Genomic DNA, 72,089 nt, shown 5'->3' with positions numbered 1-72,089 from the left:
TATTCAGGAGAGAGAGATACACACACACTGAAAACTAAGAATACAGAACGTTCACTGTCTACACCTACAAAAACAGTCCAGAGAGTAGCAGAATCACATCTTCATTCTGACTGATGCTAATCATTCTTCATTCCTTTCTTCTAAGTCACAGATGAGGGCTGTCACCAAGTCATTCTTCCTGGATTTTCAGGCTACTGAAGCAATTGCCAGTTTTTCAATTCTAGATCCTTAACTAAATGTGATTTTAAAAACCAAAGCCAACACAGCAAATTACACCAGGGGGAAATAACGAGGCCCATTAGAGGCCGCTGAGCATTTGCATTATTCCATCGATTTATCACTCTCTTTAGTAATCATTTTGAATCACCTGGTCTGCTTCCAACAGGATTTCCCCTAAATCTCACTAATCAGGTATATTTCATGTTCTCCTAAGTGTTTGTTTATACCTAAAAGTAAAAAGGATACAACTACCAGGCAGAAAGTATGTGTATGTATCTCTGAGCCCCGTATCTTCCCAGGTGCCCAATCTATGATGTAAAGGAGAAAACACCTCTCCTTTATTTCCTCTGGCCCTTTGTAACATTTTGAAGGCTTTGTGTGTTCGTTCACTCCACACACATTGTGCACTTCTCTTTTTCAGTCAGTGAACTAAGAGGACAAACAAGATTCATACCCATCTCTCAGGGACCTTATCATCTCATGGGAGAGGCGGGCATGAAACAGAAGAAGCAAAGAGCACAAGGGTGTGAGTTAGACTAGTGGCATCCACACAATGCTGTGGAAGCAGAGAAGAGTTTCACACTGAATTGGAGACCACATCACAGAGGGGATGCCTCTGGAGCAAGGTCTTCACCACCACTAAGTGTGAGGCAGCTGAGTGTGCTCCAGCAGAAGGAACAGTTATATACAAAGATGTAGAGACACAAAGGAATGGGGGCATGTTCAGCCCCTCCACCCCATTCCTGACCCAAAGCGTACCTTCACTGTGCTCTCCCTGAATGTCTGCATTAATGTCCTCATGCCTCAAGTCTTTCCACACTGCCACCAAAGCAAGCTGTAGAATGTGACAGTCAGATCATATGGCTCTGTGATCTGAACCCACGAGTGCATTCCTAATGCCTCTAGGATCAAGGCCCAGTTCAGTCTGGCCCTACTGACCCTCACAGGCCTGTATTCATTTGTGAAGGCTGCCATCACAAAGTCCAAAGACTGGGTAGTTGGAACAGTGGACATTTATTGTGTCTTGAAGTCCCAGATCAGGATGTCAGCAGGATGTCAGCAGGATTGGCTTCTTCTTAGGGTGGGAAGAAGGTCTGTACCAGGTCTCTCTCCTTCATGTAATCTTTTCTCCTTATCAGGACACCAGTCATGCTGGACTATGGCCCATTATAATGACCTCATTTCACTTCTGTAAAGACCTGATCTCCAAGTACAGTGAGGTGCTAAGGTCAGACTCCAGGACTTCAGCACTGGAATTAGGGGGCACAGTTGAGCCCATAGCAAGGCTCACGTATCACTGCCCTCATTCCCCCAAATGCTTTTCCCAGAACACACCATGTAATCCAGCTTTGAACCCCAAATCTGCCATTCAGTTGTTGAGGAACTTTAAAGTTCACCTTCTGATCTCAGTTTCCTCACTGTTACAGTAGAAATTCTGCCTCCTACCAAACATCATAAATATTGAACTAGTTAATATGCATAAAACAGTGTTTGGCATTTGATAAATGCTGTTCAAATGTTTGCGGTCCAATTACATATTAAGACCTGATAAACTCCTTCATCAGGGGACAATTGGTGGGCACACATCACTTCTTCTGAGAAGCCCTCTCTGACCTCACACTCCATGTTGTATTTCTACTGAGCCATTATATCAATTGTATGTGTATTATTGGTTGTCTCTCCTACTTACCTCTGATGCTGTCAAACCACAGACCTCTCAGATGAAAGAACTCAGTTTCTGGAGTCAGACAGCCTGGGCCTATATCCCAGCACCAACAAGTATTAGCTGTGGTTTTATTCATCTAAGCTTTCTGATCCTTGATTTCCTTGTCTATAAAATGGATATAACAGTAATACCGCATTGAGACACTGTCAAGAATAAATGATGTTAGACATCTATTTGAGAATAAGAATCAATGATCATTAGTTATTACAATTTTTATAGACTTGTCATTTATAAGAATGTGTCTAGCAGTCCTCCAGGCGCTTAATGTGAATGCAATAATGTTTAGTTGGAGTGTGATTGAAAGGACTTGAATAGAACTAAAACAGATTGAAGCCAGATTGGTGAGGCCTGGAAATAGCTCAAGAAAATACAAACGATGAGGGCCTAGACCAAGGCAGCAGAAGCAAGGACATAGAGAGGACAGAACTGCAATAAAACTTGCAAGACTGAACCTTCTGATTGGAGATGGAGAGTTAAATTCTTGCCAGAATATTGACCTGGAAAATAAAGGAGACATATCTAAAACTCCCTACCACAATAGTGCCTGTATGAATAGTACATTTAAAAATTAAAATACATTTCTTTCACAGGGGGGTTATATTAATCTGTTTTTTAAGAGACATCATGTAAAATCCATTCTCTTTAATCATTAGGAATCTGGGAAAATGTGGACAAAGTTCCTTACAACAAGAACAGCAGAGAAGTGCACAGGGAGAAACAAAAATACGAGGCTTATATTGCTAATGGACAATACTCTATAGAAAATAGTCTGGAAATAAAATTCCATTGTTTAAAAAAAAAAAAGCTGAGTAGGGAATCTATAAGCAGATTCAAGAGATCTACCACAGCCTAGAACGATGGTGGTGAAACTATGGCACTGAAAGCTCTAAAAGGCTCACCGTCCCTGGCCTAGAGCACTGATCTGCCCCCTTGGTGACAGCACCTTCATGGGACACATCTCCCCAGTGCTAATGCTCATGACAGACAGAAGTTGGAAAGGGTTATGAGCATCCCAGTATTATTTTCCTTTCCTTTCACTGTCTTTTTCAAAGTAATATTCTATTATTGTCTTGTACTGATACAAATGGTATAGATATATACATACATGTCAGCAATCACAGCTATCAAAACATCAAATAAAATTTATTAACAACAGTCGCAATAACCCACCCCCAAAGATATCCAGTGTAAACACTTTGTTGTACAACAATCATGTTCCTTACAGAAAAAGATCTAGACAGAAATGTAGATTATAGATACACAGATTTATGGACTTATAGATGTAGTCATGTTTATAAGTACATATCGGCCATGTTGACAGATACTTGTATCTGTCCATTGGCAAGGCTGTCACGTATGTAAGGCCCATTATTGGGTGGAAGGGCATACTTTGATTCATGATATCTTGTGCATTCAAATTAAGACATATCTTATTTAATCCCAAATCCTTTGCTCCTGGGTATTAAACTTCCCCTCAGTGGCTCCCACCCAGTCCAAGTGCAGCTCCACTCTCCTCAGCATGGCCTCTCTTGTAAGCCCAATTGCTCTGTGGGTAACCCAGACCAGAAAGCCCTCAGAGTTTCCTACCACAAAGAACTGGCTGCTCCCATCCTGTCTGGGCTGAAAGCAACAAGGCCTGCTAATTTCAAGCCAGTACACTCAGCGGCTATGGTTTCCTCTCACCCTCTCGGTCTCAGGCATAGCCCTGGAACATGTTTCCCAAGTTTCTTTCCAAAACAAGACTGGATGAGATCTTAGATGTAACAATAAAAATACTAACAAGAGACTATGAATAACACCTACCATTATCTATACATAGATAACACTTGCCATTATCTATATAGCTAAAGGCTTTGTAACTATCCCTTGAAACAACTCTGAGGTAGATATTGCTATTATTCTCAGTTTACAGAGCAGAAATTCAAGACTTAAGGAAATATCTGAAGTTTGATTCAAACTTGAGATGACCTACCTCCTTAGCTTGAATCATGCTACACTGCTTCTCTCCGGGAGAGTTTCTCATAGACTTTTAGTAAACTCCCGTGGTGCAAGTTCTAGGCACTAAACTCTCCCCAGTTTGGTTCTTTCCAGCTAAGAGAGAGCGGAGTTATAGCTCTGTGGGAAAGTCATGGGTAGGAAAGGGCTTAGGATCACTGCTGCGGGATCATGTGTCCAAAGGTCTTCTATCTAGAACATATAAAGAATTGAAAAACATCAGCCCCCAGAAATTCAAAAACCCAATCCAAAAATGGACAGCTGAGATGAATATACACTTCTCAGATAAAGAAATACAAATGGCAAATAAACACATGAGAAAATGTTCAACATCATTAGTCATTCGAGAAATGCAAATTAAAACACTGAGATTTCATCTCACCCCAGTAAGAATGGCTAGCATTAAGAAATCAACCAACAACAAATGCTGGCAAGGCTGTGGAGAAATAGGAACTCTTCTCCACTGCTTGTGGGAATGCAGACTGGTGAAAGCACTGTGGAAATCAGTTTGGAGATTTCTCAGCAAAGTAGGACTAGAGGTCCCATTCAACCCAGCTATTCCCCTTCTGGGTATTTTCCCAGAAGATCTAAAAACATCATATCACAGTGATATATGTGCACCTACTTTCAAAGAAGCACAATTTGTAATTGCTAAATTGTGGAAACAACCCAAATGTCCATGCACCAAGGACTGGATAAAAAAATTGTGGTACTTTTATATAATGGAATATTACTGAGCTATAAAGAAAGATAAACTCGAGGCTTTTATAGGTAAATGGTCACAAATAGAGACCATACTCATAAGTGAAATAAATCAGACCTGCATGTGTAAGCAACGTATTGTCTCACGAGTGTAAGAACCTGAAAGAGCGAATAAAAACTAGGAGGTATGATAGACATTGTGAAACGAAAGGAAAATGCTCAAAAGTAAAGGGCAACTGGGGTGTGGGAAAAGAGAAGGAAGAGAAGGGGAAATTATGTAAGTATGTATATACAGGATAGCTAACATAGTTGTTCTACTGTCTTCTATTAACTGTAAGGAACAGTTAATGATTACTTGTGTGATCAATCTTACATATCTCTATTTGTTTTCCTGAGAAACCACTTTGAAGATATCAATATGTAATACAACAACCATTATTAATTTCCTACAATTTTGTCTGTAACTCTGTATTGTTTGTATTGTTCTTCTGCTGTTTTGTAAATGGATGTCTGTTTGTTAATATGTCTTCCTTCTTTTATTTTTAAAATAAATTTAAAAATAAAAATTTTTCAAAAAAAGGAATCATGTGTCCAACACAACAGCTAGTGCCATGGGCTTCCTCAGCCTAGTATCACATCTTCTTCCTGAGATGGTTTGGAAATGTAGCTCAATTTGACAATGGTTTGAACTCTGTGGTGGTTTGGGTAATCCTTCTCGGACTCGGAGTGGACTTGATGGGGCTTTACCTAAACTAGCTTGTCTTGGAGAACTCTTTTCCTCCAGGGAAGTCTTGGTGATTACACTGAAACATTCTGGGTCTGGCTTATTTATACATATAACTAATATTGATGAAAGAGACTAGAGGTAAGAGTTTCCTATGTCTACAGACCACCCTCCTTTGTGTGTATCGCAGAAGCTCCATTTCTGCTAACTCATGTGAGCACCTTCCCTTCTCCTATCAATGAATTGTTGACAGAATGAAATTGGTCCTGATTGTTCTGGGTTTGGGTAAACATGGACCTTGTTCTCTTAAATCCTGATTTGATGAGGACTAACAGGAAACAAAAATACATTAAATAAAAAGTAAAGACTTTAGCAACGCATTATCCAAAGTAGAATGTGAAATAGGATACTCAAGAACTTAGCATATTTATGGTTCATCATATATGTTCTCTTCACTCGCCCCCAAAATGTGTAATGAGTCCCTGAAAAGGATTCTAGCTGAAACCATGAGATCCACTTATGGGGAGAGATGTTGGAACATAAGTAACAAAGTTACCCCAGCAATGACCTTATAGATGGCTTCCAGAAGCACAGATTCTAACTGGGGTGTGGAAACTTCATTTCTTCCCACATTATAATTCTATAAAAAGCTATTTCATAACCCAGATGGGTAAACTTTGATCAGAAGAGGGATACCTGAGACTGGACGTGAAGAGATGGGATAGTAATGTGGGAAAAATTCCATTAAAAAAAAAATTGGGGGTTTCAAGAATGTCTTCTACAATGGCTTTCATTTTTACTCCGAAAGGCAACAAAAGTAATAGCAAGGGCAGCATGCAGAGGATAATAAATGTCTGCCCTGTGGACAATGAGAGAGGGATCTGAGATGGGCAGCGTTTTGAAATGACACACAGCAGCCCATGGACGAGGATAGATTCAGAGACCCTAAATGCATTGGGACAGCCATGAGGAGTCAGATGACAGATGGAAATAGCAGATAATCAAGCTGATCCAAGTTTAGAGACTGGGGAAGCAGGTGCAGCACAAAGGCAACGCCAGGGATGCATTCTGCAGCCAGCTTGACTAAGGAAGGACCCACAACAAAGCCCCAGGCTGGCCAAGGGGCAGAAAGGCTGCTGTTTGAATGACACTGCATAACGTGTCCAATAAGGGTGTGGGTGGAGAATGGCAGGAAGGATAGAGGAGGGTCAGCAGTTGACACATCAGAGCTGAAGGCTTGGAGGAGGTGGGGCTCCAGCTGGCAAGACCTAGGGTGTGTCTGTCAGTGGAAACAGGTGACCTGAGAGAGAGAGGACTCGAAAGGTTAAAGACGCCAGCATTTTGAGGCTGGTTTGTGAAAAAAAATGTGGCGGTGGGTTTGAAGACTCTTGAGATAATGCCAATGCTGTCTTTTTTTTAGTAATGTCATATTATTGATTTATTATATGCCATTTTGTTCTTTGGGAATAAAGAAGAAAGCAAATAAATAGGTTCACAGCCGAGATGGATAAAATATAAAAGTCATTACCGGATATAGGAAGTGGCTAATGCTGTGTGGATTATGTCGCCCAAGGATCTTCCTTTCTTTCTTGTGTTTTAGCAGTGTGCACACTTCTCATCTGCTCCCCTTGACTACAGCCTCCTTGCAGGGAGGCCTGTGGCTGTCATCAGCTCATCCTATTACAGCTGCAGTCAGAGTTGCCTCACACGCCACTGCTGAGCACAACTGCGTCTGCTGAGTTAATGGTTTGAGGACCGTTCCCTTAAATGCTGATGTGCTGTCTTTATAAGTTTATATTACTGCTCCAAAAATGTACCTAGTGCTTTCTTTTTTAGAAAAATTAATAGAATACTCAGAAAATTTATTAGAACTCCATTGTCTTTCTCTCTTGACAAATACCCTTGATCACATTAACGGCTGGAATTTGTGTCCCTCCTTTTGCCATAGAAGCTCTAGTACTTTATAGTATATAACTCCATACAAGTACATATACACACAAACACAAAGCTTTCTTTTCACTTTGCAAGTGGGAAAATCAAGACTCAGGGAAGTTTAATTAATGTAATAAACATTTGCTCGCACACAGTACTTTCTACATGTTCAACTTTAGTCCACTTGCATGAGCTCTGAAGACAGGAACAAAGTCCCCCATAGCTTCCAAACACTCCTCCTGCAGGACAGGGCTCAGAACTTAGCCCGTGGCCATGAATCCCAGGTTACAAAGATGATTCCCCCCTTTACAAGAGTCTGTTCTGACCACTAGACATCAAGAGACATGAGCATCACCAGGAACACAGGTCCATCCTGGCACCCTGGATATTCCACACACTCATAGCCCCAAACCAGGATACTCAGCTTTGTTGCATCAACCTATCAGGTGTTTTTGTTCCTTTTCTTCTTCTTATGAGGGCAGGCACTTTGAGTTTATAAATAAATAATTTACTCCCAGTTGGGAGGTACTTACGATATTGTAGGATAATGTGTTCCGAATGCTGGTGACTTCAAGTCCAGAAATGAGAAACAATGTGGTTTTAATAGCATTCCACCAACTGTTCCTAGCCAATCTCTGAAAGCGCTGAAGGGCTGGGAATACTTCAATTCAGTGAAGGGACATCGTGACAGAAAGACAAAATTCTTGTAAACACTGAAAGGACACACTGGACTGGGCTAGGCTGGGCTGGGCCAGGCCATCTTCCCCCTTGTCAGGCTCTATGTTTAGAACCTACAAACAGAGTGCCAGGCCAGGGGCAAACCCTGAAGCCATGCATCAAGATCTATGGTTTGACAATACATATTTTTTGGTGACCATCTGGGGATTAAATTAACATATTCAAAGTTCAAAAGGGAGTAGAAATTCATTACTAGAATGGGAGAGGTCATTTTTTTCCTGGATCACTCCCAAACACAAAATTGAGAACAGGGTTTGTTGCAGTAAAAACCCAAAGGGATTGTTTTTTTTCCTGCAGTGAAGCCAACAGATGTTTTCATTCTTTTTAGAGCCAACTCTCGGTTAACCAGCACTTGGACATCCAGTTTTTTTGTTTTTATTTTTTTTTCTTTTTCAGGCCTTAAATCACAAGAGCCTCTCTGTAAATCAGTGTGTGAGAGAATAATCTACGGTTAGAATATCTAGTACCTGTTGATCAGAGCAAAAGACAAAGTACAAATAAAGTTTATTTTCCTACACATCAGCATTTTTATTTCCGTTATTGTTGCCTCATTTTTCCTCTTTGCCATGATGATCTGTATGCTAGCATCTCCTTCATGCTAGCATAGAGATGGGTCCTCATATCTTTGAAGCCTCAATATACATATCCTCTCCAAGCGATTCCATGAGATTCTCCCTCATACAGGACAACAATGGACACTTAGAAATTTAGGACAGGTAGAGAATTTTAAATGTCATAGAACACTACAGTCAATACCTACAGGCATCCTCATTTACTACTTTTTTTTCCAAATTAAAGATTTTCTTTTGAAACACAGCATCAGTGAGAGCATGGTCATTTGGTTACTGTACTCTGTCAAAACCTCAGTCCCAGGGGCATGGGCCACTGGCTATCTTGTATTCTATTCCTCTCATAAGAGGGGGAAGGAAGGAACATGTAGCATGCCAACCCCCTTTAGCATCATTATTTCATTTAACTTTCCAAAAATATGCTGGCATACCACTCAGTTCATTATACAGATTAAAAAATGACAATTTGGAGAGATGAAGTAACACGCTCAAGGTCACGTCATTTGGTAAGTGTGACCTGCCACTGTTCCAAGTCAGATTTGTGCTGTATCTTTACCTGCTCAGTCAAGAGAGAGAATATGACGGCTTTAAATACAGCCACCCTGATTGACTTATAAGTGGATTATCCTGCTTTTAAGTGCCTGTGGATCTTGGGGATCATCCAGTTTGCAACCTCTTGAACTGATGACACCAGTGGTACCAAGTCCAAAGGAATCTAGGAATTCGCACACGAGAGGGCAACATGTATGAATGTGTTTATGTTTGATCAGCTGAGCTACTGTGACTAGGACACGACATGCAGTTGTGAAGGAGCACTGGGGTTTTTGATGGGCTGTAGGATGGGTAATTAGGAGCAGAATATACAGCGTAACTGAGCCCAGCTTATAGCTGTTAGGGTCACAACTGTGACGGTCTAATGGAAAGTTAGGGATGACAGAGGGTTACTAGACACATCTAGGGAACCCTGTCATTGTGCCATTGAAGGTAGTGTGACTTCAGATGCCTCCCAGAACACCTTCAGAAAAATAAAATAATAAATAAAGGAAGCTGAAGATGAGAAATGAAATTTGCTCATAACTATAAACTGAAGCCATGCTTAGCCAAGACTAGATCTTGTAGTCTTGCTCATTTACTCCTTTGTCTCTTTGCTTGTTTACCACTCAACTCATACCAAATACCAGTTACTGGGTGTTTTTATCTACTTATTGGGCACTCTGACAGACAAGTTAATTTGGATTATCTCATTTAATCAGCACAGCAACATCATTCTAACTTTACACTGGAGGAAATTACATCTTAAGTGGATTAGGTAAGGGCTGGGATGCAGTTAAGCGGTGAAGTAGTTGCCTCATATTTTAGGGTTTGATCCCCAGGACCATACACACACACTGTACATGGGTATCAACCCTTCAGGGACATGTCAAGGGGTTTCCCCATGGCAGCATTATTTTAAGTTACCTGATCATACATAAGCTACATTTTAATATTTAAAAACTAGACAATAAAACAAAGCAAAACAGAAATTGCCTTACATCCATGAAGTTGAAAATCCCTTTCCTAATCAGTTCCTGGGACAAAGAGGAAATGAATCAGAATCTGAAGAGTGCTGACAATAATCAATAAGGTTGCACAGCAGAATCCATGGAAGACAGCTGAAGGAAGCAATGTTAAAAGGAGAATTTGAATCTTTTGTTGAAAGGAAAACTTTAGGTGAAATAAATTTAACAGTTTATTTGAGCATGAAAGGATCCATGAACCAGGCAGCATTCATAACCAGAAGAGCTTCAGAGAGCTCTCTTTAGCAGCAGGAGCAGCAGGTTTTTACATGCTAAAGGCACAACCCAGGAAATCACTTGATGGGCTGCCCCTCAGTATTTGCTGAGTCAGTGGGAAGTCCCCAGTGAAAGGTCAGTTGGTGGCTTCTGAATGGTAAAGCCTGAGTTTGGGTTGACTCTTTACATCCAATTGGTGTTTTGTTTTGTTTTGTTTTGTTTTGTTTTGTTTTGTTTTTTTGCTTACACTGGGACCTACCCAGGGCACTGGAGCTACATGAGCCTAATAGCATCCCAGCAAATTATTTTCACAGTGTAAAAAACAAGAAAGCAGTCAATATTTCAAAAACTTAGGATAGGAGCTATAAAAGAAACCCAAGGACAATGGAAATGAAAGCATAAGTTAATAAATTCTAAAACCAAAAGTATAATAAAACCAATAAATAAATCCAAAAGCAAGAAATCCACTAGACAATAGACCATTAGTTAAACTTAGCAAGAAAAATAAAGCAAAGGTATTCAAAGGGACAAAAAAATGGGAAATAATCACAGCTACAAAGGAGACACAAATAAACTATAGACAACTAAAACTTAAAATTTAAGAGAAATATATGATTTCCTAGAATTGACTCCAGAAAAAAGGAGGAAAAAAACATAGACTAATTTTCCACGAAGAACTAAGAATATATGTCAAAGAACTACTTCCTAAGAACTTCTATTTGGTCTGCTGAAATATTTTTTCTGTTCAGATGTCTTTCAGTGTTACTGAAGTTACCTATTTCACAAAAGTTTAGTGAAATTCAACTCTGAAACCTAATCTGAGCCTGATATGTTTTGGGGAAGTAATGTGATAAAAATGATATTATAAATCAGTGTGGAAAAATGAATATTGTTTAAATAATGATGTGAGGACAACTTGGCAAATTATTTCAGTCAATGCCTCGTTATATTAAAAATATTTAGAAGAGGGATCAAAGATTTAAATGTAAAAACTTTTAAAAATATAGAGGAATGTTTGTATAATCTCAGGCATAAAATGATTCCATAATATGAAACAAAACATAGAAACTAGAAAATTTGATAAATTAGAATATATAAAATCAAATTTTTATATAGAAATATACCATAAAAAATGAACAGCAAAAATTTAACTAGGTAAAATATTAGTATTTAAACATATAACAAGAAGCTTTCTTAGGACTTAAATACCTCCTAAAAATCAATTTTTAAAAATCCAACTATACCTTAGAAAAACAAGCAAAGAGAGTTTCAGAAAAGAAACTGCAAGGGACTCTTAACACATATAGAAATACTCAGGCTCATTCATAAGAGACATGCAAATTTAAGCTATCAGACTCCATTCTTTGCCTATCAAACTGTCTTCATAGCACATATGTTGGTGAGTGTGTTAGGAAATAAACACTGTCATATGTTTTGGGGTAGCATGTAAATGAGTGCAATTTCTTTGGAAGGCAACACATCAGTAACAACAAAACACTGAATATCTCTTAACCTAGCAATTCTACTTCTAGATTATAGACATCAAGAGTGAAATTGATACCAATGGTTGATTATAATAGGAAAATACTGGGAAGAATTTTGATGTGCATCATTAAGGGAGGAGCTAAATAAAACAGAACATCCATCTATGGAATATCATGTAAACAGTAAGAAGCAACAAGAGAGCTATTAAGTATATTGTTAAGTGAAATGCGATGATACGAATTATGAATAAGTAATCATACTCAAGAGACACAGTTGCAACTTTTTGGAGACATCTTTTTTGTGGATGGAGAGAGAGTGTCTGCATTCCCAGGGACGCTTGTGATGCGTTCATTTAGGGGCACAATCCCAGTGTAGGAAAAAAGTTTAAGGGCCTTGAAACTGGTTTCTGAGTATTGCCATGGAAGGTTTTTAGTTTGATAAGGCGCTGAGTTCGGTGTCTGACAATCCATTACCTGTCATCTTTGAGTCTTGTCTGAAAGGGACATTTTAGCATCCTACTTCTGTGTTTACATGTGCATACAATAGCACTGGAAAGATTATAAAAAAACTACAATGGGTTCCAAGGTAAGAAGTGATTGGTAGAGAAAGTAAAGGAAGGAAATAAACTCACTAGTTACATTTTTGTGTCATTTGTACACATATCACCTTAGGAAGCACTTTGCTCAGTTAAAGTTTCTAATAATTAAACTTAACCAGATTGATATAGGTTTTACCTATTAACCTAACCAGATCCATATAGGATTAATATAGATTTCAGTGAACAAAATTGCTAAATTTTGCTAATAATATCCACTAAATTAATAATGAATAGGTATAATTCCATGTAGGAATATGTAGCTGAAGCAATAAAACAGTTAACAGAACCACAACAAACCTTAGGCTTTCCATGAACTTGCTACATGATACACATACACCTCAAGTCAACAGTGGGAAATGTATTACTGAGTGAGGTCTGAGGAACGTGCCGTCCATTTGGAAGAACATAAAATATAGTCCCTCATTTGTTTCTAAACCAAGCCAATGTACATGAAAGAAATGAAGCCACAATAGGAGTAAAATGACAACTGAACAGTGTTATAACCTTGACATGGGAGAGAACAAGTATACAGATAGAGAAGCTATGAAGGAGAACTTAGATAATGACATAAAAATTAAAACTTTCAAAATGTAAATTAATCTCTAAGGCTATACATCATAATATTAAGAGTAGTTTATAATTTGTGGTGGTATTATACTTTTTTTACTTTTCCTTATTTTCTTCTTTTCTGTAGTTTTTTCTTGATATTAATATGCATTAGTTAGCAATAAATTCATTTTAAATAACATTAACAATAATAGGTGAAGCCCACTATGATGACTCATGCCTGTAACCCTAGCTATTCAGGAGACTGAAGCAGAAGACTGTAAATTCTAGGCCAGGTTGGGCAATTTAGGGAGATCCTGTCTCAAAATAAAAAATGAAAGGAGCAGTTATGCAGCTCAGTGGGAGAGTGTCCCATCCCACAAGCCCTAGTAGCACCAAGAATGAGAGAGAGAAAGAGAGACAGATAGAGAAAGAGAGAGAAAGAGAGAGACACAGAGAGACACAGAGAGAGAGAAAGAGAGGAACAAAGAAACAAAGAAAGAAAAGGTGGTGCCACAGGGAAAAGACTCCCACTTGAAGGAGATTTTCCAGTAAAACATGAAGATTAAATACATTTACAGAGGCAAAGGAAGTGTTTTTCTAACAGGCTGTTTACCGTCATAGTCCACTTCCTAAACTTGCCATTCTTTATCATGGAAAGGGCTGAAACTTGAATCCTTCTGTGCACTTCCTCACTCTGAGCTGATGTTAATAGAATGCCAGCCACCAGGACATTTGAGACGGGTTCTATTGACAAACCAGAAACTGGAAGCCTCGGTTATAGCAGCTCCCACAGAACGCTATTGTGAAGGGTGGATGTGTTCTAATTGATTTATTCTTTCACACCCAGGTTAAATTTTTCTAATTCCAGCTTTAAGAGGGCTAGGCAGTATTTTTAGCCAGAACATTCACAGAAGGAGAAAGGATGATTCTTCTACCTTTAAAAAGTCAACATTTCATAGTTGGGAAGTTCTAACAAATTCTTATAATCTGCAACAGAAAAGTAACCTATGGAATAAAGTGGTTATAACCATGAAACAGAAATAAAGCTGTTACATGAACGGTAGGAACAGTGAATTTGAGTGTGCCAGCCCTTGTGCTATATGATTTATGCACATTACTTGTAGCTGTACAAGTAACTTTTTAAAAAAACAAACTTCTTAAGTGATACTGATTACTTCTCAGAAAGGTAAAGAAGGAAAATTCATAAAAATTAGACTTTTGAAATGTCTACGGTCCATGACATTACCTTAAAAATTATTGCCGTTGAATACAAACATAGATAATAAGGTCCTAATATGTATTATAATTTCCTTAAGGAAGTTTTGAGATACTAATGAAGATCGTTGGGACCATTAAGCTTTCTACAGTGAAAACAAAGTTTATGGCAGGGATTAAACACTTAGATTTCTAAAAGGGTTGAAAAATGAAGGTGAAGATGACAATGACGCTGAAGATGATGATGATAGCTAGTTCTAAATGGGTCCTTTGTATATGTCAAGTGTTATTCCACGGGGTTTACATCTATGAATTAAATTAAGCTACTCCACATCTCTATGTAAGTTATAAGGATTATCTCTGTCTTATGAGAATGAAACAACAGCATAAAGAAATTTTAAAACTTATTCATGATCAGATAACTAATGAGGGATGAATCTGGTACAGTCACTGAACCTGACGGTGTGACGCTACACGGTGCCTTAGAGTCTGACCCTCAGCTCAGATCCTGAGGGGTTGCAGTGAAGTGATCAAGTTATCGGACTCTTAGAAATGGGTCTACATCTTCTTATACGTATCAAAATGTAGAACTGAAACAATTATTTGGACAAAATCAGCCCCACGTTCCAATATGGAATTAAGCAAATATTGTACGTGGTTTGGGGAGTAGGTGGCTGAAATGACTGGTTTCTTTTGTTTTTTGTTGTTATTTCTTCGTTTTTCTTTTTTCTTTTCTTCTCATCTCTTCCCTTCTCCTCTCTTCTACCCTCCTCTCCTGTCCCCTCCTCTCTCATCCCCTCCCCTTTCTTTTCATTTCTTTTCTTTTCATTTTTCTTTTCTTTCCTTTTCTTTTCTTTTCCCTTTTCTCTTCTTTTCTTTTCTTTTCAGTATATCCAGTAGGGATTTTCAGAGATTAAAACCAGGACCTTGCTCATGCTAGGCAAATATTCTATTGCTGATCTATACCGCCAACTCTTTTTATTTTTTTGAGACAGGGTCTCACTAAATTGCCCCAGAATGGCCTTGAATTTACACCCTCCTGCCTCAGCTCCTGAGTAGCTGGGATTACAGGCTTGTGCCTCTGTATCTGACTTTAGCTTAGGTTTTTATTATCCTTTGCTAGAGGATGCAGCCCTAAAGGGCACATGCCAGTAAGAACTGCTGTTTCCAAGACTGCACTTAAAGGACCCGATTTTCATTTCATGTCACTATCCTTTCCCTGGAAAAATGAGTTTGATTCTTATCTAAAAAAGTGTAATAGTGGCTGAAGAATAGCACTGTAGCAATGTAGGATACAGGTACATGAGGATATAGGTACTTGAATTAGTAGAAATATTAATTTCCATTGCATACCTCAGGTGCTGCCTCCTAAAGCAAGTAATCTATGTGACACAAGATTAAGAAATGTACTGTGTAAGATAGGTATGAATAGCTTCAAATACCAGTCCCAACTTATTAGCTCCAAAACCTTAGGAAAGTCACTTAACCTCCCTGAATGTCAATTTTCTCATCTTTAGGATGGGGATAATACATGTCTATCTTCCAGAGTTACTGATAGGGCCAAATGAGAATCCGTAGCTGGGGTGCACAATGACCCAAAATAGGAAGTGCCATATAATTGTTGATAACTATTATTGTCATCATCATCTTCTTCATCACATTCATCATAATTAGCCAACATCTGTTTTGTTGTCAGCATTTAAAGTGACTGTCCGTGTAACTATCATTTTTGCTTTTTGTATTTACCTCTGATGAGATGTAAAATCTCCCATCAGACTATTAAATTTTCCATCTGAAACACCTTGTAGATCTGAACCAATGAAGGAAGGAAAGACAAGATGATGAAGAGAAAAGCCCATCCCACAGAGCATCCTTGTGGCCAAAATTCTTGCAGTAAATGCAAAGCATGCAAGATGGAATGGCCCCTTATGTCACAGCTGAAAACTGTAACATAAATATTTTTGTCAGTTGGCTTTATTGTACAGATGTTTTTAAGAATTTGTTGTTGAAACAGCCAATCCACTCCTGAATAAAAATCTTTTGGCAGTACTCAAAGTGTCAACTAATTAGATCCAAATTGCAGCTGAGCATTTTGAAATATATGCATCGCCCACGTGAATACCGAACAAATTTATTACAAATGCAACTTCAGTTGCTCTGAAAGGACACACAATGGCGTGAGAGTGAACTAATTTGTATTTGACACCTTGTTAAAACCTCCCCTGGAAAGGGTCAGTGTACAGTGGGATGAAAGATGGGTTTTCCAATTCAGTACTCAGACAAGCCCTGGGCTTGGAAGTCAGGAAACCCCTGCAGACTGTGCATAATCAACGCCATCTCTGCTACCAACTTTGTGATGCGGATACGTAAACCATTGCTTTCCTTGCTGTATAAACTGAGCCCCAACCAGTGGGGGCCTAATTCCCTCTGCAAACTCTGTTAAAACTGAATTCAAATGACTAGCTGCAGTACCACCCACTTGCTCTCATTCCAGTAGCCCTGGCTCCCGTGGGCCCACAGGGCACCTTCACATCTTTGTGCTACCCACCTGCTCTGAAGATGATGAGTACACGGGGCAGTGACTTCACCTCTTGGGAACTCCCTTTTTGCCTTTGAATAAGATGAATTTTCAGTGATCTATTTGCCAAAGGATATCCTGGTATGTATTACAGACAACACAGTTCTAGACTGGTGGTTGATTAAAAGTAAAACAGAAGCTGAAGCCACCAAGTGGAAAGTCTATCTGCTCACTGGGTATGGAGGAATTTTATACCTTTTACAGACACTCAGCCATGCATCTGTCTCTTCTATTAGGAGTGAGCACCCCAGCATCGTGTTCCCTCAGCCCAAGGCCCTTAAGCTAACTACAACGCATTTGAAGAAGAGACTTTGGTATAAATTGATAGGTGCTTTAGCTTCCCAGGCTGCTATAACAAAGTACCACACACTGGGCAGCTAGAAACAACAGAAATTTATTGTCACACAACTCTACAAGTCCAAAATTAGGGCACTGGCAGGCAATTCCAGGGCATTAGAGCATTGGCTCCTTCTGAAGGCCCTGGAGAGATTCATCCCTTGCCTCTACCAACATTTTGTGGTTGCTGGCTGCATGGCTGGCAGCTGTGTCACTCCATTCTCTGCTTCTGTCTTTAATGATCTTCTTCCCGGTGTGTCTCCAAATCTCTTTACCCTAATAAACACCACAGTGTTCAGGTTTAGGGGCCACTCTAATCCAATATGAGCTCATCCTAGCTCCTTCATATTTGCAAAGACCCAATTTCTAAGTCAGGTCACATTCATAGGTCTCAAGGGTTAAGACTTCCACATCCTGGGACAGAGGCTGGGGAGAAAGAATACAGTTCAACCCACAACATCAGCTATGACCTGTTGACTGGTAGGGCAATCCCACCTACTGTGAAATTCAATTCCTTTATACCAAAATGGTGTCATTAATGTGTCCAAATATTAGCTAGATCTCTGTAACTCTAGTGCTTTTCTAAAATTATTATTTTGTTTTGTTTTGTTTTGTTTTTTGAGGTAGGATCACATCATATAGCCCAGGCTGGCCTCAAACTTGCCGCAATCTTCCTGCTGCCTCAGCCTCCCATATGCTAGGATTGCAGACATGTGCCACCATGCCCAGCTTATTCTAGTACTACTTTTTAAAGGCATAACACTAATTATTTATTTTGGTATTTTATGAATGATTGAGGGTCATTGCCTAGAGTCCAAACCTTGAGCACAAGGTGCTTATTACTGTGTCCTGTGCTTCTGTCTAGGATCCCTGGCCTCATATTTGCTTTGTATCCAGAAACATGGGTGCAGATACATTATGTGAACGTGGATTATATGTTGAGCATGAAACAGGATGAACTTCTAAAAGACTATTAGTTTTAATGATGAACCAGAGCTCCAAACCTAGCCTTATACTTTCCTTTAGAAAAAAGAAAGACTGGTCCACTGGTAAATCACAAAATAATTCTAATGGCTTGAACCTACTATCCTACATTGATTCGTACAAAGTGTATCTTGATCTAACTATGTGGCATTTTGGATTCATACACTTTGGTGGTTTGGTTTTGTTGTCTTATATTAGCAGGTAGCTTTTATATCTCTCATCCATAATTTATTCTAGGGCAGTGATGGTGAACCTTTTAAGCTTTCACTGATAACAAGCAGCCCACTGCCACGCACATACCATAGGGTCACCACCACTGTTCTAGGGTCTCAAGCCTCAGCACTATTGATGTCCTTTGGTAGGTAACATCAAGTTTTCCTGTGCGTTAGAGGATGATCAGCACTGTCCCTGCTTTCTACTCGTGAAATGCCAGTAGCTCCTTAATCTCACTGCCACATAATGCAACAACAGAAAATGTCCACAGATATTGCTGAGAGTTACATATCACTTGCAGTTGGGAACCACTTATGTATTTTACAAAAATTAACTTTATTTTAAGAAACAGTGAAAAGAACAGCATTGTTGCATTTTATCCTTGATGCCTGACTTAATAGGAAATAGAATTTTCACAGCTACTTCTTTCATTTGACTCGGATATGTTGTTTTGCTTGAAGTACATTAAAGACAATTTCATACTGATTTGTAGTAGAAAATAGGGGAGTATTTTAATAGCCTCTTTAAGTAGTTGTAAATATTTTTCTTTAAGCTCACCAAGTAGTAACTTCTTAAATGTTAGTTCTTAAATGTTGCCTTTTCAAATCACAATTCTTTTGTCTACCTTTTACTTTGACCAAATCTCTTACCTGGGCATTGGTTATCCGGAAAATACTGGCTTAGTGAGCTTTGTTGTTCCTCCAAAACTTGACATTTCATTAATTTTATTGTTTCAATTTTTTGTGTGATTTCAGGGATTGAACCCAGGCCTCACACATGTGAGGCAAATGCTCTACCAAGAAGCTACACCTCCAGGCCTGTTATTGCTTTAATATCAAGGAAAACCACAATTGTCAACGTCACCCCCATCTCATTAGCAGGCTTGCAAGTCCTGGGATACTGTCAAGCTCACAGCAGGGGATCGTTTTCTAAAGTTCTAATTTTCACTTGAAATCTTGAGTTTTCTCATTGGCAACAAATATTGCCAGTTGTTTCCCTTGAAGTGCCAGACTAACTTCTTTGATTTTTGAGAAAATGTCTAACAAACAGTCAAGTATGAATAACCATAACTTCTCAGTCATTTCTTCAAGTGAACACATACACACATGCACACACACATTTTGTGAGAACAGCTACTGAGCTTGTATCTCATACAACTAAACATGTACTTTCCCCCAGGCTAAGCATTCTACTTCGGGAAGCAAGAGAAGTGTTTTAGGAACATGTTCCATTTTACCACACAGAATACTTTAAGGTGTACATTAACTGTTCTTGAGATTTAATAAGATTATGAAAGACAACCTTAAGTGGAAAGCGGTCCCCCCACCACCCTGCAATGCCTGCTGTGGTGAAGAATACAGCATCTGCTGCTATAGTTGCCTGCCGCTCTCTGGGTTCTAAACCACAAACACCATCGATGCAAATGTCACTACAGTGGAAAGGGACAATAAATGTCATAGCATCATTCTGAAAACTAGTTGTGGCCTTACAGACACCCAGAGACTCACAGGCTACACAGCGAAAACTCTATGGAGATCATTCTATGCCACGCCATTTGAATAATATAAAAAGTACCTTCTGGTGGACTTGCTCACAGGAGGCACACGCCCCCAAACTAGAACTTAATATATCCCAAGCACAGCACATAGTATTCCAGGAACATACCTCCTGCCATCATGAAAATTGTTGAAAGTTGTGTTTGTTCTCTTTGACAATAGTCTCAGAGGGTTCTAAAGCATTTTAGTGAGGCAGGCAAGGTAGCACAGGCCTGTAATCCCAGCACTCGGGAGGCTGAGGCAGAAAGATCACCATGAGTTCGAGGCCAGCCTGGGATACATAGTAAGTTAAAGGGCAGCTTGAATTACAGAGTAAGACCCTGTCTCAAAAAAAAAAAGAAAATTAAAAGAAAGTATTTTAGTTTCTATTGATGAAGCTGGCATTTGTGAATTTTTCTTTATCTTTTCTGCAATGATTTCCACATTTAACCCAGACTTTCCTGGAATAATGAATTTCAAAAGTTTGCACATCAGCATGAATTTCTGAGATTTGTACCCAACTTGACTCATTCTTCCTCAAAGAATAGATTCCAATTCTAAGCAATGTGGTAAAGAAGAAGGCAGTCAATTTCTAACATAATGCCTTGTCCAAATTAGGCACTCAATAAATATTTATTGACTATAAAATTTCATTGATCTATCCCTTTTATAATCTTGATAGTTTTATGATCTAATAACATGGTTTTCAATCTTTATCCATTTAGAATGGAAAGGGCTGCTTTGAAGACCCCAAGCATTGAAGATAAAAGTGAGACTGCTTGTTGAAAAGACAGTGAGGAAACTGAGAAATCGAGGCAGCCCAAACCCCAGCTGCCAGTCTGCAGCAAGCATCTCCACCATTAGGCAACCAAATGAATGGTCCTCTTTGAGACAGCTGATAATCCAGAAGGATGAGACTTTTTTGTTTGGTACCGAGCATTGAACTCAGAGCCTCACATCTGCCAGGCAGGCACTGTGCCACTGAGCTACATACCTGGCCTTTCTAGAGATAAGATTTAAAGATAACTGGCATTTGGGGATCGCTAAAGAACAAGCTGGATCTCCTGTGTACAAAGGTCTGCCCTCTGATAGCCCACACTCTAGGTGCACAGAAAAAGGAAGATGGTATCCAACAGGAAGAAAGAGGTCATGAGAATGTCTAAAGTGGGACTGAGTAAAGTCCGGGGATAACCACACTTCAGAAAGCCAGGCTGGAACAAGGAGATGGATCCTCCACAAGGAAGGTCTCCAGGGGAGGAAAAATAGAGCATGGAAATTAACAGCTGGATTTGACCTATTGAGGGATATTTTAGAAACCTGAATGGAGTTCAGGAATAAGTATGTAGAAAATTGCAAGTATAAAAGAAGCAATTAGCTCCAGTAAAATTTAAAAGTTAAACAAGAAGAATATTTGCAGAATGCCACATGGCTTTGCTCAGAACAATATTTACATGATCATAATAATGTAAACACTGTACTTTGATGTAGCCAAAAATTGTGAAAGATTTACATTGAGAGGATAAAGATAGAGAAGTGTTTATGTGCAGTAGAGTCTGGAGTTGACAGTTATAAACAAGTTAAATCCTCAGCTAGTGGAGAAAATCAGCCTAAAGGAAGAAGTTGCATAGAGGCGTGGTAGAAATGCCTATAACCCCAGCACACTGGGAGACTGAGGCAGGAGGATTACAAATTCAAGTCCAGTCTGGACAATTTAGTGATTTAGCAAGACTCTGTCTTAAAATTTAAAAATTTAATTTTTAAATTTAAAAGGGTTAGAGAATGTAACTCAGTGTGAAGGCCCTGGCTTCAATTCCCAGTGCCACAAAAATATAATAATAATAAAAATAATAATAATAACAACAACAATAGTTAAAAAGAAGTTGCAGGATAGATACGTTTCTTTAAAAAATGCAAGTTTTAACTAGAAGAGTTTAAAATGTTAAAAAGTAGTCTCTAAGTAGTAGAATTTAGAAATGGGCAGAGTTAGAAGAGATTAACTTATTTTTATTGTGAATCTTATAGAGTTATAGACTTAAAACTTCATACATGTTTTTCATCAAATTACAGCAATAAAAATAAAAGTTAATAAGTAAAAGGTGTTTCACTTTCCATGTAGTGAGTCTGATTGCATTACTAGATTTTTGCCCAAGAGTTTCTGGTAAACCAGAGTGTTTGAATTTTCCTTGTATACATGGAATGCAGCGACATGATGGACCCCTTCATTGGAATGTACCTAACCTGTGCCCCATTATCCCAAAATTCTGACCTTGTATAATTCATTAAATTAAGAATTTGGTCTAACTTTTTCTCCAGCCTGTTCTGCCTGCTATATCCTGTATGAATTCTCTCTGGTCAGATAGGTCTATTTCTTATGACTTATATTATCTGGCCAAAGTGAAAATATTTTTCTCCCCCTTTCAAACTTTTATAATCAAACTTCCACTAATAGCTCCAATCCCAGTTCTGTGTGGGACCTACTCCTGTGCACTTCAGTTGGAAGTGATTGCTCCTATTCACACACAACCTGATTTCATTACCTTGCAAATTTCTTGTTGAGAAACATACCTTAGGTACAAAAAGCACACGTCATCTCTCTGTACAATTTAGAAAAAAAAAACACCCAATGCTACTTCTTAGCTTAAGAAATTACATTCCATGATTACCTCTCCCCAACCCCATCCCACAGAGAAACTATCACATTCATTTTCTTGCTTTTCTTCATGATTTTATCACAACAAAATGTAGCCCTAAGCAACATCTTAGTTTGTTTTGCCTTGAGTTTTGTATAAATGAAATCCTACTTTGTCTCAGATGTTCTTGTTCCCTTTATCTCAGATTATTTTGGAGAAGTATCTATGTAGATACATGTAGCTGTGGTTCATTCTTTGTCATCCCTGTATAATATATTGTGAATACACTGTGAGTTATTTATAGGTTCTTAATTACCATATGTACACTGTTAGTACTTTTCTATGATGACAAGTGCTACTACAAACTTTCATACATGTATATGCATGTGTTATGGTTGATACATTGTGTCAACTTGGGGAGTCTAAGAGGTTTGGCTAAGTGACTCAGCAGGAAGCCAGGGTGCTTACTTTGTACACATCCTGAGCCTGTGGAAGAGGAGGACATGGAAATTATGTGAGAGCTACATGCCACTCAGGCGGGGGCAGCCTGTTTACAATGTAAGGGAGGGAAAGAAGCTGCTTGCCACCATTCCTCCCTTTTGCTCTGGCTGCGTTGCTGTTCGGCTGCCATTCCCCCCTTTGCTCTTGTTGCTTTGCTATCTTCTGCCTTGGAGCCAGCCAAGTATGGACTGAAACCTCCACAAACTGTAAGCTAAATAAACCTTTCCTTCCTTTATTTTGGGCCTTGGGTATTTTGTCTCAGCAATGAGAGAAAAGTAACCAAGACAGGGGGCATGTAAACGTATTCCTTTTATAAAAATCCAATTTCATAGCCATGTAATTGAGGACATTTTCTTACCTATATTGGTTACTGGTCTAGTTGAATTTATTTCTACTTCTTACTCTCACATTCTATTGGCCCCAATTCTTCTATTTCATTTAACTTTTCCCCTTTTTGTTTCTTTGGATTGCTTGAGATTTATCTTTTTGCCTCTTTTGGTTTTTTCCCCGCTTGTATTGTGTTTTTAGTGTTTTTTTTATAAATTTTAAAATGTGTATTTAATTTTTAAAATCTAGAGTTTTTAATTAATTAAATTTATTGGTACATTTTAGGTCTATATAAACATGCACCATAGGGAATTTGAAACTGTACACGATATATCTTGATTCTTTTTTCCCCATTCCCCTACCTCCTGTTCAATCCCACTTCCCCTTCTTATTAACAAAAGTTTTGTTTCCATTCTTCTTTCTTTTCTCATTTTTTTTGTATCCCTTCTTTCCTTTCCCCCCTCCCCTTCCCTAGTTCCCCTTCCCATTGTGAATATTTTCTTCCCATTTCATAGTATCTATTATGCATTTTGGCCCTTATTTACACTTTTGTTTTCTCACACCAGTGAAACAATGCAGTATTTAAACATGTGTCTGATTTATTTCACTTAAGACTATGATTTTCAAGGCACATCCATTTACCTAGAAATGTCTCAAGTTTATCCTTATTTATGGCAGAGTAATACCCCATTGCATTTAAAAACAAACCCACATCTTTTTTATCCATTCATCAGATAATGGACACTTGGGCTTTTTCCAAGACTTAGTTATTACAAACTATGCCACTATAAACTGGGTATGTATATATCACTGTGGTATGATGCTTTTAAGCCTTTTGACAAAATACCATGAAGGGGAATATCTGGGTCAAATAGAACCTCTAGTTTTAGTTTTCTGAGGAATCTCCACATTGATTTCCATAGTGGTTGCACAAGTCTACACTCCCAGCAACAGTGGAGAAGAGTTCCTTTTTCCCTATCACCCCACCAGCATTTGATATTGGTTGATTTCTTGATAACACTCATGCTTTTTGGAGCAAGATGTAATCTCAGCATTGTTTTAATTTGTATCTCTCAAAGGACCAGTGGTGTTGGAACCTTTTTTTTCATATGTTTATTTTCCATTTCTACTTCTTCATCTGAGAAGTCTATTCATTTCAGGTGCCTGTGTTTTGTTTTGTTTTTTTTCCGGTAGCGGGAATCGAACTCACAACCTTGCATTTGTCAGGCAGGCGCTGTTCAGATGCTTGTTTTTGGACTGAGTTCTATATATATTCTAGATATTAGTTCTTTGTCTGAGAAACAGCTGGCAAAATTGTTTTTCCACACAGTAGTTTTGTCTTCATTCTTTTGGTGGTTTATCTTGCTGTGCAAAAACTTAATAAGATGTTAATTCTTTGAGATCATTCCTGTACAGTAGGGGTCTTGTTCATAACGTCTTTGCTTACACCTATGCTTCGAAAAGTACTACCTATTCTCTTTTCCAGAATATTTAGTTTTTCTATTTTATATTTAGATTTTTTTGATCCATTTCACTTTTAGTTTAGTGCATGGTGAAAGATATGGGTCTAGCTTTAATCTTCAGCATGTAGAATGACAGTTTTTCCACCACCATTTATTAAAGTGGCTATCTTTCTTCCAGTGAATGTGTTTGGCCCCTTTGTCAAAGATAAGGTGGCTCAGTATGCTTGGAGTTGTTTCTGCATCTTCTGATCTGTTTTATTGATCCTCAGGTTTGTTTTTTGGCAGTACCAGGCTGTTTTTATCACAGTACCTTTGTAGTATAATTTCAAATCAGGGATTGTGATGTCCCTGCCTTGCTATTCTTGCCTAGAATTGCCTTTGCTGTTCTAGGTCTCTTCTGGTTCCAAGTGAATTTTTGGAATGCTTTCTCTAGTTCTGTGAGGTATGTTAATGGTACTTTGATTGAGATTGCATTAAATCTGTATAACAGGGCTGGGGATATAGCTCAGTGGCATAAGCACCTGCCTGGCAAGCAGAAGGTCCTGAGTTCAATTCCCAGCACCAAAAAAAAAAAAAAAATCTGTGTGACAATTTGGAAAGATGGCCATTTTCACTACATTGGTTCTTCCTATCCCAAAACAAGGAATATCTTCCCATTTTCTCTTTGCCCCTTTGATCTGCTTTCTCCGAGTACTATAGTTGTCAATGTAAGTTTTTTACTTCCTTCATTTGACTCTGCAGTATTTCATTTTGGGGGATGCTACTGTGAAAGGTGTTGTTTCCCTAATTTCTCTCTCAGTCAGTTTGTTATTATTATATAGAAATGTGATTGAGTTTGAATGCTGACTTTGTATCCAGCTACACTACTGAATTTGCTTATTAAATCTAGAAGTCTTTTGGTGGAGTTTGTGGTGTCTTCTATATAGACTATCATGTCACCTGCAAATAATGATAATTTAACTTCTTTTCCTATCATTATTCCTTTTATTTCTTTCTCTTGTCTAATTGCTCTGGATAATGTTTCCAGAACAATATTGAGTAAACAATATTGAGTGGTGACAGTGGACATCCTTGTTTTGTTCCTGATTCAAGTTTGTTCATTTAGTATGCTGTTGGCTGTCACTTTGTCATAGAAGATTGAGATAAAGACTACCTATTCCAACGTTCTGCAGAGTTTTATCATGAATGGGTGTTGGACTTTGAGAAACACTTTTTCTGCATCTATTTAGAGAATAATATGGTTTTTGTCTGTTAATATGGTGTATCACATTTCTTGATTTGCATTTGTTGAACCATCTCTGTACCCCTGGGATGAATCCTACTTGATCATGCTGTATAATCTTCTTGTTGATTACCTGCATTCTGTTTGCCAGTATCTTACTGAGGAATTTTGCATCTATATTCACTAGAGATATCAGCTTATAGTTCTCTTTTTTGGTTAGATCCTTCTCTGGTTTTGGCATCACAGGAATGCTTGCTTACAGGAGCGAATTGGAGAATATTGCTTCCCTTTCCATTTCATTAAAGAATTTGTGAAGCAGCAGCATTAGACCTTCTCTAAATTTCTTGTAGAGTTTAGCAGTGAATCTGTTGGAGCCTGGGCTCCTCTTTGTTGTTAAGTTTTTAATTACATCTTCAATGTCATTGATTGATACTGGTTTATTTAGAATTTTTATATCTTCTTGATTCAGCTTTGGTAATTCATATGTGTCTAGGAATCTGTCCATTTCTTCCACATTTTCCATCTTATTGGAAAACAAGTTCTTGAAGTAGGTATTGATGATCTTCTGGATTTGTGCAGGATCTGTTGTGATTTCACCCTTTTTATTACTAATTGCATGGATTTGAGTCTTTTTCTTTTCCTTTTTTTGATAAGGTTGTATCTTAGTTACTGTTCCCTTGTTTTGGAGACAAAATACTTGAGGCCCAAAATCAAGGAAGGAAAGGTCTATTTAGTGCACAGTTTGTGAAGGTTTCAGTCCCTACTCAGTTGGCTCCTAGGCAGGGTGGTGTCACTGAGGAGCAAAAGTTCATAGCTGTGGAAGACAACAAGGGAGAAGGAAAGAGAGAGCCTCTTTCCCTCCCTTATACTGTATGCAGGCTGTACCCACCCCAGAGCGGGTGTAGCACTCACACCCATAATCCCAGCATTGGCCCATGAATCAATCACAAACTCTAGAAGCCTGCCCCCATGACTGCATGAGGCTTTGGGGGGATATCTAGACACAAACCATAACGGGTTGGTAAGAGTTTGTCAATTTTATTTAATTTTTCAAAGAACCAACTCTTCAATTCATTGATTCTTTATATTTTTTTCTTAATCTCCACTGCATTAATTTTTGCTCTGATCTTTATAATTTCCACCTTCATACAAGCTTTAGGCTTGACTTCCTCCTCTTTTTCTAGAAGATTGAAGTTCAACACTAGGTTGTTTCTCTGAGCTTACTCTATTTTCCTCATATGGTATTCATCACTATAAATTTTCCTTGTAAGACTGCCTTCATTGTTTCAAATAAATTCTAGTATGTTATAATGGCATTGGCATTGTAATGTAGAAAATATCTAATTTCATCTTGAATTTCATCTGGCCCATTGGTTGCTCAGGAGGGTGTTATTTAATATCCAAGTGTTTATATAGTTTCTGTGGTTTCTTTTGCCATTGATTTCATTTCACTATGGTCTGATAATATATATAGGATAATTTCAATTCCTTTACATTAACTTAAGCATATTCTATGAGCTACTGTATGGTCTATTTTGAAGAATGTCCCATGTGTAGCTAAGAAGAATGCATATTTTGATGTTGTGGGATGAAACATTCTGTAGACATCTATTAAGTCCATTTATTCAAATGTTTGCTTTAGTTCTAATATTTCATTGTTGATTTTTTTGTCTGGTTGATCTGACTTTTTGTGACAGTGGGCTATTGAAGTCCCTCATTACAATTGTACCAGTGCATATTTGATTTTTCATGTCTGTTAATATTTGTTTTATATAGTTGGGTGCACAGGTATTTGGTGCATATATATTTGTGAGTGTTATCACTTCCTCTTGGATTGTTCCCTTTACAAGAAGACTGTGGTGACCTTCTTTGTCCCTCCTAATCAGTCTTGGCTTGAAATCCACTTTGTCTGCAAATAGAACAGCTACCCCATCTTTTTCCTGGGTTCCTGACACATGGAATATTGTTTTCCATCCTTTGACTTTCAGTCTATGAATTTCTTTTTGAATTAAATATGTTTCTTGTGTGCAGGATATTGTTGAATCTTACTTCTTGATGCATTCTACCAGTCTGTTTCTTTTGATTGCTGAATTGAGACCAGTTACATTGATGGTTAAAACTGATATGTATTGACTTATCCTTGTTATGTTATTTTCCCATTGTTTGCTCCCTTCCCCCACCCCTGTTTAATTGCTTGCTTTGCCTGATGGGCTTCATGGAGTTGTAGCCCTTGTTATTCCTTTCTAGAACGTCCTTCAGAACATTTTGGTGTGGATATGAATTTCTCCAGGTGTTCATTGTCATGGAAGTGTCTTATTTCTCCATCAACTTTGAAAGATAGTTTTGCTGGGTGCATCAATCTGTATTGGAGTTTGTTTCTTTTAGGGCTTGAAAGACTTCACTAGGAGATCTCCTTGACTTAAGGTTTTGTGTTGAGAACTCACCTGTGATTCTGATGAGCTTTCCTTTATAGGTGATTTGTTTCTTTTCTCTACCAGCTTTTAATATTATGTTCTTATGCTGAATTTCTAGAATCTTGTCTATGATATTCCTTGCTATAGTTTTTTAACATGGTTAATTGGAGTTCTATATGCCTCACTTACTATACATCAAATTCTTCTTCTCTACTTGGGAAGTTCTCTGCCATTACTTCTGTGAACAGAGGTTTTATGTCCTTTGTGCTATCTCTTGCCTTTTCATTGACTCTGATCAATCTTATGTTTTTCTTCTTTGCATCATCTAGCAACTGCTCAATTGATTTGTCATAGTCGTTTGATATATTTTAAAAAAATCTTTCCTTTCATGTTGCTACCTGCAATCCTATCTTCTATATGTAATATTCTGTTCTCACACTGACTCATTCTATTGCATATATTTTATTTTTTTAATTTTTAAAACTTATTTTAAAGAGAAAAAAACAATAAAACAATGATACAGAATTTCAAAACAAGATAATAGGAAATTAAAAATGGTTAAAATGTTGCATATTGTTACCTTTAAAGTAGTTGCTCAGATTACAAAATATAAGCATGTAGGGGCTAAGGATATAGCTCAGTGACATAAGCACCTGCTGGCAAGCACAAGGTCATGAGTTCAATCCCTGGTACCGCAAAAAAAAAAAAAAAAAAAAAATAGGCACGCAAAACTGATCAAACAATATAAGCACAAGCCAGTCTTTTCAATGAACTAAAAGAAATTAGTAGTATAATTATCTTAGCTATCTTGTGTGTGTATTTTTTTCTTTTCTCTTCCTTCTTTTTTCATTTCCTCCATCTCAGTTATTCTTTCCTATTGAGCAGTTTCTTTCTGTTTCACAATATCTATTGTAGATTTTGGATCTTATTTCCTCTTTCAGTTTCTTACACTGTGGAGACAATATGCTGTTTACACATGTGAATGTGATTTATTTCACTATGAGTATGGTCTCTAGTTATATCCATTTACCTATAAAAGCCTCAAGTTTATCCTTCTTTATAGCTGAGTAGTACTCCATTGTATAAAAATACCACATCTTTTTCATCCATTCCTTGGTTGATGGGAATTTGGTTATTTCCAAGATTTAGCTACTACAAATTGTGATACTATAAACATGGATGCACATATATTGCTGTGATATGATGTTTTTAGTTCTTCTGGGAAAATATCCAGAAGAGGAATAGCTGGGTCAAATGGGCCCTCTAATCCTAATTCTTTGAAGAATCTCCACACTGATTTCCACAGTGGTTGCACCAGTCTCCACTGTTGTTGGGAGAAAGCGCCTTCTCCCAACAACAGTGGAGAAGCGATACAGTGCCTGACTGCTGCATATATTTTGAGTGGGATTTTTAATCTCCTGGAAATCTGTTGGAATTTGTTTTATGGATTCCATTTCTTTCCCCTGTTAGACATTCATAGTTTCCATCATTTTCCTAAATTCCTCTATTTTCAATCTGTATCTGCTCTAGTTTCATTAAGCATGTCTTTCCTTATGGTCACCATCTCTGTAGTCATCTGAGAAATTATTTCTGATAATTTGATTTTTTCTATAGCCTGATTCATCAGCTTTGTTACTTCCTCTGTTACCACTTCAGAGTATAGGTGGGTGGCTTTCAAAGTGTTCCACCTCATTATTTCCAGAGTTTGCCTTTGATGGGCTTGAAATCTGGGATTGCATCTTGCTTTATTGTCTTCTCATTTTCTGTTTTGTTTTTGTTTTTGTTTTCTTAGTTTAATTACCGAGTTGATGATTGTAAATTGCTTATGGTGAGTAGCTTTATTGCTAGAATTTAGAACACTTAGGAAATGACTACTTCTTAGTGATGTTTCAGATGTAGCCAGCTTTTGGGTTTTGAGACTGTTGGAAGATCCTTTTTCTTCAATTTATTGGGGCTGAGAAATTTCTGCCCTCTTAGCTCAGCCCCTGGTCTTTTGGCACTGGTGTATAGTATTGTTTATGACCCTTAGGCAATCTCAGTCTTGGTATGTCAGGAAGAACAATTGATTAGAACATTTATGTCACTTTGGCTAATGTAGCACAGTCAGCAGTAACACTGGTATCAAACAACCTAGAAAATGACAAACTATGGTAATTATTTATTTGCCACCTTTAACCATATGAACTGGGTTTGTTGTTAGATAACAAAATCTCAAACGAACCAGAAAATTGTGTACAGTAAATCAGCTCTTAATGGTGATTTTACCCTCAGAGGAGAAAACTTAAAAAGGGCTAGTGGGTAAAATAGAGAAATAGAAGAGGAAGAGATTAGAAGCAAGGCTGGAGGACAAAGGAAGATCACACAAACTTTGGGAGACCAGTGAGGAAGACAGGAGGGAAAGAGAGAAGGAAGAAACAAAAACAGTAGAAGATTAAGAACAAAAAAACTAGAAACCATGTTCATATTCAAATAAAAACAAGAACAATGAGGAATAATACAGAACAAAACAGAAACAAAAATAAGAAAACAAAAAAAAAAGAAAATAAGAAAAAAAAAGTCCATGTCAAGGTGTCTCTGCTGTCACTGGTAGACTGTGGGCAGACAGGCCCTGATCCAAGTTGATCAATCCCAGCAAGCCAGCCACAGCTTTAGGGTGGGGTAGTGGATAATCCCAGCCATCCTGCATTTTTAGTTCCACTGAACTAAAGGTTTCTGGCTGTGAGGCTGGAACCAGATTTGTTCAGTCTGCAGCAGTCTGTGTGCCTCTTGCCAGCCTGAACTCGGCTCCCTGACTTCCAGCCAAGTTGAACTTGGCTCCCTGACCCTGTTGCTGCAAGTTGCTACATGGAACTGTCCCTCAGTTGTTCTGAGTTCTGAGCTCAGTTGGCTCCTGTCCAAGATGACTACCAGCCATTCACCCCTTCTGGAGGGGATCTGAACCCAAGTAACTCACCAGGCATTGCGGTCTGCTGTGTCCACTGCTCTGTTCCACTGGTGCGTTTCTCTGTGGAGGCCTCGGGGGTCAATAATAGTCATCGTGCAGCTGTGGATTTAAGGCCCCCCCCTTGCACCAGTGAATCTAAGCTCAGGGAGAAAGCACCTTCTGTTACCTCCTTCCTCTTCTTTGAAGTATCTCCATTTGCTCTCTCCATGGTCTTCAGTTCTCACTTCAGACCCTTCCTGGTCCCAGGCACCCACTTCCCTCCTTTTTCTCTTCCTCATGTTGCTATATTCATCTAGACACCAAATCTCAGAGAGGCTTTTTCTTTGCTGCTCACCACCCTGCCATCTTCCCAGAAGTCCTAAGAATCTAATCTTAATCAACATCTCTATCCTGAAGAGAAGCTTCTAATGTTTTAATGTTAAATAACACTCTTACTAACATATTTTCTTGATCAAGAATTTAATTTTTGTTTTTAATCCCATAAATTGAAACTATTATTTATTCTGTCATTGATGTTTAGTTACCAACACACTGTTAATTTTGTTGCTTCATTTTCCTTAAAATTCAGGTCTTTTCAGGTCATTTTCTTTCTTCATAAAAAATGTCTCATGTAAGAGTTCTTTTAGTGATGATCTGGTGGTGGAAAAATTCCCTTAATTTTTGTGTGAAAAGTTCTTCATTTTGTTCTATTTTTAAATGATGTTTTTACTGTGCAAACAATTCTATGATGACAGATATTTTATCTCTAACAATTTTAAAATCATATTTCAATAACTTCTCACTTCCATGTAGCTATTGAGAAATAACTGTCAAATTAATTGCTCTTCTTTTGTAGTAAACCTGTCTTTTTCTATAACAGATACTTTCTCTTTTTTTGTTTTGCTTCTACATTTGCTCAGTTAGTGTCTAAGCGTAGATTTCCATTTAACATGTTTAGGCTTTGTTGGATGCCTCAATCTAAGAACAATCTTTTAAGAAAGATACCAACTCAATTTGACAATTTTTATATAACTTAAAATCTATTCCTTTTCAATAATTTTCTTGTCAAATATTGCATCTTCTTCATTCTTCCTGCTTTCATTTCCAGCAATCTGATCATCTCACCCCATTTTCAATATCTCTTGACTTTTGTACTTTTCTTCTCTTTCAAGTCTTTTTTTTTCTAAAACGGCATTTTCTCTAACTCTACTGATAATTTCTGTGTCCTCTGTATCTGTGAATCTGTTTCTATAGTTTTGTCTTTGGTAATTTGTTTGTTTTAAAAAAAAAAATGGGGACTCACTATTTCTAGAGCCCAACCTGGCTTTGAACTCGGGGCGATCCTCTTGCCTTGGCTTCCCAAGTGCTGGGACTGCAGGCATGCACCACCACATCTGGCTGTTTGGCTGACTCTTGTTCATAGTGACATATTTCTTTATGTTATGGGGAGAATAGTAATACTAGATGGTCCATGAAACTTTACATATTGGAATTCATTGCAGGCCTAGATTTTCAGGATTCGTGTTTTCCACTGCCAGGCACCTGACAGCAACGCCAATTTAGGATCTTCTAAAATACTGTACAGATTCTGGCAATTATGGCCCCAAACCAATGTGGTTAGAAAGTCTCAGTGGAACTATTTTAAAATATCTTTATATTTTATTTCTATGTTCCATGTCAATCAGTATTGTATTGTACTGCAAGCTATCTTCCCTCCTCGCTGACAACACTTAAAATGGTTAACCTCAAAGTGAAAGGAGCACATTAAAGAAAATCTAAAGGGTAGTTGATTAGAACATTGTATTATTTTTAATAGAAAACTTTACTAGGATCTCAGGGAACACAATTCTGTGTGTTTTACTTTATTGTAAGTTCCAGGGCATTGCCTAAGGCACTGAGAGCAGAATGAATTGATTTTAGAGTGCTTAGGCGGGCTCAAAGTATGAGCAAGGAAAACATGAAAGTTCCAACTCAACATTAAATATTTACATGGCAGTTAAGATTTAAAGACTTAGAGACTTAGGCCTGGGTGTTCTTGCCAGTGTGAATGGGCAGGATGGTGTAGTGAGGGTTCTGTGCAAAAGAGAATTGCAAGGCTCCAAGTGAAACCCTGGAGTACAGGACAGTACTACAGTGTGCTGCCTTCCCTGTAAGAAAAGGAGGGAAAGGATTTGCATTGCTCATATGTACATAAAATATCTACAGAAAGCTCCTCAGGAAACCGAAAATAATGGTCACCTCTCGGTATCGGACCTGGATGGTAAGGAACACTGTTTTGAACCTCCAGGATTTGGGGGGTTTTGGGGGTTTTGGGGTTTTTTTTGCGGGGGGTTCTTGGTTTGTTTTTGTTTTTGCGGTACTAGGGATTGAATGCAGGGCCTTCACACTGAACTATATCCCCAGTCCTTTTTATCTATTTTTTTAAATTTTAAGACAGAGCCTCACTAAGTGGCCCAGGCTGGGCTCAAACTTGTGGTCCCGGAGTACTGGGATTACAGGCTGGGATTGCAGGGTACCACGTGTCTGAACCCCATGAGTTTTAAACAGTGAAACTATATTATGTATCTGCATGCATTGATTGATAGAACAAAAATAAATGAAAAGTCCGTGTGTGAATGAATGAGCATGTGAGTGAGTGACCCCTTTAACAGAAAACGCCACTTCCTGGCTGTTGCTTTACCCTTCTGTTCTGCGTCCCTTATCTCCTCATTGTACTATTGTCAGGTTTGAGTAAAGACAAGGAAACAGAACAAAGTGTAACACATACGAATTACACAAAAAATGTAATTAGCTCGCATTTTTATTATAAGTCTTTTGATCTGGGAGGTTACATAAGTAAACATGGGCTTTGCATTTAGCTCTATCTGGGTTTTAATCCAGGGTCTCCTACGTATCTTCTATGAGATATTGTTAAATTTCCCTTCTCTCTGTTTCTGTATGTATAAAATGTGAAGAAAGAAAAAGGATATGAATGGAATGACCATAAATAACTCAGCCATCTCACTGACTTGATATCTGTTGGTAATAGGTAATTGTTATTTATTTTTAGAATAATAATGGTAGTGTGTGTTGTTTTAATGAGGCTTTATAATTTACAAATACATACTAAAATATTTATGGATAAAAATATCCTAAATTTGCTTCAAGCTAATGGAGGAACAGATGGGGGAAAAAATCAGACAGGAATGTCTATTAGTAGAGATTATCATAACTGAGTAATAAGAATATAGGATTCAGCTAGGTGTTGTGATACACACCAGTAATCCCAGTACTCAGGAGGCTGAGGCAGGAGCATTCTCATCAGTTTGAGGCCCACCTGGGCTACATAAGTGAGTTCAAGGCCAGCCTGCACTACATAGCAGACTCTGTCTCAAAACAAACAAGCAAGCAAACAAAAAACAATATAGGATTCATCAAACAATTCTCTCTCTTTTGTATATGTTTTTTTTTTTCAAAAATTATGTGAAATGAGCAAAAATTTTACAGTAGCAGGTACGTAATATATGGCTGGATGTTATAAATGCATGTTATAAATGCATGTTATAAATAGCAGGATGATGCAATACATGGCTGTGGTAACTTATTGTAGAACTGGTGATATAGTAGTGGTTACAGTATCATCATTATTTTTATTTTTACTAGCTTCAGATAAATGGTCAAGAACAAAAGCTGGTAGGTGAGGGGTGGGATATATATATCCCACACATACTGATAAAAAAGTGGGGAAACCCACTTTTTTGCAGTACTGGGGATTGAACTCAGGGCCTTTGCTCTGCGCTGTATCTCCAGATCCCCACTTTTTAAAATTTTATTTTATTAGTACACTGCACTATTTCTTGAGACAGGGTCTTACCAAGTTGCCAAGGCTGTGCTACAGCTTGGGATTCTCCTGACTTAGCCTCCCAGAGTGCTGGGATACAGGTATTTGTCACTACATCCAGCAAAAAAAAAAAAAATCACTTTTTAAAAAAATTTTCCTCACGAAGATCCCAAGTTTCTAATATTTGGAAGGATGCCAATCTCCACAGCAGGAGAAGGCTGCATAGTTCTGAGACATAACATTCATGGCACTCAGCCAAAAACCAGAACCTGGATAATGGTAGAAGTCTCTTTCCATTGTTAAACATCAGCAGCCATTTTTAACCTTCATTCTGAGCCTCAATTAAGCAGCATCAAAAAGAGAGGTTACTTTTTTGTGTCTCTATAAATTATCTATCTTTAGGATCAAATATCCTGTTTCCATTTAACCTTGAAGAACTGAAAGTGAATTTGAATGATTGATGTGTGGCCAGTTTGGGAGAGCCATTAGTATCCGAGGAGTGGGGATTTGGAAATGCCCCCTTTAAAAAGTTTCCCCCTTATTTTTTACCCTTCCCACCTCTGTCTCCATGGAAATGGGGTCAGAGGTCACAGGGAGCTCACCAAGAGCCAGCAGCTGAGAAGGAGAATTCGCACTTAGAGATTTCAGCTGAAAGCTATAAACTCTTTTACAAAGACCAGCTGAGTCTTTTGGGCTCTGCAGTCTCTAGGGTTTTTTTTTTACACTGATAAATAGGTGGCTTTTTGGTTTTGTTTTTGTCTTTTGTTGTGTACACGAAAGAAGAAATACGACTAAGTCAAAACGATTTTTGCATTTATACTTGTGTTTCTTCTGTGCAAGAAATCAAGCACAGGGACATTCTTTACTAAGTTATTTTCAATTTAATATTTTTAAGTGTTAGCACACATGTGGAATTAAGCAATTACACTAGTTTGCTCTCTGTCCTTTCAAGCTACTGACCATATCAGATAGTGAAGAAAAGCATATGTGAATTTATTCATTGCGTGCTATCAGCTATAAATGATTCTGTCTAACAGAATGTCACAGTAGCATAATTCAAACTCTTTTGGTTAAAAAAATCCTCAAGGTATAAATCGTTGTTAACTTTCCATAATATGTTTTATAAATTTGAGTATAATTTGTTATCGGCCCTTTAATTCTTACTTTTTAGTTTTCGTGATTTTTTCAGAATCATTTGAAAATATGAGATTAACCAAACATGCCAAATACTTTCATCTGTTTTTATATGTCCTGTATTAACATTTTATTCAGTAGCAAACAAAAGCAGTAATTCAAACAATATGAAATATAAATTCTGGTTTGAAAAAGGCCCAGCAAATTATTCAATTTAGAACTAAAGGAATCTATTTTGAACTATTTTCTAATCTTTTCTTTTTGCCACGAATCTTTATAGTTGAAAGTTTATAGACACAGCATTATTTCCAAGTACTTTTGCAAAATTTCATCATTACTCTTACATAAAGCATCCAGTTATTACTTTTAATCATCAATCACACAACTACTCTAAATTTTCCAGAACATAATTTCAGCAGACATCAGGATCAGAGTTCTCTCTTGGGGACTTTAATATTCTCTCTCTCTCAATTCTGTGGTCAGCAGTGTAATGATGTTGCTGTTCTTTCTTTCCGTTTCCTTTCTCTTTTAGCCCCTCTCATGTCTGTGCTGAGCCTTCCCTGTCCTGGGTTGAGCCCTTATTCTACTCTCTGCTCTCAGAAGTGAAATAGAACATCGTGTTCTGAAGCTGCCCAGCACACATGCCTCAGGATGCTGCCAAGTTCACAGCTGACCAATTGGCCTACTTTAGAGGACTTGCATTTATAACATTTACAACTTTATTTCCACCACTCTACCCTCACCACATCCCCCGAGCACACTAAAGAGTGTGCCACACATACTGATAAATCAAGAGTCTTTTGGTTTTGTGGCAACAAAATGAGCAGGCATTTCTCCTCCCTTCCTTGGCTTTCCACTTGGCTGTTCCCTTCTGAACTGATGGAAAATATCAGTCGATGTGGTGTACAAAGGCATTTGAAAGTGGCCACCTCTGTATTAATAATTGATTTCAAAAGATACACACTGACAAAATGATATGCTGTTCAGTTTTTGGAGCTTTGCACTTTTAAAGTAATTTCCTTCCAAAAACAGATCGAGGCAAACCTATCTTCTTCTGTGCTAGGAAGAGAGAGCTAGTATTTGGCTTTCTCTGGAAAAGCTTGTGTGGCAGATCCTATGGATACACGTATTTTGAACACCCCTTGTTGCCATTTGAATCTTCTAAGCTTTTTTAATAAATTCAAGACCATGTAGGAGGAGGTGAGGATTTAATACTCTAAATTAATTCCCAGGTGGGAACTGGTTTATCGTGACTTTGCTGACTTCTTATGTTCTGTTTTCAGCACTATTTTTCAGGGAAAAGATCTCGATGAAAGGTAGATTCAGATTTGTATGAAGTGGATAAAATGTGATGCCCTTTTTATGAATAAGAACATAAAATTAGGTGCAAGAGATATATCTGTTTAGAATGAGAAAAGAAAATACAACAAATAAGACATTTTAAAGGGCATCCAGAAACACAGCATTCTAAATATCAATAATTATTATTACTACTGCAACTTTACTGTGTACCCACCTTTCTAACTTCATTTTTTTACTTCATCTTCTTTCATACATCCTCATATGTGGAGGACTTTCATTTGCCATTCTGTATGCAGAGGCAGATGTTTTGTCTTTCTCTCCTCATGTAGATAGACATCATTTATTTGTTGTGGATGGAGTGGAAAACATTCCTTTAGCTCTGGCACGTATTGGTCATGCCACCGCTGAAGCAGCGTGCTGCCCCAGGAGTGCTCCATGAGAAAGTCCCAGAGCCTCCAGGCCTTTGAACTTCTGGGTAGAGCTTCAGCTGGCCCTTCAACATCACCTCAGCAGCTGCTTTAGCACCCAATCTGCCATCCTGGGAGGGGGAGCAGGACACAGGTGCCCATGCCCGTGCCCGAGCCTTGGTCTGGATGCCCCTGAGCAGAGAGAGGTGTAGCAAGCATCCTATTCCAAAGCTACTCCTCGGTGCACACATGGATTCCAGGTCCTTAAGGAGGCCTTATTCATGGCAGGTGTCCCTGGAGGTTGGCACATGGGACAGGGTACAGGGTATACACTTATCTTACTCACAGAAGACATGGATGCTGCCCCCTGGCCTGAGGCAGTGCTCCATCTTCCAGCTACACCCCAAATTTCTGAGAAGACCACACAAGACCTTGGATGAGGCTTGTCAATGTAAACAGCTGGGAGACTTAAAGTTCTATAGCATTACAAAAATGTTCTCTGGTCAGGGCTGGTCACACAGTGCACATTTGTGAAACCGAAAATGTAATTGAATTCTCTAACCAAAGCAACCCCTAGGGCATTCTTAAAATTGAAGCTCTCCACGGCAGGGACTTTATCTGTGTGGTTTAGCACTAAATCCTCATCATTTAAACTCATCCTCCTCTGTTTGAGGAGGAGACCAAAAGCAGTCACCAATGCTTTATTTTCCTGGATTATAACAGGCCAGCCAACTGGAAGCCACTGGCTATTGCTCACTTATTTGTCTCCATGCACCACTGAGATCCTTGTTCTTACATCATCCAAGACCCACATACACAGCTGGGGGGTGGCCTGTGACACATACTGGAGCCATCGTGTCATTTTCTTCTAATCTGGAGTGCACGCTCTATTGCTGCCCAGAGTCAAACGTCAAGCTGTGTAGGCTGCGAGTCTTCCAATCAGGCTCTGGTGCCTGAATTGAACTATCAGAAAGCTCTTTAGCCCCTTTAAACACATTAGTTTAAAATATTAGGAGAGAAACTTTGAAAATAGAACATGTTTTCTAGTTTTTGGAGGATTCCAAGATGCCCTTTTGGCTAATAGCAAGAAAATAGCATGGTCATTGTGATCTGTGTGTGGGTCATCAGGGCTGCATCACTTCTTGGGCCTACAAAGCACAATATGGCCATAGAGAGTGAGTACAGTGTGATTGGAAAGAACTCGTGGCTGGAAAGAACAAATATATATATATATATATATATATAGGTTCCGTAAGGAGAACATCATGAAGTTATTCCTCAAAATAAGTGTCTTAGTCTACTGTATTTGCTATAACAAAATACCATAGATTAGGTAACTTAAAAATAACAGAAATTTCCGTCTCAAAGTTTTGGAAGTTCTGACCTGGACTAGTCCAACACCAAGATACCAACAGATTTGGTGTCTAGTGAGGGCCCATTTCTTGATTAATAGAGGGAGTCTTGTCACTGTGTCTTTACGTGGTAAAAGAGTCTAGGGGTCTTTCTGGCCAATTCTATAAGGGCATTGATCCCATTTATGAGAGCTCTACATTCATGACATAATCATCTCTCCTAAATCCCTACCTACTGACACATACCTACTGATACTGTTATCTCACTGGGGATAAAGATTTTACTATATGGATTTTGCAGGGACACAAATATGCAAACCATAGCAACAAGAATGGAAACATTTCTTGTCTCTTGCTGTCTTTTCTCCATCAGTTCCTGCATTAATTACTTTCTTGTCACTGAGACAAAACACCCAAAGCCCACAACCTAAACCAGGAGAGGTATAGTTTGGCTCACGGTTTTTGGGGGATGCAGTGCATGGTTGGAAGACTCCAAAGCAGAAGTGGCCTGGTGGGAGGGCCTGGCAGAGGATAGCTGCGTCCCTCATGGCAGCCATGAAGCAGAGCATGAAGGGAGGAGCAGGAACAAGAACACACCCTTCCAGGTCATGCCTCAGTGCCCCACTGTAGTGGATTGACAGCTGGTGGTCAACTTATAACCTCCAGCTGAACTGGGTAAGTGTGGTGCTGGGTGTGGGAGGCCCACCTGAGGATCGTTGCCAGCAGTATAATAGACATAACTGCAGAAGAAGAAGAAGGTTATTGGGAGCTGGTAGAAGCTGCTGGGAGTCTGTTGGAAGCAGAGAGGAGCTGTAAGGAGCTGCTGGTTTTCTTGGAGGAGGTTATCTTGCTGGCTTTCCTGCTGAGCTTGGCTGTTCTCTTTGGAGGAGGAGCTCGGGACCTCGTTGTTGCTGAGGATGGCTACCGTTCAGTTTGGTGGACCTATAGTCCTCAATTTGAGCATCGCTTCCTGGCTCCAGAGGGGAATATGGTGCACTGCTCAGTCTCCTGGAGTAGCTTGTTGAGTTGCCTTTCCTGATAGGAACTAGCTTTCCTCATCACTGGAAGAGCTCAGGACCTCACTGCTGCTGAGGATGGCTGAAATTCACTTTAGGGGAGCTCTGCTTCTTACTGTGAGTGTCACTTCCTGGCTCCAGTACAGCTCTCTCAGCCTGCTAACACAGGTCCTTCATCCCGCTGGCACAGACTTTCTAGCTACCACCACTGACCTTGGGGCCTTCCCAGCACAGATCCTTGAAACAGCCCTGCATGATACATTGTTATGGGCTCTGGGCCTCCAACTGGACTCATGGGAAGCACTGTTATGGGCTCTAGGTCTTCAGCTGGACTCATGCAGGCCATTACTGTGGGATCCAGGCTCTCAGCTGGATTCTTTGGTCTTTAGTGTGTGGACAGATTTCCTGCACTCTCTTTTTGTATGTGATTCTTTGGGTGACTAGTATAAATAATCTTATAAAATGTATGTCCTGTATTGTATTGTTTCACCTTGTAAAAACCCCAAACTACAACATACTCCAAGTCAAGCACTTGCTTACACTCTTGCTTAGAGCAAGGACCCTACCTTCCAGGAGATGATAATTCAGTGGAGAAGACAAATACATAGTGTAGTTGTTTCTACTGCTGTGTAACCAGTGACCACAACTTTGGCACCTTGAAGTAGTATTATTTTTAGCTCATAGTCATGTGGCTGATAAGCCTGGGTACAGCACAAAGGGTCCTCTGCTCAGAGTCTCACAGTATTGACACTGAGGTGGCAGGCAGGCTGGGACCTGGGACCCACTCCAAGGACATGTGGTTGGGACAGAGTTCAGTTCCTTGAGATGGTAGGATGGAAGTGCCTCACTGGCTGTCAACCAGGGGCTGCTCTCAGATTCTAGAAAGTGCCCACAATCCTTGCCTTGTAGACCCCTCTATCTCCATGCAAGCAAATGTGTATCTCCCTGCAGCAAGTCCTTCTTACACCTCAAATCTCTTTTGCAAAGCATCCTCTCTTTTAAAGTTGACCTGCCTAGCTCTGTCTCACCAATCATAATCTCACTGTTCAAAGGCCCATGGGTTTGGCATTGTAATTACATCTGCAAAACCCCCCTGGCCAAGTCCCAATTATAGGAGCAATCTTCATCACACTCGCTGACTGTGTTCACATTTGATGGGAGCAGATTGTACACGGGATCATTGGAGGCCGTCTTGGAATTCTGCCCACCACACATAACAAAAGCTATCATCTACCAGAGTAAAAGAGTGAAAATGGCTACAAAATGCTCTGGGAACTCAGAGGTGGGAAGAAAGCTATCCTGCCTAGTGGAATGGATAGACTTAGGGTAAGAAAAGAAGGAAAGGCTGAGCTGATAAGGAAGAATGAGTAGGAGTGCAACAGGCAGAGAAAAGACCACTTGTGTACTTTACTGCTTATGGTCTGTTTTATCTTCACCAGTGTAGCGTAGGTGCTTGAGCACAAGACACCGCCACTTCTGGTCAGGACCCCACCCCTAATCCCAATGTGCCAAGCATGGTTATGGATATACAGGTAAACATTAAGAAATATTTGGAGCTGTTTCAATATCTAATTCATGATAGACATAAATCTTTCACCTGCCTTATTCTAATTCTCTGCCCACCAGAGGTTTGAACAAGTAAAATCTGAAATTTGTGAAACTTTTGACACACACATACACAAAGGAAATGTATAACCAGTTACTGGCTAATATATCGATTTCTTCTGCTCCTCTCCAGCCTTGCCCATTTCATTTCAGTTCAGTCATCCTTGCTTCAGATGTTGTATTAGCTGAGATTCTTCAGAGAACCCCAATAAGATAGGTAGATAGATACATAGATAGATAGAGAGCTAGGAATTTTAAAGAATTGACTCATACTATTGTGAAGATTAGCAAATTCAGAAATGGGAAGGGTGTGGAGGCAGCTAATGTGGCTTTTACTGCAAGCTTAAGGCAGATGTCATCTCCAGAATACCCTCAGTTTTGCTGCTAAGGTTTTTGAAGGACTGGACAAGACCTCCCCTCATTAAGTAAGGTAACCCCTTATCAACTGAAGGTAGATGCAAATCACACTTACAAAGTACTTGTTTGATCAGTGTTTGCTGAAGTACCTGGGTAGTATCACCTCACCACATTAACTTGTAGAACCAAGGCTCACCAAGTCAGTCTTGTACTGCAACAAGTGTGTTAAGCCCTCAGGCAACATCATGGAGTGAAATATTACCTGGCCAAACCAAGTCAACCTGGAATTATGAGAAATAGTAAAACAGTTGCTTTAAGCTGCTAGTATTAGAGCGGTTTGTTATGCAGTAATATAAAATAAAAACACCTACAGGTTAAAAGGAAATATGAACAAGCCCTGAGTATAGCAGAATGCAGAGAAGCTCTGAGAAAAAGCAGCAGGATTTTGAGGCCCACCCTCTGGAATAAGGCCATCCCAATGACTCAGCTCCAGTGACCCCGAGCCATACGCTTCTGTTCAGAGCTCATCAGGCATCCTCCACAAATGTATTTATTACCTTCTCCCTTTTCAAGAACACTTAATGTTTGCTTGGGGATCCAAGAAATATGAGTCTCCCTTCCCTCAAAGAAACAAAATACATGACCCTGGGCCAATCAACCTGTGCCCGGACATAATGCTTGATTCATAGAAGGGTGCAGGATCCTAATCAGTCCAGTCAGAGTCTTCGCTGATAACTCTGGCCAAGATGTTCTTTGTGCCTTGCAGATGTCAGGGTGAAAACGTGCGGTCCCTTCCAGAAGCTGCTGGCAGCCAGTAAGTGACACTGAGAGGAGTCAGATATTGATCCAGCATCATGGACAGCAGAACGGAGACAGAAATAAGCCACATCCCTACCACTACCATATCACTGCCCTGCTTGGAGTCTTGTCTGAAGCTTACATTCTCTTGGCTTTTCAGTTCTATGCACAAGCAAGTTCCCTGTATTACTTAGGCCTGTTTACACTGGATTTTTTTATTATTTATATCTGGAAGCCTCTGTCTACCACAGTCATTTCTAAAGAAAAGAGAATTGTTATGTGCTAGGAAAATACCTTGAGAGATGTCTACAAAAAGAGATATAACTCCCTTTGCCTATACCAAGAGCTGTCTTGGAATTAGGTACATAGAAGAGGTTGGAGGTCGTATGGTATCCCTACTGCCACCATGACTCTGGGTTCTGCATGTCACCTGTTAGAAAGGGACGGGAAACCCAATTTTACTGAGAACCTGCTATGTACCAGGCACTGGCCTGGGCTCTTCACATATGTTATTTTTACTCAATCTCTCTACAGCCTCCCTGAGTGGCTGTTTTAACCCTTGCAAACATGGAAGCTAAAGCACAGAAAACTTGGTCTGGGCATTGCTGCTGTTCAATTTTGGCAGATTTCAAACTCAGTTGCCCCTGACTCCAATGCTCCTTCTCTCCCCACCCCCATGTCTCATAAGCACCCTATCATATCAATTCTGTTAGCGTCACCAGGAAGAGTAACCAACAGTGAATATAGGTAAAGGAGAGCATAAGCAGCTCTGAGCACATAAATCCTTGGGGCACAGGGACAAAATCTATTCTCAACTTTATTAATTACCCAGGCTGTCAAATCTCGTGACCAGCTGTGTCCCACATGGGATCACTGAACGTTGGAGCAGGGTCATCTACTCTGATCTCTTGCATTTGGTGGAACTGAAGCCCGAGAGGTCAAATGACCTGCCCTGAGGTCCCGCATCAAGAGGCCACCGTTGCCGTGGAACCACAGTGCGCTCTGGCTCCCCCTTGCTGGTCAGGAGAACAGAGTGCTGTTTGAGATTTTGGAACCACACTGCCTGGGTTCCCCGCTTGGTCCCATCACTTACTGAACGGGTTGGGCAAGTTACTTTTATTCATGCTGGGCCTTGATTTCCTCACTTGTTAAATACAAGGTAAAGAAAGCTGTTAGATGTAAATCACGTAAAACAGCATTGGATATATAATGAGGGCTATTAGCTCCGGTACCGCCAATGTGATCTGAATGACAGTCTCAGTAATGTGCCTATGTCTGCTCTGGAAAATAATTACGGTACTGTGAAGGGACAGAGGATACAGCAAGAACCCAAATTTAAATCTTAATTTATCTAATCTTTGTTTTCTTTTCTGCTTTCTCCTGATTATTGGTAAAAGTAGGTAGAGAAGGGTTCCCGTTTATCTTTCCATCCTCCCATTATTGAAATCTACCACTAGGAAAGAACTTGATAAGCTCGTTCAGTGGTAACTTACTGATATCTTAACCAATGTGCTCTCTTTTAAGGATATTTGCAGTTTTACCAAAGGTTGAGGCCTAAAGTAAAGCTTTCTAATGTTAGTTTGGGTATCAATCAAAAGTGGGACAGGTTTGCCTTTGGTTTGGTTCTAATGTTGTGGTTTTGGGAAGAAGGGAGGAATCCCAGCTTTGTTTTAAAGTCTGGGTTCTATCTCCCAGGATGGGAGTGAGCTCATCAGGTGGGCAGCCAGGAAGGAAGAAAATGTTAGATTTTCCTCAGGACTTACTGAGACACCCTAGCTGGGGGAGACTTGCCCTCAGGGGAACCAAGGAGTGGGGACAGAGGACAGACCCACTAAGACCTCAGTCTTTACTGTATTATACAAGAAACCAGAAAAGCATGTATCATACTCAAGAAATCAGAATAGGGCAGGGTAACCCATATGCAACCTCAGGAGCGGTTTAGAACCTCAGGTCATACCCTGGTTTTGCTTAGTGGGCCCTGTGCTGTGGTCAGGGACAGATTCCGAGCACCAAGATGGCCAAAGCTCTCCCCAGTCCAGCCCCCTCTCGCTGCTCCCTAGGCTGGCACACGGTTCAGTGAACTGGCAGCACGGGCAAGAGGAGGGAATGTCCACTGCCACCAAGAGTTGCTTAGACTTTGGAAGAAAGGACTCCAGCCAGGCCAATTCTCAGCCCACAGGGAGTTCCCTCTTAAGTGGCCTGTGGAGATACAAGAAGGGAGGGGATCCTCAGGAGCCAAAGTCCACATGGATCAGCTCCTCCACTACAAGAGAAGGTCGGGTTTAGGAATGGAGGTTGGACATGGGTGGGGTGGCGCAGCCTGTGTCTTCCTGATAAGGGTGGTGCCTTGGAATCTCAGGGCTGAAGGCAAGCCTTTCTGCAGCAAGCACTATAGATAGTCTTAAGACCTTAATGCCTTCACACACATCTGCATCTGGGTTCTCAAATGTGTAGAGAAGCTGTAGTGTAAATATGTGATTAATATCAGCTTTAACATACAGTTCTTTACGTCATCAGTGAAAAGACAGTAAGCTACACTTGCTTCCATACCTGCAAAATTATTTTGACTTCTAAAGGAGATTCTTACCCTTAAAAAGCTCAGAGACCTTGGGCTACATTGCTGCCTTTCATCCCCTCTCATTGCCACTGCTATGTACTTTAGTGACAGGTTTATGAAAGGGATTCCTTTGCCTACCCCCTTTATCAAGGGGAGATATCTATTTGTTCTCCTCTGCTGAATATTGGATAAAATAAATCAAACCTATATGCCTATTAATGACTTCCTTTAAAATATCTCTGGGTGTATTTCCCTTGAAGAGTGCCTTTTATGTTCTTCTGTGGGTGAGCTTAGCCTAATCTGCCTGGCCTGCCAGCTTCTTCCTATTGTTAATTTGGGGGCAGATTTTTTTGAAGAAAATTGAACTCTGCTTTCTGAACTCTCCCGCTCATCACCACAGCAGAAAAAAGGCAAATGTGATGCGCAGACAATCTCTGCCTAAGTAATCTAGAACGTCAATTGATAGCATATCGACACTTACGGCATCAGACTGCTAGTTACCAGCAGGTCAAGACCAAGGGCACACTGCTAACTTGGTTGTTTCTTCTTCACCCAAGTTGACATCAGCCAATGTTTAGTTGCATTTTTCACATATTTTGTGTTAGTTTTTCTTTGACATTATGGTTTGTGTTGATGTTTTAATTCATAAAAATGTACTGTAAAACATTTAAAACAGAGGTGAGCAACGAAAACAATACCCTCAATAACCCACAGACAGAACTGATTAAAATTTGAAATGCCTGGGAAGATAACAAATAACCTGATGTCTAAAAGGTGAATTTATTGTTGGGTACTTTGCCTTTTCCTTACAAAACGCTGTAGCAAATAATGTATAAAAATGTTACTGAGATGATACTGCACATATCCCAAGCGTCTACACACCCTCATCCTCATCACCACCAAGGAATCAGCTGCCCTTTGTGTTTGGTTGGGAAATCTATGTTTGTAGCAGACACTATACCCTATTCACAGCAAGAACTCTCTTTTATTAGGGTTGAGACACTTGCCACTGTGACTTAGGACAACACACTTCACCCCTTCAACTTCTCTATAAAAGATGAGGAGTCCCTAGACTTTGATGAGGAAAATATTATGCCTTCCTTTTCTCCAATTAAAAAAAAATAGCGCTGGGCCCCAAACCAAATTTCAGGATACCTAACAATTTCTAATTCTTCCCAGGACTACCACTTCCTTACTCTCAGCTAATATTAAATACAGAATTCTTTCAGTATGTCTGCTTCAACTGGCTTTGGCAAGTCAAGCACAGAAGGACAAAGTGAACTACATAATCTGTCCATTGGAAGTCTACAATTTGTTAGTTATAATTTGCAGAATAGGTGTAGAAAGGTTGATAAACAAATGATATCAAATAAGGCTAAATAAGAATAAATCATTTTGAGAGGCTGCAAGAAATGAATAAGACTATTTTAAAAGTTATTGAGGACTCCTAATGATACGGGTTGTGCACAGCAATTTTCAAAGAACACAGTGCATACAGGGGAAAAAGGTAACTCTACAGTGGAAAAACCTGACAAACTATTCAATGAAGAGATCAAGGTCAACATCAACAGTCATAAATCATGTTGAACTATCAACATACTCTTGATATGATGTGATAAAGTAGCACTTTACCTGTGTGGTTTTCCTCCCCCAAATCCATTACCCCAGGCTAATCATGAGAAAAACATCAGACAAATCCCAGTAGAGGGGCATCCTCTTACCTCTGGCAAAATCAGTTATCAGCATTTGTCCAAACTGTCAAGGTAATCCAAACCCACCAAAGTGAGGGAAACTCTCAAAGCCAAGCAGAGAGCAAGAGGACAGACAGCTAAACATAACGTGGTATCCTGGATGGCACCAGAGGTGGAAAAGGAAATTAAGTAAAATCAAAGGAATTTTTTTTTTAATTTTTTGGGTTTTGTTTTTGTTTTTCTTCTGGTACCAGGAATCGAACTCACGACCTTGTGCTTGCCAGGCAGGCACTGTGCCGCTGAGCTAAATCCCCAGCCCCAAATTGAAGGAATTTAAACAAACTATGTCATCAGTTACTTTATAAATATTGGTTTATTAATTATAATACTGTGCATTCAAGATGTCAATAGGGAAAATGGGGTGGAAGGCTATGGCAACTCTCTGTAATCCATCTTCTCAATTTTCATTTAAATTTCAAAATGTTCCCCCAAAAATGAAATCTTTAAAAGTGTTTTAAATTAATGAGCAATTATTTAAAATAAAATAAGAATGAGCTGTTGGAATTAAAAAGGTTTTATACAAGTTCAAGTTGTGAGCTGTTGAGAAGGGGTTCTTTTTCAACTCTGCCCAGTTAATTTTACTTTATCTGCATTTGCCTGCAATTTTCTTCAAAGAAAAGGGCAGCTACTTTAGACTATCTGAATTATTAACTTGCTCTGCATTCCCATGGCCGGCTCACCTGCTGCAGGCCATAGCCACCTTGGGCCTTCAACCTGAAATTTGTAAGTTTCCCCCTAGAAAGAGTAGAAATTATTTTACAGTCATTAACAAGATTGGATTTCTGTTTGCACCATTTACAAACTGCTTGACCATGTTGGACAAATTACCTAATCTCTCTGAAATTCATTTTTTTTTTCCTTTTGAATTTAAAAATATTTTTTTTTTTCCTTTTGGTTAAATAGGAAAAACATCAAAAAGAAAACTTAAAAGGGTCGCGGCAATGGAGAAAGTGAACATAAAGTACCTAACGCAATGCCTGGCACATAAAAGGTCTTGGTAAATGATCGTTAATAATCAACAGGGTTATCAATCCAAATCAAGAGCAGATAATCTGCTTTGGCCTGGCCGTGAGGAAACAGGACTTAGAGACTTTCCTTCAAATGCTCCTGCCCGCTGGAACTGCGTCAGCCATCTAAGAAGTTGCTTTGCCAGCAGCAGCGCTGGTTTGTTATCAAAGTGAGTCTTGGTCATTAGGCAAAGTCAGGGGCTTTGTGAGTGTTTGCACCAGCGCTGGCTGAGCAGAGAGAGCCCACGCCACGGTGTCCATCTCTGCCCGCCAATGCTCCGGACGCCTGAAACAAAAATGCATTTAAAAAAAAAATACGACCGTTAGTGTCAGACGCGGGGCCTGGGCTCCGGAGCCGCGGCAGGGCAGGGAGGGCTGGCTTTGCTCCTCTTCAGAGCACCTGTCACCAAGCGGGATGCGGATGGGCAGTCCGGGGCTGCGCTTCCTCCGCCCCCGCCGCGCTCCGGGCGGCTCCAGACCCCGGGCTCCCAGCAACGCAGCCCGCAGCCCGCTCCGGACTAGAAAGCGCCCATTGAGGCCGTGCAGCTGCCAGTGCTGCTTGCCCAAAAACTAAATAAAGCCTCGACTTCAGCTCCAGTGAAGAAGACACTACTGTGTTCTTCCCCAGCCCCAGTCACGGTTATAAAACATTAAAAGCAAACTGGCGATTGTTAAACACTGCATTCGTTTACACCCCAATCTTGAATCATAATGGGGTGGCTGGGGCTGCCAAGGCCTGGCCAGCCCTAGCTTTATCCCGGCCACTGGAGTCTTTTCTCTGACCCAGCCTACAGGAGAAAAGTTGAGTAAATACCCTATCTCTTTGCTTCCCATAGATGTTTGCTCAAACGGACTTCAATGGGACTTTTCTCCGGGTGGGGCTGGAGGGTGCACGTTCGCAGTACCAAGATGGCACAGCGCATTAGTGGGTGTCCAGAAGGTTTGAGGCTTTGTGAAGTATCCCCAAAGACAAGACCCAAGCTACAGTATATAAAATAAAATATACCCACACTGAAGGGCTAACCCGGACCCTTTAAAAGAACTGCATGAAGTAAAAGACAGGGGGGCATAGGCGACCAAAGCCAGCAGCGTGGTTAATTGATTAGCCTGACTGCTGGGTACCTGGAACATCACGCGCTATTTTTACTCTTGTGAATTTAAAGTTTTCTCATTATAAGATATTACAATAAAAAGCCCCTTTGCTGGCTGAGCGCGGTGGCACAGGCCTGTAGTCCCAGTGAGGGCAAGAGGATCACTGTGAGTTCACTTTGAACTACAAAGTGAGTTCAGAGACAGCCTGAACTGCATAGTGAAACGCTGTCTCAAAAAGGTAAAACAGGGGCTGGGGATTTAGCTCAGCGGCACAGCGCCTGCCTGGCAAGCACAAGGTCATGAGTTCAATTCCTGGTACCAGAAAAAAACAAACAAACAAAATCAAAAACAAAATCAAAAAGACAAAATAAGTAAATAAACAAAAGTGCCTTTGCTCCCTGCTTTTCCCAGGCTACAATATATAAGATAGGTGTTTTTCCTTTTAAATATCTTAATCTGTTCACTTTTTAATTCTTTCAGTTTTTTTCTTTAAATATCATGTTGGGGTTTGGGGTATTTTTCTAGTTAGAAATATACATTGTCACTGGTAAATTGTGAAAATGGAGAAAAGACGTGTAATGGCATCTTTGAATCAGCGTGTCTGTATTTTTTTTGTAGTAACCTCAAGTCTTTATGGAAATAGAAAAAATGAACATAACTAAGAAGAATTAATTCTGTTTAGCCTCCTACCATGCGTTTATCACTTCTGGTGACCACTTCTCATTCAAGATGTTCTTAAATTCTTAAAACAATAACTCATGCTGACTCCTGGGGAATATTTCCAGCCTACGTTTCTTTACGCTAGAAACATCTCCAAACAGAGTCTTGCTTATTCCAGGCCATATTCAAAGACTCGAATAGGCTTCTGATAGGTAGATTATAAGAAAATTTACTTTGCACTAGAAAGATAACACTTTCCTCAGAATAATCGCACAATTGTAGCTGGATTCAGCATAGTATTTGGCAAGTACAAATATAGTCACAAGAGGAAGCTTTCTCACCTTCAGATGTGTTCCAGAAGGGAACTGGGAAGAAGGAATGAAAATAGAGCATAGTGTACAAGGGAAGATTTGACGGACAGAGCTAGAAACGTGAGACAGAGGCTCAGTACATGCACACACGGGAGACGCACATGTACACGGATGTCTACAGGCCTCGCGTCAGCAAACATGACCTCTGTTTCATAGCTAAGAACTTCAGGATCAAAACTCAAAGGGAACCACAGAGATCAAGGGATGGTCTTAGAAATGCAGAGTAAACTAAGTGATGGCAGATATGTCCAAGGACAGAGCATTCAGCATACTGAGCACCTGTTGCACGTGGAGCTGTGTGCTGGCTGTGCAGACAGATGGAGGAATCAATAAGCCATAGTCCTTGGGCCCGGGGCACCCTCAGTCTAAAGGGAAGGCAGGATACAAGCGAGTCATTTGAGCATAGCGTCGGAACTGGCCATGAGGAGTGGTGAATGAAGGCTGTGAGAGCCCAGCAGCAGGGAGACAGGAGGTATGAGATTAGGAGGTCTGAGACAGGAAGTAACCTTGGAGCCAAGTGGAGAAGAATGAGACCTCACAAACACAGGCAAAATGCGAAGAAAGTGAGACAAGTTTTCACAGTCATGTTAGCAATGAAAAGCAACTGGAGTTTAAAGGGTGTTCTCTTCACCAGCTTGAAAACCAACCATAGTACATGCAGACTTGCCCTTTTTGCCATAAGTGATTTCCAAAAGGTTTTGCAAAGGACAGTGATCGTTTTCAACATATTTCAGTGAAGAAGTGCCTCACCAATGGAAGGAACCACACTGTGAACTTGTGAGATTATCTAAATAACCTCTCATTTGTCTTCCCCTGTCCTGTGTGGACTTTACGTAGCACCTGTACTTAGTGCACTCATGAAATCAGGTCCTCCCTTGTGTGTTCCATTGGTTAGTTCCAAACCCAAAGGCTCCTAAGTGAGTTTTATGTTTATCCACTAAGTCCCACTCTACCCGACACAAACTTACTTACTCATATACAATTACACTTCAGGTGGCAAAAGGCAGGCAATTTTAATTTTTTGTCTGTTTGGTTTTATTTTCTGAAACAAGGTCTCATTGCATAGTCCAGGCTGGCCTTGACCTGACCATAATATGTAGCACTGGCTAGCCTTGAACTCATGGGGGTCCTCTTGCCTCAGTCTCTTGAGTACTGGGATCACAGATGTGTGCCACTGTGCCAGGCTAGGATTAACTCAAAAAGAAAAAAGCAATTGAGTTTTGAAAACTACCATATTTGCAAAGCTGACTTAATATTTTTAATTTTCAGACTTCATTTAAAACCACTTTGCAGCTTCCCTCTACCTACACAGTAACTCTGAAGATAGGTCAGAGCTGTAGCTACAACTTTGCAACAAAGAAACCAACATGAAGGTCAAGGTTAGCTGCTTTCCCAAGGAGGCTCAGAAATCATCACCTGCTAAAACAGAGATATTTTCTGCAGTGAGTGGAGTTGCATCTTCAGACCAGGGTTTGGTCCACTGAGTCACAGAGCTGTTGTTTGTAGAGGCAGGTCATTCCGCCTCTGACTGAGTTAGAGCCCTTGAATCTTGATAATATTGAAACATCTATGAATTTATAATGGAAGGTCATGTGCCGCACGGTCCAGCCAAGAAGGTAGAAGGCAGGAGTCTATTCTTATCTTCCAGTATTTCTCCTCTGATCAGCAGACCAGAATGTGTTTCACTATGGTTGGAGTAAATAAAGACTCAGGATGATTTTTTTTTTTCAAACAAAGACAAAAAATTCAGTTGTCCTGAAGAACAATGATAATGTGAAACAGATCAACCGTAAATATGACTTGAAGGGTTATGTTCAGTGCATTTTTCTTAAGTTGAATTTCTTTTTTTTTTTTTTAGAATATTCAAGTTCCGTACAAACATTTCTAGGTTAAAATGCATGTCAAGGTTACACTTTTTTTTCCCCACTACTGAGGGTTGAACCCTGGGCCTTAACACTGAGCTATACCCCAGCCATTTTTATTTTGAGACAGGGTCCCACTAAATCACTAAGTTGCCCAGGATGGGCTCAAACTTGATCTTCCTGCCTCAGCCTCCCAAGTGCTGGGATTACAAGCATGCACCACCACACCTAGAAAAATCATCATTTTAGATTGCTTCCAGCTTTGTGGTTCAGAATTCAGAAAAGGCTGAACCAGGCAGGTCTCTGTCTCCCAGGACATGCCATGCAGAAGCAGTCAGGGGTGGCTGGGATGCCATCTCAAATGTTTCCACTGCAGTGTTCTCTCCCAAGTCCAGCAGTTGGGGAGTCTCAGGAGCTCATTGGGGCTGTTCACAAGGGCACCTGGACATGAAGGTATCTGTGGGTTGTCAGGCTTGCTATGTGGTAGACAGTTTCCCTAGAGTGCTAAAGGAAATCCAGGCAGTAACTTTTTCCCACCAACCCCTGGCATTAACATTGTGATCACAAAATTCAACTGATTCCAGTACAGTTGCTGAGGCTGCTCTGTGTCAATGGAAGGAGTACCACCAGGAAAATCTTCAGACTCCTTTTAAAGCTGCCCTCAAGTCAGGCATGGTGAGATACCCCTGTAATCCAAACACCCTGGGAGGCTGAGGCAAGTTTGAGTCCACAAGTTTGAGTCCAGCCTGGACAACTTAGTGACATAGCAAGATCCTGTCTCAAAAATTAAAAATATTAAGAAGAGGAGGGGTAGTGGGATGAAGCTCAGTGTGAAGGCCCTGGGTTCAGTCCCCAGTGCCACAGAAGTTGCTTTTATATAAAAGAAAATAGAACTGACACATGTTTGTCTTTGTGTTCTTTAAAATAAGCACTTTGCACGTATTTTGCTAAGCTAGCACTATGGAGACTCCTTAAGGCCCTGCACGTTGGTGGGTTCATTTTGTGCTTTCAGAACCAAGCGCAGGGTTTTAGGTTACGGAAAGTGCTGCCAAATGTTTGTTAAACCGAACAGGAGCATGAGCAGCTCAGGATCTCTGCTATGGTGAAAAGAAGGCACTCTGCGACGGCCAAGGTTCTGCTTCTGATTAGTTGGGAAGCTTATCCTCCTGATAATACCGCTCTAGAAGGAGAGGACCCAAAACCTTGGCGTTTTTAAGGAAAGGGAGTCTCCGTAATTCAGCAGTCCTGTCTTCCTCTCTCTTCCTCCCCTGCCAAGACCCAGAGCAGTTAGGTGACAAACCAAGTGGCAAAGGCAAGGTCTCTAGTCCTTGCTTTTGGCCACCAGCAAGCATTGTTCTGTCAGTAGTTGGGCTGTGGCTTCGTGAAACACTGCAGAGACGGGGCGGGTAGATCTGTTTTTGTATCCAAGGGTGAGATGAGACTTCTGCCAGTCTGTTGCTCTTGGCAGGAAGCCTTTTCCGCCCTGACCTTCCCATCCATTCCACCAAGTAGATAAGAAAGGACCCAGACAGATCTTACCAGGAGGCCATGGGACCCCACATTGCTCATCTGAGATACAGGTCTAGATTAATTTCCTGACTCTGAGTCTCCCAGTAGAGTCTTGTACTTTACGCATCTGGGACAGAGCTGAGTCTGGAAGTCTTCCTGGGATGTACGGAAAGTCTACGAGGAAGTAGCTCTATGTATTCCGCATCACACTGATGTAAGTCTTCATCCCGGCCATGGGGGTCAGGGGCACAGAATGTCCAGTCACCTACTTGGCATCCCAAAGACATGGTCTAGGTAGGAATAGCTTTTTTAAAGTGATGACCACTCTACTGATTAGCACAAGGGAAGAAGTCACACTTCGCCCCTTGAGGCTTGCATAGCTTCTCTTGACGGAGGCTCCTGCCTTGACTTGTGTTGGGACTACATTCAAGGATTTTGCAGTTTAGTAAAGGCCATGTTTATTGAGGAAAGCAAATGAAAAACTAGCCTAAAACTGTCTAAAACTTGTTCTTAAACTAATTTTTGAAGATACTAAATATATCCTGAATTCAGTTCATTGAACTGATGCTGGTGTGAGTGGCTGGCTGATAGCGAACATTCAGTTTATGTTAATTCCCCTTCTCTTTCTCCTCCTCCTTCTCCTCATTCCTTTGTTTGTTTGTGGTCCTGGGAATTGAGCACAGGGACTTCACACTGAGCTACATCTCCAGCCCTTTTATTGTTTTTTATTTGAGACAAGATCTCGCTAAGTTACTACGTTCCCCAGACTGGGTTTGAACTTGTGACCCTTTTGTCCCAGCCTTCCAGAGTGCTGGGATTACAGGCGTACACCACCACACCCAGCCATTAATTCTCCTTCTTTTCACCACAGCATTATACAGGAAGTGATTCACCTTCGCAATAGTCAGTATTCCTCCTAAAAATTCTGAGTCTTAATTAGCAAGGAAAAGGAATTCATCAACTTTTGGTCTCTTGAACTTACTAAGGCAAAACAAGCTTCCAACCTCCTTGTATTATTATTAATTAGGGTTCTTCACAGAAGTGTGTGTGTGTGTGTGTGTGTGTGTGTGTGTGCATCTGTGTGGTTTTGTGTGTATATAAGGAAATTATTTTTTACAAAGAATTGACTCATGTGATTATGGAAGCTGACAAATCCCAGGATCAGCAACCTGCAAGCTGGAAACTCAGGAGAACCAAAGTGTAGCTCCAGTCTGAGTTGGAAAGCCTGAGAACTGGGGTAGCAGATGGTGTAGGCCAAATGCCAGCAGATTGGAGACCCAGGAATAGCCGGTGATTCAGTTCAAGTGTAAAGACAGGAAGAAAAACAGTGTTCCAGCTCTAACCAATCAGGCAGGAAGAAATTTCCTTTCATAATGAACCAGGGTTTTTGTTCTATCTAGGCCTTCAACAGATTGGATGAGGCCCACCGACCATAGTGAGAGAACCTGCTTTACTCTGCCTACTGATTCAAATGGGCATCTCATCTGGAAACATCCTCTCAGACATAACCAGAGAACTGCTTGGCCAAACATCTGGGCACCCGGTTGCCCGGTTACATTGACACATCAAATTACCCATCACTCTTCTTTTCCACTGAGCATTAATCACACCGGGATTTCAGGTGGAATTTTCATGGTTGTAACAGAAACGACTTTCTGGTTAGCCCTGTTTTATAAGGAGGGATGTATAATGTAGTCAGTGCTTGTTATGTTTTACTTTATGCCCAGAGCATTTCAGTTGACTAAATGAGATACTCCCTTTACTGCTGTCCCTGGAAATATAATATGTGAGGAAAACGGGGAACCAGCGAGTGAAGAGCAGTCTACCCAAGGAAGAAATGCCCGTGCAAGCTCTCTTTCTTCACTGCAGGAGGTACCAGGCCTGCTTCCTGAGGCATCACAGAGAAGAAGGTAAAGCTGCACAGTCGTCCTGAGACTCAATGCCATGTGCTGCCTGCAGTTGGAAAGCAAACCATCTACACAGTGGAATCCACGAGGATTCAGTGGTGATGTATCTAAAATTCAGGAATCGTTACTTTGCTCTCCTTCACGAACCAGGAGCCTTTTCTCCCTCGATGGCAGAAGGTCTTGGCTTGCACAGTGAGGGCTGCAGGTACAGTGGTTAAGAGGAACCATGGCCACTGCTCCGATTGCATAGCATCCAGTGCAAGACCAAATGCGGGGAACCTGATAGCATCAAATTCTAAAATAAAAGTATAATAATGGTGGAAGAAGGATCTTTGTGCTTGTCTTAATAGTGTTCATAACACTTATACTTACCGTGCTAGAAGGGAAGTACACATAGGTCCCCATGCGAGAGTTTGGAAGGAGGAGCAAGTGAACATGAGTCACTTATCCTAAGGTCACTTAGCAAGCAAGTGGCAGAGATACCTGCAGAGGTTTGAATAATACCACTTCTTCTAGTTGACTGAGTCGTCTTTCACTCAGACCAAACCACAGTCTGCACCAGGAACCCCCTTGGGGTGCTGCTTGCCCTGCCAAGTCCCCAGGCATTGCTGGGCAAAGTGACCCTTTCTTCTCTCTGCCACACCCTGGGGTTCCAGGGATATGACCTTGGCAGATGAAATGGAAGGCCAGCGCTGGTGGCCTGGGGGCCTGTCCTCCAGACCCGGACAATTGTCCTAAGTATTTTACTCTCCACTCACCCTATCGCACAACTAACCGTCCAGCAACTTCATCTTCTTCAGCACTTTGCCCCACTCTTACACTTGACTTTTCCCCGGGACGTTTCTGTTCCTTTGGTAACAAGAATCTTGGTGCCTAATTTTAATGGCACAGCCAGCAGGATGACCTTTGCCCCCTTGGTCTCTCAGCGCAGACAGTGAAGGCCTCCTCCCTCCAAGGTGTAGGCTTAGGTGTGGCCTGATAGTGAAGAAAGCAATCATGGCCCCTGCCCTTATACAGCTTATAGTCTGGCGAGAAAGGCAAACATCATTGAAAGAATATGCATCAATGTAAAACTAGCCAGTGACCGGTGCCACAAAAGGAAGACACAGTGTGTGAGAAGCCTGTAAAGGGAGTGAAGCAGCAAGAGAGGGGAGGAGAGGTGTCCCAGCACCTGATACCCAGCTCAGAGCTGCAGGACAGAGAGCCTGAGCCGCAGCCCGAGCCCTGAGGCAGCCAGAAGGGCAAGGTGCCTTTGAGTAGCAGAGTGGCCAGCAAGGCTGAGGGACAGAGGGTGGGGGATCCACACTGAAGGAAGGATGGGGCGGGCAAGACAGCGGACTCCCAGGTTCAGAATCTGAGCCTATCAACTTCGAGTAGCTCTTTCCGCTGCATGTTGGGTCATCTGGGGAGCATCAGGAAATACTGATTAAAGGATCCCATTCTACAACCACCTGATCCAAATTTTTGGAGGTGAGAAGCATAATTTTTTTCTTTTTTCTTTTCTCCAAGCTTCCGTGTGATTTGACTGTGAGGCCACAGATGAGCCTATTGACCTAGGGGATGGGAAGCCACTCAGATGTTTAGGACAGACTGTGCGTACTGAGTGTGTTTGTGGGGAGATGGGTGCTGCGATTCCTCTTACACCTCACAAAGCACCCTTTGGCTGGAACTGTGGAGTGAAGAATGCAGAAGATTAGGGGAGTTCAACAAACAGAACTATTTTGTGACAACTAAGTGATGCCAGTTTGGATGAGGATAACGTCAACAGAGAGAAAAAGTAATGGATGTGTCTAAGGGATTTCTAGTTATTTAAACACTGAGACTAGGGGAATGGTGAAATGACAGACTCAGTAAGGAAAAAGAAGAGCAAATGACCACTAGGCTTTGCTTACACCACAGGATGGGTTGTTGAGCCATTCGCTGGCATAGTGACAATGACCCAAACCCCAATACCTAGCGTGGGGGAGGGGCTTTGATTGTAGCACATGTATTACACTTTAATTTCATCACCATTTACTTCTTTACATCTCTTTTCTCTAGGTCGTCAATATATTTGCCAACCTTTGCTATTTATCATTTGTTAAGACAAACCACAATAGACTGGGGATTTAGCTTAGGGGCACAAGCACCTGCCTGGCAAGCACAAGGTCGTGAGTTCAATTCCCAGTACCGGAAAAACAAACAAACAAACAAAAAAAGACAAACCACAATAATAGTGACAGCCAAAAACTACTGAGCTAAGAGTGGGACTAACTATTGAACTTCTTAAACTCAAGTCATTGGCCTACTCAGTCAGCTCTCAACTGTAATTTCAAGGAGCCTGTTGACAAGTTAACTTTCCAGAAACTATGCATATTTTCTAGCAAAGCTATTTCTGTTTCATGTTGTCCTTAAAATTGTGTTTTGTTGCATACATGTATTTAAGACATCTAGTGACAGGTAACAGCAATGCCATTCCAGTGAGCTTACACAGAAAGAAACTTTTATTTTAAGGGTATAAATGTATCTTATGTAATAGAGTACAAGAATAAATCTGCAGCTAGGTTTCAGGAAAAACAAGAATCATGAATTCATGACTTCACAGTTCACTCTCCTCAGTTCTTCCTCTCCGCACACCTGCTTTGTTCCTCCTTCTCTCTCCTCATAAACCAGCTTCCATCATTTTTCTTGTCAGCAGAAAAGGAATCATATCAACTGACAGCTCCTGAGGCTCTAAGTCCTACAGCACAGACTTCCTGACTCTCTGAGTACAAAATCCAAACTCCTGGAGGAAGAACCCTTTGGTTCAGTTAGGCCAGCTGTCCTCTTCTAAACCAATTAGCTGTGGCCAGGAAGCAGGACCTGGGGGAAGAGTTATTATTATCCCACCTTGATTCATGTACCCTGATGCACCCAGACTGGATGTTCCCATGATAGCTCAATGGGAGGAGAGGTGTCCCATCTTACTTTAAGATTGGGGCGGGTACAAGACCAGAAAAAAAGAAGCCAAGCAAACAGTGCAAGTGTGCCCTTAACTCTTGCTGTCACTGGAATCTTCAGCATCCCCTAAATGCCCATGAAGTAAAAGCTTATTCCCCCAAGTGCTACTATTGAGATATGGTGATACCTTTGGGATATGGGGGCCTAGCAAGAGGCCTTGAGGTTATTAGCGGTGTGTCTTTGAAAGGGAATGTGAGACTCCAGTGCCTTCCTCTCTCTTTTACTTCCTAGATATAAAGTGAGAGATTTTGCTTCACCATGTAGTTCTGCCATAATGTACCATCACCAGCCCAAAGCAACGGCACCAAGCAGTCATGGACTGAACCCTCTAAAAGAAACTGTGAGCCAGGGGCTGGGGATTTAGCTCAGCGGCACAGCACCTGCCTGGCAAGCACGAGGTCGTGAGTTCAATTCCCGGTACCAGAAAAAAAAACAAACAAAAAACCGTGAGCCAAGACAAGTCTCTCTTTTATTATCTGAAGTATTATGATGGAAAGCTAACCTGCATCTCAGCTGAGTAAATTGATGTATGTCAGCCACAAAACCTAAATGAAGATAACTCTAAGAGTGCAGGTTCTATGAATATTTTATCTCTCCAGGTTTTCATTAAAAATTTAATATGGCAACTACAGTTTCCAAAAGTTCTAAAATTCCATATTAGATAATGATCAATGCCAATAGATTTGCACTTGTATATGATTTGGAATATGAGGTTGCATTTGTACATGATAATTTTCAACAAAGCAGTGCAATAATTTTGAAATTATGTTGACTTTAAATATCATTTGCATTTCTGTAGATAACAATTACATAACACATTCTAGTTCATTTGATTCTCATTTGATTAACAGGAGGACTCCTCCAAGCCCTAAGAGAAATAGCAGAAGTAGAAATTTCAGTTGCATCTGGGAAAATATGTACTTTGTTCCCTTCGAAATACAAGAGAACATGTTAGATGACAAGTCATAAAGATGCTGATTTTGATAGTGTATTCCTTTGAAGCTCTAAGATAAAATAAGGGCTGTATGTATTAGTGGTGGTGAAAATGATCATAAATAAAGATCTCTTTTGAGCTTTTTTTATGGTTAGGCATGGAAAAACATCAGGAAATAATTAGGCCGACATTCTCTCCTGGCTTCCAGAAAGAAGGGAGATAGACTCTACACCCCAGGTGTTCACAACCTATGGACTTTGCCTCCAGGAACTAACATTGTAGTTAGGACTAACTATATGGCTAAGAACATTTATGAATAATCCATTCTTGAGTGCCACACAGACAACTTACTTCAGTATAAAAAGAAGTTAGGAGCTGAGAGTCCAAGCAGGCTTGAATTTCAGGGATGATTTGTCAAGTTCAGTAGATGTTTTTTCTTGGGTGTCCTTGTACCTTATTGTGAGCACATGCTGTGCTATCTTTCTGTATTTACCTTTAACTTCAACCTTCACCTGCTTGATGGCCCCTATCATTCTTCCAGTCTTGTTCTCATTTTTAATATCCCCCCCCCAAGGGGGCTCACAAAACTCAAGACTAAAACATCACATCTGTGGTTTAGGGGTATGGGTTTCAGTCTTGACCCTGCTCCATCCCTTCAGTGTAACTTGGGGGTAAGGAAATTTTTTAATCTCTCTAGGTTTCTATTTCCTCAGCCGTAAGCCAAATGAGGAAGAATTATGTAGATACTAAATTGTCCTCCAGGTACTAAATTATTAATCTATATGAGAACTACTCTCAGATGTATTTGAATCTTTACAAGGTGGAATACAATTTCTATTATTCTCCAGTATAATTTACAGCAAGAGTCAGCAATTTTTTTTCTGTGAAGAGCAAGATAGTAAATATTTTAGGTATCGTGGGTCACATAATCCCTATTGCAACTGTTGAACTTAATTCTTCCAGGGTAGCATAAAAGCAGCATATACAACTTCAAAAGTTATTTATTTATTTATTTATTTATTTAGGGTCAAGGTCTCACTATGCAGCTCAGGCTGGCCTCAAAATTGTAGTGATCCTCCTGCCTCAGTCTCCCAAGTGCTGGGATTATAGGCATGAGCCACCACCCACACTAGGCTCTCAAAAGTTATTTAAAAAGTAGGCAGTGGACTGGGCAGGGGTCCACAGGATATAGCCTGCAGACCCTGGTTTAGGGTATGCTATCTGGAAACAAAGGCCTGAGCTCAAAGCCCAGCTCTTTTCCTTAACTATAAAACGGGAGACCGGTATTGCACATACCTGGGGGGGAGGGGGTCATTTGTGCAGACTAGATGATTGGCATGCACAAGGATGAACTCCTCTGTTCATGGACTTTCCACCTGTGAGCATAGACACAGTCCAACCTTCTTACAGAGCCAGGCACATTCACTCTGCCTGTCCCAGGCAACGGCTCCCATGGCCACTTGCCTGATTCCACTTTGGCTCTAAAACAAACGACCTTGTAGCCTTCTGCAAGGTGACCTGCTGGGAAGCCAACAAGCTTTCTCCCAGAGAAGAATGAAGAAGTAAAAGCATGGCTAAGTCACCTCTGTCACAGTGCTGAGCCTCAGCTGATGAAGAGTACTGCTTTTAGTTTTCAGTATTTAGTGATATGAGGCTTTTAATGTTACACAGAAATTGGTAAGGAAATACGGGGACTTTTAAAAGGTGAAAGATTTATTCAATCTGAAGAGAAACCAGAGCACGGGGACTTTGAGTGGACTGTGCAGCTGAGGTGGTGGTGGAGATGGGAGGAAGGGTGTGGCCAGGCAGCTGTGCTCACCTACAGGCTTGGGAGTGGATATGTCTTTTCTCTCTTCAACGTCAGTGACTGAAAGGGCAGGAATCGCCTGCTCCTTTGCCTCAGAACTGTGCGGTGCAGGATTTTATGGCATTTCAGGGTTTGATAAGAGTTCTAGGATTGCATCATCAGCCTACACTGTTCCTCTTGCTTCTCCTGTGGCACCATGCCTGCATTTTGTACACGATTATTAATCTTTTACAAGGGCATTGTTGACAGTTCTGTAATCATTTATTTGAGTCATAAATCTTTTCTTTGATAAGTCAACAGTGTTTGTTACATTTGGCAAGTATCTACCAGGGACTAGCTAAGCCAGAATGATACCACCGAGACCATGGCTAGAATGGTGAGGCCAGGGTCTCAGTAGACTTTGCTTCTTGTCGGGGCTCTGTCTCTACCCCACTGTGTGCCTTGGAGCACTGAATACGTTTGTAGCACACAAACAGTTCTGTAGCTTTCCTGGGACTCAGTTTCCTCATCTGAAACACAAGAAAGTTAAAGTAGATGCCCAAGGTACTTGTCAATTCTGTAAACTCCTCAAGTAGAGGATGAAGTTGTACTAGAGGTCTGTAATTCTTTGGTAGTCACCTCAAGTCCTCCTTGGGCTATTCCAATATTTCCTGTCAATTTATGGGGATGACAGATCAGTTAGCAATCACAGTAGTTAGACTGAGAATTACCTAGAAAAAGCCATAGGTGAAGCTTTAGGAGCAATTTACCCAGAAAGAAGGCTTCACCTAACAGTGGCAGAAGCTGCAGACCTTGAATCAGAAGGCCCCTGTGGAGACTTGGTTCTGTTGCTTACCACCCGTGGGGCCCAGCCAAACCATATCACCTACCAAGCCTGCTTCTTCATCCACAAAATGGAAATCACACTCTATATTTTGCCTACAACCCATGATGTTTCATGCATCAAATGAAACAATTCTGCTAAAAGGTTTTTCTAAACATCAAAATCCAATACAAAGGCCATCATAAATGTGAATCTTGAAACAGAAAACATGAGGTGTGTTTTTTTTAAGAATATTAGTGGTTAAAGAACTTAATCACCTATGAACATTCTAAATTACTGATAGTCATTTCTTCAAAAAGTCATTTCTCCAAATTTTATTCTGAGCACAGAGAAGAAATCCTTGCCGACATTATTATATATTCCCACCACAAGGACTTTGCTAAAAGTTTCTAAGCCGTTTTAGAAAAATCAGTACTGTCAGAATACAGTCTCACCTGATCCAATGTGTTTTCTTTGCACGCAGAGCTTGGCAGGGCCCAGAGAAAAGGCAACGTGATAGGAGCTAGACTGGGGAGGCTGATGGGTAGTGTGTTTCCTTTATTCTGTGAGGCTGTCTGAATACTGCAGGCTAGGTTCTGTCGGCAGCCCTGACAGCTCTGGGTCCCCTCCAGTGGAGGGAACAAAGGCTGGGGTTTCTTTTGAAAACTTCTTTCTGAGCAGTGAGATTGTCCAACACAGCTTTCTTGATAAAGGGCTCATTATCTATCAGTGTGACTTTGCCCTTAATTTTTTATTCTAGCAGTGCCAACAAGAGCATATTTAAGCAAATCCTTTTACCCAGACAGCTGTAACGGCACCCTGGCCGTTTGTGCCAATGCTTAAGGCTCGGGTGTGGAAAATAATCAACCACAGGCTAAATTTCCAATTAGTCAAATCACCAAGAAATGTAATTTATTAGCTTGCTTTTCATTGTTTTTATATTCCTTGTCACTTTTCTAATGCAAGCTCATTTTCAGATTATAAAAAAAGAGTGGAATATTTCACAACCACTTTTGTGGCTCAGTGGACACATTCTTTGCAGATCTAAGAGGGTTGCTTTTATTGGAGGGAGGTGGTTCCAGCACTTTGGATGAAGTGACCCCTAAGAAAAAAATCAGTATAACAATTAACACAGAATAAATCAGTCTGAAAGAGAGTAATGCTGAAAATGGTGATGAAGAAAGCCTTGTATCACCCAAATGCACACGGTGATTAAGTTTAGCCTCTAAGATATAGTATAGCATAAGATAGTATAGATAGCGTGTACTATAATGTTAAATCAGGATGTTGATCATACTGTAAGCTTTGTCCAAAAATTTTAATCAAACCAAGGTGGCTACATGAAGCTCAAGAAAAAGAAATTCAGAGAGTAAGAGCCACTCTGTGTTTATCAACTGTCCAAGGGAGCTAGCTCCTGAGACCAGGGGTACATACATGTTGCTCCCCAGGGAGATGTTCTCTGTTGGGGACCCGGGATGCCGCATTAGGATTTTTCATACCCAGCTTAAAATAGCAAAAACAAAACAAAACAAAACAAAACAAACCCTCTCCATCATCATTTACTCTGAGCCCAGCTCATTAAAAGCAACCTTTCAATAAACAATATTTGGAGTTTCCCTAGTATCAGAAAGTGGGTGATGTGAGCATGAAGACTTTCAGGCTGCTGTATGTGGTTGTTCTTCCTGTACCCTGGACAAGAGCATCATATCAAAGGGAACATCAACCACAAAATCCATAGATTTGAATACTATGACAACTTTCTGGAGGATATTAGAAAATTCTCAGTTTTTAACAAAACCAATATATCCTGATTTTCTGACGGATGAACTTAGAATGCCTCAAGAAGGAAAACTTTTTTTCTTACAGATTTACTGAGGGGCAACTGACATAATGAACCTCACATATTTAACGTGTACAATTTAATGAGTTTTGCATACACTCAGGGATCCTTCCCCAGAACTGAGATAGTGTCATACCTCCCAATTTCTGTATGCCTTCTTATAACCCATCCATCATGCTACTGCTACTACATCCCAGTGGGTCAGCGGGTAACCAATGGTCTGCTTTGTATCACCGATTAGTTTGCATTTTCTAGAATTTTAAATAAAACCAAATTATATGCATATCATTTGGGGGCTTTTTTGTTTTGTTTTCATTTGTTCATTTGCGTGTTTGATCTTTTTTTCTCTCAATATGACAATTTAGAGATTCATCCATATTGTGTAAGCTAATAAATAGTTCATCCCTTTTTTGCCAAGTAGTATTCCATTGTGTAGAAGTACTATCATTTATTAATTCACTCAACTATTAATGGAATTTGGGGTTGTTTATAGTTTGGAGCTACTACAAATATAGTTGGTATGAACATTCATTTACAAGTCTTAGCATGGACATATTCATTTCTCTAGGGCAAGTACTAGGAGTGGCATAATTTAATCTCATTATAGAGGCATATTTAATGTAAATAAACTGCCAAGCTTTGTTCTTGATTGTTCCTCTTTACATTCCTATCACCAGTGTGATAGAATTGCAATGTTCCATATGCTTGTCAACACTTAGCATAGTCAACCTGTATAATTATGGATGTGTATAGCAGTATCTCATTGTGTTTTATTTTTTAATCCACCAAGCACTTAGAGAGCAAGCATAAGAATCTTTTAAACACAGTTGGTCCTTAACATTTTTTTAAATGTTCCTTTTGTGGCAAAATATGTACTTTGTACAATTCAGTGCCCTTAGTTACTTTACAATGTTATGCAACCACCACCACTCTCTATTTACAAAATTTTTCTTTATTTCAAATAAGAACATCATGTATTCATTTAGTATAAATACTCACTCCTATGCTATATCCCATGCGATAATCTCTATTTTCTGGGAATTTGCCTCGTCTAGATAGTTAATGTAAATGGAAACATGGAATATCTCTTCTTTTGTTTCTGGCTTATAACATTAGCACACTGTTTTTAGGCTCATGTATGTTATTTTTTTTTCTGGTACTGGGAATCGAACTCACGATCTCACACTTGCCAGGCAGGGGCTGTGCCGCTGAGCTGAATCCCCAGTCCTAGGCTCAAGTATGTTAACACAGGTATCAGAACTCTCTTTTTATGGCTGAATAATATTCCATTGTGTATATGTCTGTGGATCACATTTATATGCTTATCCATTTGTATATTTATGAACACTTATATTGTTCCCAGCCTTTGGCTATTACTGAATACTGCTTCTGTAAATTTTGATATACAGGTAGATATTTTAAATTTGCGTTTCCCTAATGACTGAAGATGCTTCTATAGATGAGCTATTTTACCATCTATATATCTTTGTTGGTGTTATTCAAATCTTTTGACAAATGTTTAAAATCATTTTTTAAAAATTACTGAATTATAGATGTTCTAATGTAGCCTAAATATAAATCCTTCGTTGGATATATATTTTGTAAATATTTCCTACCAAGATTTGGCTTTTTATTCTCCTAACAATATCTGTAAGAGAGCAAAAATTTTCAATTTTGATGAAATCCAACTTGATGATTTTTTTGCCTTTTATATCCTTTAAGCTTTATGTGTTCTAATACTAAGAAATACTTTATAAACCTATGTTTTCTTTTAAGAAGTTTTAGATGTTTAGTTCTTAAATGTGAGGCTATGATCTGTTTTAAGTGAATTTTTATATGGTAAGATATAAGGTCAAAATTCATTTTTCCTTGCACATGACTTTCCATATGTCCTCATGCCTGGTATTTATAGGCCACTGGCATGCATCACCCTGTTGGTCTGTCCCCAGATCTGTCTCTGATTTACCCAACCTTCACACATGCTATTACAGTAGCACCTCTATTGTAAGGTTTTAAGAGTCACAAATAGAAGAACTTAGTGACACGTTTCATTTTACCCTTCAGTTCTTTCTTCTTTACAGAGTGCCCATTGAGAATCAATCTATTAGCTGCTAGTGTTGTATAAAAGTAAAAAGTCACCTTTTCTTTCACGAAAATGGCCACACTAAAAATTTGCTTCTATGTTTCATACTGTAGTTACTCAACTGAGATTACTTTACAAAGCCCAGGTTTTTACTGTAAGTGTTTTTGAGAACATACATTGACTAAATTTAACTACCATGGAGCATCCTAGTCAATATACTTGTTTCATTTTTCTCTATAATAATGTTTTACCTGCAGAACTCACAATAGGTATAGATTTTAAGCCAAGTAATACAAAAATTAGATTTCTCCCTGTTATGGCTTGTGTCTAGGTGTCCCCCCCCCCCAAGCCTCGTGTGGTCATAGGTGGGGAGTTTCGTACGTGAGTGAATTAGGGTGTGGGAATGTGGATAAGGGTGTGGATAATGGAAGCTTCACCCTGTGTATGGGTGGCACCAATCAATAAGTAAGTTTGTAGCCTAGATGGAATGCAGAATATAAAGGACAGAAAGAGGGTGGGCTGGCTGCTTCTGCTTCTCTCCTCCTCCTCCTCCTCTTCCTCTTCCTCCTTGTTCTTTGTTGCCTCCAGTCTACTCTGTCATGGACTATTTCTCATCTGTAATGCTTGTCTGCCACACCACCCTGCCTTGGAGTCAGCTGACTGTGGAGTGAAATTTCTATGAAATGTGAGCCAAGATAAATCTTTCTCTTTTAACTTGTGGGTGTCAGGTATTTTTCTCAACAACCAGAAAAGTTAACTAAGACAGATTTTGGTAGCAGATAAGTGGGGTTGATTGCTATGACACTACTTGGCCATGTGGCTCAGAAGCCTTTGTAACTGACTTGCAGGAAGAGCTTCAAGAAGTTTGGAGATGATGGCTCAAGAAGCAGCCATGGAATGCTGTAAGCTGAACGTGATGGGAGGTTCTAGTCAGAGGTCAGAACACCAGAATGCTGATAGAGATGCTGCTGGTAAAAACTGGCTCAGAAAAGTTCACTTAGGAACAAGGGCTGGATTGATTATTGGACTCCAGACTATGTGTACCAAGCTTTGGCAGAAAATGTGTCTGCATTTTGCTCATGTCCAGAGACTTTGCCTAAGACTAAGATTAAGGTCAGAAGACTACTCTTGTGGAAGAAATTGCAAGGCATTCTAATGTTGAGGCAATGGTATTGGTACTGTTGGGGGCTTTTAGCCAGATTTATGTTGAGAATTATGAGCAAATAGCCTGGCAAAATGATTTTAAAAGTTTTGCCCTTGGCCAGAAAGAAAGGTCCAGTAAAGTTGCATCCTATATAGATAGAACAGAGAAGTTAGTTGCTAAAAATAAAAAATAAAATAAAAAAAGCCAAGCATTTCTGAAGAGGACAATAGAAAAGATGGCCTAAGGGCATCACAAGATCCAGCAGGGCTCTACCCTTTGCAGCCTCAAAACTGCAAAGGTTAAAAAAAAGTTTTGCTTTAAGAAGAAAGCCTCAGGGCACCATGTTCCAGAATGGCTGCAGCCTAGGGAACTTTTCCCCCCCCCGACTCAAGATTGGATTCACAGAGCTCAGCAATCCAGGCATTCAACCCCTACAGCCAAAAGAGAAGGAGGCCTGACTACTGCTTTAGCTGGTGTCAATCTTTGGTATTATACACATGCTGCTGATTTTAGGCACATACAGAATGCACGAGTTGTGGGGTCTGTCAGGCTTCCACCCAGATTCCAAAGGCCTGGGAGGCCAGGCAGCGTGCCCCTGAGAAGTCAGTGCAAGAAGCTGTGAGGGTGAAGCTGAAGGTACAGTGGATACCCCAGATGGATGGAGAAGACAGGAACACGGATTGGCTGAGGAGAGCTGCAAGAAGCGAGCAAAGTTGGCTCAAGAGAGAAGCTATGGGAACTGAAATCACAAGCAGTGCTATAGAGTGGGAGCCCCCCGCAAGCCCTTTGGAGTTCACATGTTGCCACAGATTAACCCAGATGCTGGACATGGAAGTATGGGACTTAATGTTTACCTTGCTGGAGTTTGGTCTTGCTTTGTTTCCATACCTTTCTATCTCCCTATTTGGAATGGAAATGTTTATTTTGTGCCATATATATTGGCAGTGTTTAATTTTCTTTTCATGTGTGTAGGGGCTAGCAGCTAAGAGTTGCCCTAAATCTGAGAAGAGACTTTGGACTTGGATTTTTCAGCAATGCTTAAACTGTTAGGATTTTGAAACTCTTAGAGATGGACCAAATGCCTTTTGCATAAAGAGATGAGCATTTTGTGGGCCAGGGGTGGAATGTTATGGCTTGTATCTAAATGTACTCCCAAATCCTTATGGGGTCATAGGTGGAAAGTTTTCAAGGTGGCTGGGTTAGGATGTGTGAATGTGGATTAAGGGCGTGATAGTGGGATTAAGGTTGTGGATAATGGAAGCCCCACCCTAGATATGGATGGGACCAATCAATAGGCTTGTAGCCTAGATGGATTATAAAGGCACAGAAAGCAGGGAGGTTTTCTCTTCCTCCTCCCATTCTCCTCCTCTTTCCTCACTGCCTCCTGCCTGCCCTGTCATGGACTGTTTCTCCTCTGCAATGCCCTTCTGCCACACCATCCTGCCTTGGAGTCAGCCAACTGTGGAGTAAAACCCCTACAAACTGTGATCCAAAATACACATTTCCTCCTTTAATTTGTGGGTATTAGGTATTTTTTCCCAGCAATAAGAAAAGTAAGACTCTCCCCAAGAGTAACTAAGACACTTTTCAGTTATCAGACAAAAGGAAAACAAAAAATGTTGGTCAAAAAGCCATAGTGTTTGGTATCTCACCCATTACTGACTCTCAGTCATTAAATAAATGCCTACAACATTAGTGAATAGAATATGTAAACTATATGTGCTTTTAGATAAGCATTTGAACAAGCCAGTACTCTTTTTGGTAACTTTATGACCTACAACATCATGAAGTCATAAAATAGTAAAGCATCACACTGCCTAACCCACATTTCAAAACAATGTTGACTTAATTGCCAGAATTGATAATTGGGAAACTGCTCATAAAAATCTGTACTTTATTTCTAACTTCTTTCTGGAAATTGGAAGGTCTGACAAAGCTACACCAGCCATCCTATATGGAGGTCACTGGTTGACGTCCAGCATCAGTTGCCCCCTGTAAGGCCAGCCATTTGAATTTTAGTCTTCCCACCTCGCTTAACTGATGGTACCTATTCCATCTAGATTCTCCAAGGCAGTGGCTCTTACACCTGGCTTCACACTGGAATCACGTGAGGAGATTTAAAAGTGAATAACGGCTCCTTTTCACCTGTAGAGATTATAATTTGTCTTGGATACAGACTAGGTATCAGGATTTTTATGTTTCCCAGGCAACGGCAATGTGTAACTAAAACTGAAGACCACTATCTAAAATAGTTTCTCAACCTTGCATATGAATCACCTGAGAACCTGGTTAAACTCAAGATTGTGACCCAGGAGGTCTGATACAATGACTAGGATGCTGCGTTTTTAAGCTCTTGCATGGTGCCAGTGCTGCTGGTCTAGGCATCTCACTTTGAGAAGTAAGGCTCACTGGACATGGTGGCACATGCCTGTAATCCTAGCTCTTGGCACAGGTTGTTTGTGTCACTGAAAGCTCTAAAAGCTTTACCATCAATCCTCTAAGGCATTTGCACTGATTTTGTTTTGGTTTTGAAACCTAAAATACATGCTTAGGCTTAAAGTCTAAGGGAAACTTACTTATCCTAACACATTACTAAAGAAGTTGGAGTAAGATGGTAAGAGAGAGTACCCTACTGGTCTTCTTTGAGGAGGCTATTTTCTCAGTTTTCTTCAACCACTTAAAGCCTTTCTTGGTATTGGGGGTTCTTGACTTTCTACATCTGACCTCCAAACCATCTTTGCTGCTATGCGTTATGCACGACACTCCTGCACCCTTTTTAGAAGCTATACATCCTCTGTCATTTTGAGGTTCTCTGTGGCTGCATTTCCTGAGACCTAACAGTTTGGCCATTACCAATTGTTTATAGGAACATTTTATTGTGATGGGTTCCAGTCTGTCTTCCCAGAAGCCCTAAAGCAGAGAGGGCGAATCTTTCAGAGCTTTCAGTGATACAGCTTGCTGTGGTGCTGGAGGTCTGCCACCAATGCCCTAAAGCAATTGTCCTCAAACCCTAGCGTGCATTAGATGACTTGGAATGCTAATTGAAACAGTGCAGAGTTCTACCACAGCGTTTCTGAGTCAGTAAGGACAAAGAACTTGGCATTTCCAGGAATTTCGCACGAGCACTGGTCTGAGGATCTAGAGACTCTGCAGAGAAGGAAGGCAGCTGACACAGAGGGCTCTGAGCCTTGCCACATGACTTCTTGCTTTGCAAGTTGTATTTTGGAATTACAGGTGAGATTTTACTAAAAGTTACCTCAAAGACTTGTTTAAATATTGCTGTTTTGTTGCCTTTTTGCTTCCATTTCATATAAATCAGTGGAAAATGAAAACATAATGGTAGGGATACGGAGAGGAAGTGTCAATTTAATACAAATGAAACAAAGACAAATCTATTTGGTATGTGTATATGGAAAAAGAACCTTATTTTTCTTTCCACAGGGCACTCTTTGAACTTAAAACTATGTGTTCAAATATGATGGAAAAATTAAATAAAATGCAACATATGCTGAAAATAAATTGCCAAAAACTGTCTTTAAAAAGGAAGTGCAATTAAGGGAGTTTACATTGTGCAGTGCATAAATCCAGGAACTTGGGCTACAAAAGGAGATAGCTGTTAAGGCTTGCTTCTCAGTTTCTTCAGAGCTGACCCTAAAGGAAATACTGTGAACCTCATAGCAGTTCCACTTGAGTTTATAGCACATTTCATATTTACTTTTAGGTAAAGTAGGTTTTTTGTTTGTTTGTTTGTTTTCCCGGTACTGGGAATCGAACTTATGACCTTGTGCTTGCCTGACAGCGCTGTGAGCTAAATCTCCAGCCCCAGTTTTTTTTTGTTTTTTTTTTGAGCCAGGGTCTCATTACGTAGTTCAGGCTGGCCTCGAACTCTCAGCAATCCACCTTCCTCAGCCTCCTGTGTGCCGGGATTACAGGCATGTGCTACTATGCCCAGTTTAGGTAAAGTAGATTCTTAAACATGGCATGGGCAGACTTAATTTTTTGTATCTCTGCTTCAAGAAATCTTGGAATAACAGAAACACCAGTACCCTAACAGCCTAAAGTGGAACTTACTTTTTGGTTAGACATGGCTCCTTTAAAAGTGATTGTTTTCTAAGAATAGGCAATGGATTTAAATAACGTTCTTTCTTTTACTTCCATTGCCCACAGAAATAATCACCAAATTCAAAGTGTGGCAAAGGTCTAAGTGTCCTTTTTTTCTCTTTTCTTCTTTCTTTCTTTCTTTTTTTTTTTAAAGTAATATTCTTGTAAAGGCACTGAGAAGGACTTGTAAAAAGAATTTTAGGGCAAGCAAGGTGGACCCTGCAGATCTCTAACCTGCGAACACGGTAATCTGGGACGGGCTTTTAAAAGAAAGCAAACTCTCACAGGTTTTAATGGGACCGAGGGGAACACAAGTGCTGGCATTCCATCTATCATCAGTGGAAGGTTCGAACATCAAATTTTTCTTAAGCAAATTAAGTAACGATTATTACCCGAAGGATCTGCATTTTACAAAGCACACATTTAAGAAACACCCTACGAGGAGCTCCCATCCTACCGCGAGCGACCTACATTTGTCCGGTCACCTCTGGAGTGAGAAGATCAGCCAGCCTGCGCCCTCCTCACAGAACCCCTGGGCTCCG

General features: G+C 40.2%; 1 long non-coding RNA gene across 1 annotated transcript; it reads left to right on the top strand.

Moving 5' to 3' along the window:
- The first annotated feature begins 33,398 nt into the window (after positions 1-33,398).
- On the top strand, positions 33,399-56,178 carry LOC102011707. The gene is made up of 3 exons (XR_262364.1): positions 33,399-33,610; positions 55,351-55,571; positions 55,820-56,178. It is a non-coding gene; the product is annotated as an uncharacterized LOC102011707 (long non-coding RNA).
- The last annotated feature ends 15,911 nt before the right edge of the window (positions 56,179-72,089 follow it).

This window comes from Chinchilla lanigera, unplaced genomic scaffold (genome assembly GCF_000276665.1).
Source record: "Chinchilla lanigera isolate Chin_1 unplaced genomic scaffold, ChiLan1.0 scaffold00045, whole genome shotgun sequence".
In the NCBI taxonomy this organism is placed as follows: Eukaryota; Metazoa; Chordata; class Mammalia; order Rodentia; family Chinchillidae; genus Chinchilla; species Chinchilla lanigera.
This window is presented reverse-complemented; position numbering and strand designations above follow the sequence as displayed.